At 39.1% G+C, this 72,089-nt stretch overlaps 1 long non-coding RNA gene across 1 annotated transcript; it reads right to left on the bottom strand.

The window, feature by feature from the left end:
- Positions 1–53,045: 53,045 nt before the first annotated feature.
- On the bottom strand, positions 53,046–68,904 carry LOC122044441. The gene is made up of 3 exons (XR_006129556.1): positions 68,876–68,904; positions 68,444–68,499; positions 53,046–53,332 (listed from the first exon to the last, which is right to left on the bottom strand). It is a non-coding gene; the product is annotated as an uncharacterized LOC122044441 (long non-coding RNA).
- Positions 68,905–72,089: the final 3,185 nt, after the last annotated feature.

Here is a 72,089-nt window from a genome sequence, read left to right as displayed (position 1 = left end):
TAAGTTATGTCCTGTTTGATTTAACCCCTGTGTCTAAGTGTGCAGGAGCTTAGAAGCACAGGAAGTCGAGCGGAAGACGTGGCTAGCAAGAAGGATGTCACGGAAGAGAGCCGATGGGCTTGGTGTGTCCGAGGGATGAGGTGTCGCAGAAGAGTACACCGGTGGATAAGAAGAATGTATGCGACATTCGAGGGACGAGAAGTCAGGGGGGGAAGGTTACTCGAGAAGAAGGTCGGAAATTGGGTTCGGGGTGAGCCCTATTCCGGATGGCCGAGATCAACCAAGCGAGCAGAACCAGAGTGGCAGACCCGGACCGAGGCGAGCAGAACTGGAGCAGAGGGCTCGGACCGAAAAAGTCAACTATGTTGACTTTTATGGGTCCGGGGATCTAGAATGTAACGACCCAATTTTCCCTATTTCGAGTTCTAAAAGTCCTTATAAAAATCTGGAAATGCTTTTAAAATATTCTAGAGATTTTTAGGAATTTTTAGAGTATTTTTATGCAATTTTTGGAGTTCGTTTGGTATTTTTACCCAGAGGAAGAAGTTTTAAAAATAAAATAAAAAGAAAAGAAAAAAAAAAAGTTTGTAGAAGCTGGGGTTCGAACCCAGCTCCTCGGCCCAAGCAGAAATCGGCCCAACCAGCTGAGCTACACGGTTTTGTTAATCATATATGGAGCGATATATATTTAACTAGTAGTTAGGAACAGTAAAATAAATTGGAATTAAAAGTGCGCGGCTGAGGAATCGAAGCCGCGACCTGGGATTTGGTTAAAGCCGGGCTGACCAAGTGTGCTAGCGATCGTTTCTTATTTAAAAAGGAGAAATATTCTATTTAAGAAGTAGTTAATGAATAGGAAATAAATAGGAAGGAAAAATGGTTGCAGCCAAGTTTCGAACCCATGCGCTAAGCGTTAAGCAGAACGCAGCCCACCAACAGACCAGCTGAACTTTTCTTAATAAAACCCGAATCAAGTTGTATTTAAGCAATAGTTAGTTAACAGAATATTAAAGTTATAAGAAGAGAACTTAGGTTTTCCCCGTGACAAAATCTTCTCCTCTCCTCCTCTCGTGACGGCGTTTTTTTCCTCTCGGGCGAAAACAGAGACGAAGCTAGGGCTTCGTCTCCAGCGGCCGGCGAGCACCCTTCTCCGCGAGTTCTTCATACCTTTGTGATCCTCTCATCGAGGAGAGCAAGAAGATTCCGAGAGATCGTCGAGGAAGCATATATCCGAAGCCCTAGAAGCCTCCTTCTTCTCGGTTGTAAGTCCAAGAACAGCGAGGTGAGTTGCTTCTCACCTGCAGTAGGAGTTGTTTCGAGCTTTGATTCGTTTCCATGGCTTTCGGATTCTTGTTTTCCTTTGAATTTCGAAGCATGTTGTAAGGTTTTTGGTTTTGATGTTCCACCGTGAACCCTAAAGAAAGAAGAGAAGGTTTAGTGCAGTTTAAGCCTGAAGAACAGTTACAAATATGGTCCTAGATTTCCCGTAGTAGTGTTCTCTTATTAGTTGCATCTTGGTTTTTTCCTTGCTGTGCTACAAGGCATGTAGAATAGTTGCAATTTAAGTTCCTTTTGTTTAGTTGCCGTGTGCCTCAAAGAGGGGAAGTAGGCCAATGTTCCTTTTGTTTTGAATTCAAGTAGATTGCAGAATAGTATACCTTGTTAACAGAACGTGACAAACAGCTATGTTCATAAGTTCTTAGTAGCAAATCGTTGTAGTATCGAACATGAAAAAGGATTATCGATTTTGGTTCTTTTTAGTATAAGAAAATTCCATGTTGTTAGGTCAATGAAACAATGATTTTGATGAACTGATTTAATTCGGAAAGTTTCAGTTGGATTCTTAGTAGTTAATCCATGCATGAAGTTTTGATTTCTAGTAGCAATTTTCTTGATCCATCTTTTACTTCCCTATGCATGAGTTAGATTTTTATTTGTTAGTTCCTTTGAAGCTAGTTTAAGTTCCGTGAAGCATGATATTCTGTTAATTCCATGCAGCAACGATTCCTTTATTTTCTAGATTCTATTGCATGCCTAGTAGTTGAATTTGTTTTACTATCACAGCATGCTTAAGTTGTTCTAGTTTCCTAATTGCTATTGGAATAACATGAGCAGTTCTATTTTTATAGCATGCAGATTTTTATAAGTAAAGTATGCAAATTTTGATAGGCTTAATATGCAGATTTTTGTTAAGCTTTGCATGCAGATTTATGTTGAGCTTTGTATACAGATTTTCAGTACGTAGGGTGTGTTCTAGTGCACACCAAGTGCTTGATAAAATGCTTAGCTCAATATAATGCTACAGTAGGCAGTTTAATAGCTCAGTTAATGCAGTAGAAGCATTTAAAATAACTTATTTAGTCTTGCTTCAGCTTATATGGGACTACGGTCCAATGGGTGGGCTCCCATAGTCGCCTCTAGGTTCAGATAACCTAGTTCTAGGTTCAGATAACCTAGTTAAAGCAAGGTAAGAAAATTAGCTATGAAATCAGTATTTTATTTTCAGCAGTGGCACTGTACTGGATTAGATATCCATTGGGTTGGGCTCCCACAGTCGTCCCTAGGTTTAGATAACCTAGTAAACCCTACTAGACTCGGAACTTGCAATCCCGGGTTTAGTTAGGGATGCGCGCACAGCAAGTACAGTTGCCGGGCCCATCAGCAGCATGATTATTATTTTAATCTATTATGTAAATAGTTTTCAAAACTTCACAAATTAGTTATGTGAATAAAAGTTAGACTCAGTTTAGCATTAATTAGTTTAGCTTAGGTATCAATTCAGTTTCTTATTGATACACATGATAGTTCTACGATTGGCTTTACATGTTCGTTTTTCAGTTAGTTTCTCCGCTATATATGAGCATGATTAGCTATATATGTTTAGTATTTCAGTTAGTATGATTCCCTTATTGCTATTATGAGCATGATTAGCTATACATGTTTAGTATTTCAGTTAGCATGATTCCTTTGCTATTTATGAGCATGAGTAGCTATACATGTTTAGTTTTTCAGTTAGTTGATTTCTTTGCTATTTATGAGCATGAGTAGCTATACATGTTAGTTTTCCAGTTAGTTGATTTCTTTGCTATTTATGAGCATGAATAGCTTTACATGTTAGCATTCAGTTTTAGCATGTTTTTATTTATATACATGCATATCGAGTTTTTGTGAGTAGGATAGCGCTCACTAAGCTTTTAGCTTATAGATACTATTTTCCTCCTACTGCAGATAAAGGAAAAGCTAAAGTATAAGGAAGAAGGCGACAAGGAGATGCTGTGACGGTGTGTGATGTGTGGACTATGGAGATCCTTGAGACTTAGCTAAAGAACTCACTTAGTTTAAGAATTTGTTTAGTTTAATTTCTTATTAAGTTGATAAGAAAATTTTGTAGTAAGAAGTTATGTTTCCGCTTTTCATCACTTACATGATTTGATTTATTAAACTACGTGGTTGTGAAAATATATGTTCCAGCCGCCTGTGGCTGAGTATACTTTGTATGTATTTACGGATATGGTCACCGGTACAGGGGAGACTCTGTCGAAATTTTTCGGTAGGGTTTCCATGTGATTTTTTTTATCATACCGGTTAAGTAGAGTTAGTAGTCAAGTAACGGTCATCCTTAGAGTGTAGTAGTAGTAAGAAGGGTGGTCGTTACATAGAACCTCAATCTTATCAGATTCGATGTGTCCGTTGATCGTCGCGTTGGGGATATAATTCTATCCCACTCTAGGCACCCGAAACCCTTCCAGGCGCCCGAAACAATGGTATAAATATAGCTTTGATTTCAGTAGTTCAGACAAGAACTTGTAATTCTTTTCTTTCTATTCTACTATTGTGTACGAGCTATTAAAGTTGTAAGAGGCTACTCCCTTCGAAGGATATTTTCAGGAAAGTGCGCTTCATTTTCCTTGGATTAGCATTTCCTAATTACAAATCAAGTAATTCTCCTTGTGTTTGTGTCCTTTTAATTAGTCTCTTTTTTTTATTATTACAAGTGTTCTTAATTAAGCTATAATGTCGAGAAAGGGTTGATTTTGTTTTTGTAGGGCAGTTCACCCCTCCCCTCTTGTCGGCCACCAAGGGACCAACAAGTGGTATCAGAGCTAAGACGCTTCAGAAGGACTAACCGCTGATCGAAGAAAAGGAACCAATGGTCGGACCAAGCATCGTTCCACCAAAATTCGAGGGAGACTTTGTACACTGAAAATGTCGAATGGAGGTATTTCTAAAACTGGCTTTGAGATTCGTTTAATAATCAAATATGGATTTGTAGTTCCTACGAATCAAAATGAAGAGGAGAAGGAAGAGAGTCTTTAGATGAAGAAAAAACAAAATGATTCTATAGCAAATAACCGAGCGGAATATCACTTGCTAAGCGTGCTGCCACCTCAAGAAGTCAATCGCATCGGGAGCTACTCGTCGGCCAAAGAACTTTGGGAATAATTCCTGGAACTCCACGAAGGCACATCCGAAGCCAAGGTCACAAGATGAGACATACTTCAGAACAAGCTAATGAATATCCGTCTGGAAAAAGGTGAGAAGGTAGTTGATCTACACGTGAAGGTCAAAGAACTAATCACCGGACTCGAAAACCTCGGTGAAATGGTAACCAACTGGGACTCGATACGCTACGCACTCAATGCCTTTCCTAGGACTCCAAAATGGTCCTCGATAATCGATGCCTACTACGTCTCAAAGGACCTGGAGGTAAGTACCCTAGAGGAACTTTTTTCTACTCTAGAATTACATGAAACCAGATGTGCAGGTACAACAAAAGAAACAGGCCAGATTATGACACTAGAAGCAACCAAGAAGGATGAACCCGAGTCAGACTCAGAAGAAGATCAAGAAGCTTACATGGTAACGAATTTTAGAAAGTTCTTTAGATCTAACAAATTTAAAGAAATGCAGAATAGGAAAAATCAAAGAAATAGAAGAAGGGTTTGATACTACCAGTGTCAAAAGGAAGGACACTTAAAAGAGGACTGCCCAGAACTCAAAAAGGAAAAAAGGCAAGATGCCCAAGCAGAACAAGCACAAGACTCTAACTGCCACTTGGGACGACACCTCATCATCAGAATCAGAAATAAAAGAATATGCCGAACTAGCACTGATGGCAAGCCATGAAGAGCAAAGCATCTCAGAAGACAACATCGATGAAGGGGGAGCGACTTCAGATGAATGCAACGAAGTAGGGGGAGAGTCAGACTTCAAGTCTGATATGGTAAGTGAGGTATGCCTCTTACCTCCTGATCAACTCTATTTTGGTATTAAGTCTATGGCAAAATCTATGTACAAATTAAAAAATAAAATTGATAAATTAAAAATTAAAAACTTAGAAATAAAAAGAATTGTAGCAAAATCATGCCTGATAGAAGATTTTGAAAAAGTAAAACTTGAAAATATTAAATTAAAAGAAGAAATAGAAAACTTGAAAAATGCTGCATGTTCAAATATTTCTATTTTTAGAAACCATAGAGTATTAAACTGCTACTATAAATTACAGAAAGGTCAGATCAGAAAAGTAACAAAATCTTATATCCCTAGAAAATACCTGATTAACCCTGTAGGAAGGAACCTATATTGGGTTCCAAAAACTTGTTTAAATTAAATAGAGAAATTAGACTTAGGGCTTTCAGGTAGAAAATTAAATATTTGAATTCATTAAAAGGCTTTGTCTAGAAGTGGTTGATGATCCAATAACCAAGAAGGCCTAGTGCCTCGCCACAGTCTGGAAGCCAATTTCTGAATTGAATATTTAATTGACAAACTGATAAGCATGAAATAGTTAATTAAATTAAATACTTTCAATATTTGTCAAAAGTTTAACATTCGTTAAAATTTTTTAAAAATTGCAAACTTCACTTAAAAACTTTTTCAAATTTCACTCAGAAATTTATCTTTGCAAAATTCATTTAAATTGTTTTTGTTAATTTTTTTTATGTGTTTAACTTAAATTTTTGTAAGTTATTAAACCTAATTTTTTCTAATTAGAATAATTTTTTTAAAATTTTTACAAAAAATTAATTCTTGAATTTTTTTTGGAAAATTTTTTACTTAGAAAATGTTTTTGAAATTATTACATTGTTAGACTTAGAAATTTTTTCTTACTTGAAAAAAAAATCTTTTTGGAAATTCAAGGTTTTTTAAAAGTTACTATTAGATTTTTATTCTACCCCATTTTTTATGTGATCAAAGGGGGGGAAGAAAAAAAATTAAATTTAGGGGAAGGTAGCTTAAAATTAAATTTTCCTACTTTTTGTGCTTTATTGCAAAATTTATTTTTGCTTTAACTTTATTTGTTTATCCTAACTTAACTTGGGTTACTCACATCAAAAAGGGAAAGATTGTTGTAACCCCAAGGTTGTTTTGATGTGATCAAACAAGTTAAGTTAGGTCCTATTTGGTTTAACCCCTGTGTTTAAGTGTGCAGGAGCTTAGGAGCACAAGAAGTCGAGCGGAAGACGCGACTAGCGAGAAGGACGGCACGGAAGAAAGCCGACGGGCTCGGTGCATTCGAGGGATGAGGTGCTGCAGAAGAGTACACCGATGGACGAGAAGAACGTACGCGATGTTCAAGGGACGAGAAGCCAGGAAGGAAGGCTACTCAAGGAGAAGGCCGGAAATTGGGTTCGGGTGAGCCCTATTCCTGATGGTCGAGATCACCCAAGCGAGCGGAACCGGAGTGGAAGACCTAGACCGAGGCGAGCAGAACTGGAACAGAGGGCCCGGACCGAAAAAGTCAACTGTGTTAACATTTATGGGGCTGAGCACCCGAAACCTCAATCTTATCAGATTCGATGTGTCTGTTGATTGACGCATCGTGTATAGAATTATATCCCACTCTAGGCACCCGGAACCCTTCCAAGCGCCCGAAATAGTGCTATAAATATAGCTCTGATTTCAGTAGTTCAGATAAGAACTTGTAATTCTTTTCTTTCTTTTCTACTATTGTGTGCGAGCTGTTAATGTTGTAAAAGGCTACTCTGCCCGAAGGAGATCTTCAAAAAAGTGTGCTTCATTTTCCTTGGATTAGCAATCTCCTGATTGCAAACCAAGTAATTCTCTTTGTGTTTCTGTCCTTTTAATTAGTCTCTTTTTTTTATTATTACAAGTGTTCTTAATTAAGCTATAAAGTCGAGAAAGGGTTGAGTTTGTTTTTGTAGGTCAATTCACCCCTCCCCTCTTGCCGGCCACCAAGGGACCAACAACGTCCACACACGAGAAACAACCCCCAATTGATTGCCCGATCGATTGGTGGTGCTCAATCGATTGGTTGATCAATTTGGAAGTATTCTATTTGCGCGATATAAGATCCCAATCGATTGGCTAATCGATTGGGCCAGCCTTCATTCGCGCACACAACCAATCAATCGATTGATCAATTGGACTACGACACAATCGATTGGTTGATCGATTGGCCTCCCTTTGACTTGCTTAAATCAGTCTAGGATCCCCAATTCCAACATCCGATTAACTATGACCTGTTGGAACTCCTCATACCTAGCATCTGGTCAACCTTGACCTGGTGGGACTTTTTAATCAAGTGTCTGGTCAATTTTTGACCCACTTGGATTTTTCTCCTCGTGTTAAGTGTCCAGTCAACCTTGACCCACTTGGACTTATCGTCTCGTGCCATGTGTCTGATTCTCTATGACCCACTTGGACTTCCACTAGATGTCCAGTCAACCTTAACCCATCTGGATTTCCTTGTGCCAAGTATCCAGTTAATCCTTTGACCTACTTGGGCTTCCCAATACTAGGTGTTCGGTCAACCTTGGCCCACTTGGATTTCCACATGCCTGGTTTCACTCACCAGGTCTTTCCTTCTGCCTAGCTTCACTCACTAGGGCTTTCCATCTACCTAACTTTTGCTCACCAGGACTTTTATCTAGCTTCACTCACTAGGATTTTCCCACTGCCCGATTTCACTCACCGAGACTTTCACTTGCCTAGCTTCACTCACTAGGTCTTTCACCTGATTTCACTCAACAGGATTTCCAACTGCCTGGCTTCACTCACCAGGACTTCCAACTGACTGGCTTTACTCACTAGGACTTCCCCTTCCCTAACCTCCAGTTAGGACTTTCCCGGTCAAGTATCCGGTCAACCCTTTGACCTACTTGACTTTTCTTCACATCTAACTGGTCTGTCCTTGATCAGAGGGGAATTGTATTAATAATCTCTCCAATTGGATGATTACATCCGTAATCTCCATGTATTGTCAAACATCGAAACCTAAATATCAAAACTCAAGCTTGAGCCAACTCAAGCTTAGTCAACCAGGTCAACCTTAACCTAGGGATATTGCACCAACAATCTCCCCCTTTTTGATGTTTGACAATACCTTTAAGTTAGACTAATCTCATAGCCTCAACTTTTCTTTCATGTCAATGCATGAATGAGGGTTTCCTTCATTCTCTCCCTTTCCAAGAGAACATTCTCCCCCAAACTTTCCTAGAGGGGCAATAAAGGCCTAACTTAAACCCTACATTCTGTTGGACCGGGTAGGTCGGCTGGAGAGGGTTGAGTTTGTAACACCCCAAATTTCCTCAATTAGAGTCCTAAAAGTAATTTAAAAATATTTAAAAATGCTATAGAAATATTCTAGGGATTTTTAGAAATTTTTAGAGTATTTTTATGTAATTTTTGGAGGTCGTTTGGTATTTTTACTAAACGAAAGAAGTTTCGACAAAAAAATGTCCAAGCCGAGGCTCGAACCAGCAACCTTTGACCCGGTCAAAACACAGCTAACCAACTGTTTTGCAAGCGTTTTGTGAATGAATACGGAGCGAGATATATATAAGTTATAATTGAAACCCTAGTTATAAGAAAAGAGAACTTAGGTATTTGCCAAACCCAAATCTTTCTCTCCTCACCTCTCTCGTGCGACGACGGCGACTCGGGCGGAGATGCAGAGAAGCTAGGGTTTTACTTTTTGGCGGCCGGCCAACGTCCAATCCGAGAAGTTTCTTCCGTCTTCACGGTTCCCTTGTCGAGGAGAGCATAGAGACGCAAGGAGTCGCCGGAGATTTCAAGTTATCCGAACCCTAGAAGCCTTTCTCCTTCGGCTGTGAGTCCAAGGAACTGTGGTAAGCACTCTCACCTGCAATAAGAATAGTTTTCGGATCTAGTTCTTTTTGAATTCGAAGAATAATGTGAGTTGGTTGATGGCAAGGGTCACGATTCGTTTCCTTCCGTGTTGTCGATGCTTCAAATCTCTGTATGACATCTGTTTGTTAAAATGCTTGACTGAGATGCATTCTAATTCGGTACCATTGTGTAAGTTGTGCGGTTTCTTCTTGTTGAACTGAGTTTCAGAACGGGTTTTGGTGATGATGTTGTTGTTTCCTCTGTTTTCCCCTCGGACGAAGGCTTTGGTTCGATTTCTTCATTAGATAGTTAGGTTTGATTGGTACTGCTCTTGTTCTCTTTAGTATTTCCTAAATTTTGAACAGATAGGTGGGGGTTTGATTTGTTCCGGTTCTTTTCTGGCACATGAAGATTTCGGTCAGATTATGGTAGATGTTTCAAGTCTTGATCGAATTCTGCTTTTGGTTACTAGCGCAGCTGGTTGTGAATTTTATTTGTTGACAATGGAATTCATTGAGTCTATTGTGACTTGTGGATTGGATTTGATTTTCGGTAATGCTAGGTCAATGGAAGTTTTAGTTCCTTGAGTTTGCTGTGGATTTTCTGGATCGATTGGAAGATGCTGAATTGGTTATTGTTGCATTCTGGATTCCTAGACACGCAGTTTTTGATCTCTTCGTCGTGTAGTTTAGAAAATCAGTGTAGATTTTCTTAAGTGTCTAGTTTCCTTAGAAGTGCAGAATTTTAGACTCCTTAAAGCATACCATCACCCTCACGTATCAGTTTCTTTTATAGTAGTAGCATCCTTTCCTTATACATTGCTGTGCTGGAAACAATTCAGGATGTATAGATTTATTAAGTGCATGTTTAAGTATGCCATCATTTTCATGTATCAACCCTTTGATAGCGGTGTCACCCTTTTCTTTGATACCATTCATTCTAGGATACAGATTTGAGTTTCTTTATTCTAGCATGAGATTAGATATGTTTCCTTGCTACCATTTAAATAAGCGTACATATTTAATTTCCTTGTTATCCCAATATGCATGAACGGTTTTATTTATAAGCATGCAATTCTATTTAGCATCTCAGCGCAGTTTTATTAAGCATTTAAGTTCCAGATTTTTGAGCTCCCTATCAGTATTTTGAGCTTAAGAAAGGTATAAGAAAGATAAAGAAAAGAAAGAAAAAGACCAAGGTCTTAAGTAGATCCCAAAGTCAAGACTTTAGGGATTTTTGGCACACATGGTGCTTGTTAAAATGCCGAGGCATTATATATTAGAAGTATTAAAAGATAACAAGTATTTTACTTTTATCAGTGGCACTGTGCTGGACTCTCAGTTGTCCTTGGGTTGGGCTCCCATAGTCGTCCCTAGGTTTAGATAACCTAGTAGTAATGACACGGCCGACGGTCGACGGTCAACGACAAATGGGCCGCCAATTGGGTCGGGTCGTTAGAATAGTAAACCCTACTAGATTCGGGACTAGCTACATTGGGTCTAGTTAGGGATGCGCGCATAGCAAGTACAGTTGCCGAACCCAAGAAGAAAGTTGATTATTATTTTGAAGTATTATAAGTATAAGATTTTGAACAAGTAAAGTAAGTTTTACATAAGTATAAAAGTATTAAAGAAGAAGTTTTTAAACAAGTGAAATAAAAGAATAAGTTTAGAACAAATGAAATAAGTTTTATTTTATTTTAAAAGTAGCAAGTTGAGTTTTCTTTTATGCTAGCATGTTATTTAGATTAGCTTACTGTTCTTTGCTATTAGAAGAATATGAGTAGCTTTACATGTTTAGCATTTCAGTATGTTTGCTTCTTTTACTAGTAGATGAGCATGAGTAGTTTTCCTTTTGAGCATTCAGTTTTAGTTTCAGTATATTCACATGCATATCGAGATTTTGTGAGTTAGATAACACTTACTAAGCATTCCCTTATAATTTGCATTTCCTCTTACTGCAGATAAAGGAAAGGAAAAGATTTAGCAAAGGAAGGCGACAAGATGGCGCGGATGGTGTGTGATGCCAGGACTATGGAAGAGACTTGGGACGTTATTAAGTTTTCCGCATTTTAGTAATTAATAAACATTTGGAGTTGTATTTTAAGTTCATGTCATTTGAGATTATTTTTGTTTAGATTGCATAGAGATGAGTTCTGTTTAATAAGTAGATATTTTGATGTTTATCACTTATTTAACTGCATGAGTGTATATATATATATATATATATATATATATATATATATATATATATATATATATATATATTCCAGTCGCCTGTGGCTGATGTATATTATGTTTGTATCTCAGTTTAAGGTCACCGGTACAGGGGAGACTCTGTCGAAATTTTTCGGTAGAGACTCCTCGTGATTTCGATCATACCGGTTAAGTAGAGTTAGTAGTTAAGTAACGGTCACCCTTAGAGTATAGTAGTAGTAAGAAGGGTGGTTGTTACAGAGTTGCCTGAAATAGAAAACCTAAACACCTTCTCGATCTTTCAACTCAGGTTAGCAGCAATAGCAAATAAAATAAAATAATAAGAAACTAAAGAAAGAGGTACCAGAATTTACTTGGTTACAACTTATGTGGTTGTTAATCCAAGCCAAATGAAAGCTCTTAAAAAGTATCCTTCACTGATGGTGGAGAAGTCTTTTATACTCGTTAATAGCTCAGACTATTGTTAGGAAATCAATATAGAAGTTGTTATATTTTTCTTAAGTCCAGGGGTTTTTTATAGCCCCTAGAAAAGCTTATTCTCAGGCTGAAGGCGTCTTCCATAGGGCTGGAAGGCGTCTCCAGCGAGGCGAAGGATAAAACTTTATCCTTTTCCGCAATGGACAGATTGCCTGGTTGAAGGCACCATCTATAGCCATGGGAGGTGCCTTCTATGATGAGTTGAAGGCGCCTTCCATGCGTAAAGAAGGCGCCTTCTATGAAGGCTTGAAGGCGCCTTCCATGCATAGTGAAGGCGCCTTCCAGCAGAAGGCTTCAGCTTCTTTTTCTCTTCCTCTCACTCTTACGCTTGGGTGATTTCGGCCAACTGAAATAAGGCTCACCTGAATCCAATTTCGTCCTTCTCCTTGAGCAGCCTTCATTCCCGACTTCTCTTCCCTTGGATCACCGCATGCGTCCTTCTTGTTCGCCAGTGTACTCTTTTGCAGCACCTCGTCCCTCAGACGCACCGAGCCCATTGGCTCTCTCCCGTGTCGTCTTCGCTAGCCACGTCTTCTGCTCGACTTCCTATACTCCTAAGCTCCTGTACACTTAGACACAGGGATCAGAACATAACAGGACATAACTTAACTTGTTTGATCACATCAAAATAGCCTTGGGGTACTAACAATCTTCTCCTTTTTGATGTGAGCAACCCTAATTAAGTTAGGATAAACAAATATAAGGTTAAAGCAATAAAATTACAAGTATGCAATAAAGTGCAAAAAGATTTTCAAATTTAAGAATACTACCTCCCCCTAGACTTAATCTTCCCTTCTCCCACTTTGATCACATAAAAAATGGGGTAAAAAAAAAATATAAGGGTAATTTAAATAAGAGAGTTTAAAAAAAACATTGTTTTTCAATAATTTTAAAAAACTTATCAAGTGTTTTGAAAATTGTAAAAAAACGTTTTTAAAAAATAAGTTTGATATCACTTAGAAAAATTTACAACGTGAATAATTTAGAAACTTTAAGTTTTGCAAAAGAATTTCTAGAAAAAAAAATCTAAGGAAAAAATTTGAGAAATGCTGACAACTATATAAAGCATTATCTAATCATTATTCAATGTTTTATCAGTTAGTCAATTAAACATTTTATTTTGTTAATTGACTTCTAGGCTGTGGTGAGGCACTATGCCTTCTTGGTTATTAGATCATCAACCACTTCTAGACAAAGTCTCATAATGAAATCAAATATTTAATGTACTCTTTGAAAGCCCTAAGTCTAATTAAACTTTTAATTTAGACAAGTCTTTGGAACCCAATATAGGTTCCTTCCAACTGGGTTAATTAGAAATTTCTTTGGTATATATTTCTGAGAAATTTTTTTTAACTTATCCTTTGTGGTAATAAAAATACCAATTTAGACCATTGAATTTTCTACTATTTGTATTATATGAGCATGCATGATATTTCAAGTTCTTTATTTCTTTTTTGCAAAATATCATTTTCTAATTTTATTTTATCAAATTCTTCTAAAGGACAAGATGTGATTAAAATTATTTTTAATTCTTTATTTTCCTTTTCAAGTTTGCAACAGTCTTTAGTTAATACTTTAACATATTTAAATAACTTATCAGGTGGAAGAGATCGTACCTGACTTACCTTGTCGACTTCATTGTCTGTAGCTCCCCTTGAATTGCTGCTTTCTTCTGATGTACCTCCCCCTTCATCGATGCTCTCGATGCTCATTTTGGATGAGCTTACTTCGTCTTCTGGTAGGTACTCAGCTATTAGAGTTATTCCGGTGATTTCCTAGGTTTCAGATTCTTTTGATGATGACTTAGTGTCCATCGAGGAGTTGGATTTGGCTTTTTTTAGTTCTTTATGGAGCTTCAAGAACTTTTCCCAAATCTCTTTTGCACTTTGGTACTCACCATTTTTGTCGAGATCTTCAACCGATAGTACGCTTAAAAGATGAAATTCATCCTTACCATTTGACGTAAAATCGCCACGCTGCTTTTTGGTTCAGAGGCGTTTTTCGATTTCTTCTCCGTTTGTGTTCTTTGGTGCTTCATAACCATATTTTATTATTAATAAAATATTAAAGTCTACTTTAAAAAATACCTCCATTCGTTGCTTCCAAAACGCGAACTCCCCCTCGAATATTGGTGGATAGATACTAGCTCCGACCATTTCTTATTTGCCTCAGTCGGCGGTTAGTCCTTCTGAGGCGGTTAGGCTCTGATACCACTTTTTGGAACGGGTAGGCCGGCTGGAGAGGGTTGAGTTGCCTGAAACAGAAAAACTAAACACCTTCTCGATCTTTCAACTCAAGTTAGCAGCAATAGCAAAAAAAAATAAAACAATATGAAACTAAAGAAAGAGACACCAGAATTTACTTGGTTACAACCTAGATGGTTGTTAATCCAAGCCAAATGAAAGCTCTTAAAAAGTCTCCTTCACTGAAGGTGGAGAATCTTCTTACACTCATTAATAGCTCAGACTATTGATAGGAAATCAATACAAAAGTTGTTATATTTTTCCTAGGTCTAGGAGTCTTTTTATAGCCCCTGGAAAAATTTATCCTCAGGTTGAAGGCGCCTTCCATAGTGCTAGAAGGTGCCTCCAGCGAGGCAAAGGATAAAACTTTCTCCTTTTCCGCAATAGGTAGATTGCCTGGTCGAAGACGCCTTCCATAGCCATGGGAGGCGCCTTCCATGATGAGTTGAAGGCGCCTTCCATGCGTAAGGAAGGTGCCTTCCATGAAGGCTTGAAGGCGCCTTCCATGCATAGTGAAGGCGCCTTCCAGCAGAAGGCTTCAACTTCTTTTTCTCTTCCGCTTGGGTGATTTCAGCCAACCGAAATAAGGTTCACCCGAACCCAATTTCGGCGTTCTCCTCAAGCATCCTTCTTCCCTGGCTTCTCGTCACTCGGATCGTCACTTGCGTTCTTCTCATTCACCGATGTACTCTTCCGTAGCACCTCACCCCTCAGATATACCGAGCCCGTCAGCTCTCTCCCATGCCGTCCTTCTCGCTAGCCGCATCTTCCGCTTGACTTCCTGTATTCCTAAGCTCCTACACACTTAGACATAGGGATCAGAACATAACAAGACCTAACTTAACTTATTTGATTATATCAAAACAACCTTTGGGTACCAACACATTCTCCCCCTATTGGCACACATAAAAAATTCTCCCCCTGAAGAGTTACCCAATGTTGTTCACAAACTCACATGTTGTTCACAACACCACAATGAAGGTCCCATACCCTTCATTGTCTTCAATGCGCACCCTTGAGCATTAACCACTTCACACTCACAATGAAGGTCTCATAGCCTTCATTGTATCTAATACTTATCTTGAGCACACTCCTTTCTACAATGAAGATATCTAATCTTCCATTGTTCCCCAATGCTAAACCTTGAGCATTTTTCCAAACGAAGGATTTACCACCTTCAATGGTTTCGAAAAAATATGTCCATATTTTTAAAGAGTAGCTCCCTTTTATTGCACCAACAATGACTTGGAATCCCTAAACCTTTAGAAAATCCAAAATTAGAAGTTTTGAGGTTCAAAAATTTCAATATTGAAACTAAACCTAAACCTAAACTTCAACTTAGTCATGCTTAACCAATCCATCTTTGTTTTTATCATGAAAACTCCCCCTAAATGTATACAAATATGTTTCAAGGGGTTAGGAATGGTTACCTAGACTAAAAATAATTTAAAGTGCTGAAATCAGACATTTACAGTCGAAAACAGTCTTCTCAATCGATTGAAGTTGGGACTAAATTGATTGAACCATTCAATCGATCCATTGATCGATTTCGTGAGCTTCTGCTCATGAAAAAAACCATTGAATCGATCCAGGTCTGGGTGAATCGATCGAATGATCAATTCAGCAAGCTTCTGCTCGCGACAATACCCATCTCAATCGATCGCCCGATCTATTGGATGTCTGATTATTTCTTAAAATCTAATTTCAGCAAAATTTAGAAATACCCCAAAAATTTTACAAAATTCTAAAAATCATGAAAACTCTTGTAGACATTATTTAGGGTATATACTATCATGGAAAAATAGTTTTCTAAGAAAATATACCTTATTTTCAAAGATAGATACAAAATTGGAAACTTGCAAAAACTTCAATATTTTTTCCAAGTTCGTGTCTAACTTTTCAATGATGATTACTATCAAAAGATAACCTTCACCAAGGTTTTCGAAAGTATATTTAAAATGATTTTCAAAACCAATTTCAAACCATGTTCTTTGGGCTCAATGCACATGACTTGTACATTAATTTTCCCAATGATTGGAGTACACATAACTATGTGTTTTGATGAAATCAAAACTCAAATAGCTGCACTAAATCAACATCTTGAGTCTTGTTCATCATCCTAACATCTCACTTGTATTTAATGTGCACTAAAATACATACAAGTCACCTTATAGTCTTTGTGAGATGTAGATTTTGGTTTTTACCCTAAACTAGGGATCATGTATATCTATCTAGGCATTTTTGTAAATTATGAGCATCCACCTAGGATGTCACTTGTTACTAAATGTCATTGTCCTTAATCATAAGGAAATTAAAATAATGCATGATGATTTTATGACATACATCAAAAGAATAATTTTTAAAAGAAAATATACTATTGCTACATGATGTATGTATGACATGACATGGTATTTTTATTTTTTTCTTCATAATAAATATGAATGCAAAATATGATGTTATGACATATGATGGGAAAACAAAGTATGGCAATTTAGCATAAAATAAAATATACCTAGATAAACTATCTAAGTATCCTTAATCCTTATCTAAACCTAAAATTGATCCTATATTGCCCATATTTTCTCAAGAAAATGCCAAACCCCAACTTGACATTTCTTTTACTCTTGATTTGTTGTGCCCATTAAAATTACATCCATTTCCTCAAATTATGACACATTTTACTCTTTTAAAGAGTAAACATATGATTCATTTCATTTTCAAAGGTTTACAAAAATCTTGAAAATGCTCTCCAAGTGTCAACTACATCAAGATTGAGTTAACCATCCTTCCAATTTTAGTTGACATGCTCTAATCCTCTAGGGTGTAGAGAATATGCTCCTAGGAACCCAACACCTATTGGTGCTCCTTTGATATTCAAGGTATTCACTAGGGATAACTTCCCTAGATACCTTCCTAATGACTTTTCTAGGCTTCTTAGAAGCCTTGGTCACTTCCTCTAGGTCAACTCAAGGGATAGCTTCCCTTGCGACCTTTTTAGTGACTTGTTAGACTTTTAGAAGTTTTAGTCACTTTACTCTTTGCAAAAACACTTTTAGGGATAACTTCCCTTGTGTTTTTGACTTGACTATTCGACCTAGGATTTTTTCCATAACTATATGGAACTCTATGATAAGAAGGAATATCCTTCTTGGCTTGAGGTTTGTATCCCAAACCCCTATAACCATTAGATGGCCTTTGTGTTCCTAGTCCTAGGTTTTGCTCATTTTGCCCCTTAAGGATATTTTCCATCCTTTTTAGGGTCTTTTCTATTTTATCAAGTCTTGACCTCAACACTTGATTTTCTTTCATTAAATCTATAGTTTTGCATTTTTCTTTAAATCCTTGAGCATTTCTATTTTTGGGCTTGTATCTATGGTCCTTAGTGTTTTTCTCAGATGATTATCTGCCTTCCTAATCCTAGGTGAGGTAGTCTTAACATGATAGGTCACATGATTTTCCTTAATTCTATCATGCTTTCTATTTTCATGATAAATAGCATTGAAATGATATAAGTTAGAACTATCATACTTTTTACCATGATTTAAAGGGATAGACTCAATACATGATACCTTGGGTTTTACCTTGGAAGGACCCCCTTGACTTGTGCTTACTCCTTTAGGCTTAACAGATTTCTTCCCCTTTGGACATTGGCTTCGACAATGTCCTTTTTGGTTGCACAAGAAACACACAATGTGTTCCTTGCTCTTCTTTGTCATAGGGCTAGTCTCCTTGAGCTTCTCCTTGCCTTTCGGTGCCACTTGGCCCTTCTACTTGGTCAATTTAGGGCACTTACTCTTGTAGTGCCCATGCTCCCTACACTCAAAGCATATAATATGATTTTTATTTTTAATTGAACTAATTGTACCTTCACATGTAGGGATGACACTCGATCCTTCAATTGATTTCGCTTGACTTGTGAAGGTTGCCTCATCCTCTTCTTCTTCACTTGACCCGGAAGTAGAGGCTTATTCTCGCTTTGGAGTCAATGATCTACACTCCCCCTCAATCCTAGAGGTGGAGGCTTCATCATCTTTATCCTCTTGCACACGAAACAAAGAGTATGCTCCCTCTTTGCTCTTTTGGTTGCACTCCTTTGAGGATGAAACTTCTTGTACTTCTTCTTTGGAAGTTGAGCATCTCTCAACTTCGGAGTCCTCTTTCTCTTGGTCTTGCTCCAATGAGTCGCCCTTTTTGGATTTCTCTTAGTTTGGTGTAGTGGAGGGGATCTCATGAATTTTAGCCAATTTTCTCCATAGCGCCTTGGCATCTTCAAATTCTCCAACTTGCTCCTAGATGTTGCTTGGCAATAGATTGACCAATAGCTTGGTCACTTTATCGTTGGCCTCATATTTTTGGATTTTCTCTTGACTCCACTTGCTCTTCTTGAGAATTTTGCCTTTGTTATTTGTTGGAGTTTAGAAACCTTCCATTAGAGAAAACCATTGCTCTATGTCCATCATAAGAAAATTTTCGATCCTTGATTTCCAAGAATCGAAGCTCATGGATATGAATGGTGGAGGCACCCTTGTGTCGAATCCGAATCCATTTTGGAATTCCATCTTGAAGTTGAGCCTTTTGAAGTCTTTGACTTTGATGAACTTGCTTCAACTTCTTCTCCCTCTAGCTTGTTGCCCTTTTCAGTGAAGATCGGCCACACTTTGATACCACTTGTTAGGGTCGATTGGTGCTAGAGGGGGTGAATAACTCGTCACGGTTCATTTTCTTGCTTTGTTATGATGATATGCAGTGGAAATACACACAAAGCACACTTACAACGCTAACGCTAGGATTTACTTGGTATCCACCTCAAGAAGAAGTGACTAATCTAAGGATCCGACCCTCACACACACATCCACCAAGAAAACTCTCCTTTTCGATAACTACCAGAGGTGGAGAAACCTTATACAATCTCCTCACAACAAGCTACACTCAAACAAGAAGAAAATACACGAGTGTATAAATAAAACCCTTTTCTTGCTTTCTCTTGTAGATGTAAATCACCTCTTGACTCTTGGAATTGCACCAACACCTATCCCCAAGAAGTTTCAAGAATTGGCAGAACGATCGTCGAAGAGAATCGTGTGTGTCGAGAAAAAGCACTGTAGAGAAGAAGCTCGCAAAAGGCTATATACTTCGTGCTTCTAGGGCTCCCAATCGATTGCCACATCAGATCGACACCATCCCAGCCGTCCATCGCTCGCTACCTGTGCAAAGATCACATCCCAATCGATCGGCTGATCGATTAGGGAGGCTTGAATTGATCAGCCGATCGATTCAGCCTCCCTCACATCCATGTACAAGAAATAGTCCCCAATCTATCGGTCGATTGATTGGAGCTTCCCAATCGATCAGCTGATCAATTGGGAAGCATTATGTTTGTGCGATATAAGCTCCCAATCGATCGGTTGATCGATTGGTCCAACCTTCATTCGCGCACACAACTAATCGATTGACTGATCAATTGGACTATGATCCAATCGATTGATTGATCGATTGGCCTCCCTTTGACTTACTTAAATCAAGTATAGGATCCCCAATTCCAACATTCAGTCAACCATGACCTGTTGAAACTCCTCATGCATAGCATCCGGTCAACTATGACCTACTGGGACTTCTTCACAAAGTGTCTGATCAATCCTTGCCCCACTTGGACTTTTCTTCTCGTGCCAAGTGTCTGGTCAACCTTGACCCACTTGGACTTACCGTCTCGTGCCAAGTGTTTAATCCTCCATAACCCACTTAGAGTTCCACCAGATGTCCGATCAACCTTGACCCATCTGGATTTTCTTGTGCCAAGCATCCGATCAATCCTTTGACTTACTTGATCTTCCCAACACCAGGTGTCCGGTCAACCTTGACCCACCTGGATTTCCACGTGCCTGGCTTCACTCACCAGGTCTTTCCTTCTACCTAGCTTTACTCACTAGGACTTTCTATTTGCCCGGCTTCACTCACCAGGACTTTCACCTAGCTTCACTCACTAGGATTTTCCCACTACCCGGCTTCACTCACCGGGACTTTAACCTGCCTAGCTTCACTCACTAGGTCTTTCACCTGACTTCACTCATCAGGATTTCCAACTGCCTGATTTCACTCACCAGGACTTTCAACTACCTGACTTCACTCACCAGGACTTCCCCTTTCCTAACCTCCATTTAGGACTTTCTCAATCAAGTATCCGATCAACTCTTTGACCTACTTGACTCTTCTTCACATCTAACTCATTAGTCCTTAACTAGAGGAGAATTGTATCAACAATCTCCCCAATCAGACTTTCACAGTCAAGTATCCGATCAACCCTTTGACCTACTTGACTCTTCTTCACATCCAACTGGTCAGTCCTTGACCAGAGGAGAATTGTATCAACAATCTCCCCAATCAGACGATTGCATATGCAATCTCCATGTATTGTCAAACATTGAAACCCAAACATCAAAACTCAAGCTTGAGCTAACTCAAGCTTAGTCAACTAGGTCAACCTTGACCTAGGGATATTGCGCTAACACCTAAGGCTAAGAAGGATGTGATATCTTATCATAGGGTTCCATATAGCTATGGAACCAACCCTAGGTCTAGGGGTCAAATCAAAGATATAAGGGAAATTATTCCTAGAAGTATTTTTGCAAAGATCAATGTGACTAAGACTTCTAATAAGTCTAAGCAAGTCACCAAGAAGGTCACAAGTGAAGCTATCCCTAGAGTTGACCTAGAGGAAGTGACCAAGGCTTCTAAGAAGCCTAGAAAGGTCATTAAGAAGGTATCTAGGGAAGTAATTCCTAGTGAATACCTAGAATATCCAAGGAGCACCAATAGGTGTTGGGTTTCTAAGAGTATATTCTCTACACCCTACATGGGTTAGAGAGTGTCAATTCTATTTGAAAGGGTAGTTAACCCAACCTTGATATAGTTGACACTTGGAGGTGTTTTCAAGATTTTTGCTAACCTTTGAAAATGTAAAGGATTAATTGGTTACTCTTTGGAAGAGTAAAATATGCCAAAATTTGAGGATTTGGACTTAATTTTAATTGGCACAAATAAAAAAGAGCAAAAGAAATGTCAAGTTGGGTTTTGACATTTTATTGAAGAAGATGGGGGCAATCTAGATTTAATTTTAAGCTTAGCTAAGAATTAAGGATACTTAGATAGATTATCTAGGTATATTTTATTTATACTAAGTTGTCATGTGATGCGGTGATGAGGGGCCCACCCCGCGGAGGGTCACGACCATGGTGTAGGTCAAAGCCAAGGTGGACCAACACCCTATATCCTCGACCGTTCGGGCATCCCACTCACCTGACCGGGATAAAGAAGACTCGATCCAACATCAGTATAGCTCGGTAACACCCCGAGCATCCGACGCTCCGAAAGGCAAGTATCAAGTATCAGCAAAGGCGTGTTGAGTGACAACCCCGCTCAGCCTTTCATCGATCCTCGAAATCAGTAGAGCGGAGTGGTGACCGAGCATACTACATTCAGACACATCAATATTATGGCCCAGCGCCTATCCCGCTTGACCCAGGGGTAGACAATGTTCGGATAAGATGAAGGTCGACCGAGCGGCTCTTCCGCTCGGCCCAATAACAGACAAAAGGAGTATCTGTCAGTATCCTTTTGGGAGTTAGTGCTGCTGACAGACTGCATGGTTGACGGCATGGTCAGGCAGAGGATCGTACGGTGGAAGCTTCTGTTGTCACGTCAGAGATATGCTCGACTCGTTAAGGTATTGTGTTAGAGACACTTTCTTGACACGTCTTTTCATAAAAATCATGGAGAAGCGTGCATGTTTTGGGAAGCGTGTGTTGGATTGAAAAGCGCTAGAGGGGGAGGGGGTGAATAGCGCTCGTGGCTTTCACTTTTCGTTTCAGAAAATCAATGAGTAAATGCAGCAGAAATATAAAACACACATAGAAAGACACCAAGTGTTTTTACTTGGCTCAGAGCCTTGGGTGACTCCTACTCCAAGGCCCACGCTCGTTGAGCGTTTACTTTGACCAACAACTATAATCTCGCAAAGGTTACAAATGAATATTATAATTAATCTGTACTAAAAATTATACCGACAAAAGTGAATCGTAAAACTGAAGCTTCTGGTCGTCGGTGTCTCATTGTAGCTCAGCTAGATCGCCTTGTTAACAGTGTGCTGCAGAAAGAATGCTTCAAAGGTGTTGTCCTCAGTTGCTGGTCGAGACTGGTTGATATAAGGTTTTGAGGGCACCTTCAAGGCCCTTGAGGGTGCCTCCATCACCGGCAGATTCACAGCGTGGATAAGATGCGCAACTCCCGCAGCTTATCCTCTTGAGGATGCCTCCAATGCCTTTGAGGGTGCCTCCAAGGTCGTTCGAGGCACCTTCATCTCCTTTGGAGGGCGCCTCCAGCTCCGCTGCGTAGACTCCTCAGCCCTTGCACCCGAGGCGCCTCCAAGCTCCATGGAGGGTGCCTCGGGTACTGTTCATCCGAGGCAAAACTTGCTCTTTTGTCCCTACAAGTTATGTTAGTCCAAAAATACCAAGCATACCATGCAACACAAAGTTAGCACATAATAATAACATAAACATAAATGCCTGACAATCATCGGATTGTCCGGTTCTGACTTCGAATTCCTGTCCGGAAACCCTAGGTCGAACCGATGCCTATTGTTCCCTCAGCGGGGAACGCATCCTCACCTACTCCACTCAGGAGGGTATACCTGTTTCCAGTTCGATCCTCCAGATCGACTGGGCTTTTGCTCAATGCCCGAGTCTTCAGGTCTTTCTATTGGACCCCGTGGTAGTTTTGATGTGATCAACCAAGTTGGTTAGGTCCTGTGTTATGTTTGAACACTGTGTCTGAGTGTGCAGGAACTTAGGAGCGCAAGAAGTCGAGTGGAAGACGCAGCTAGCGAGAAGGACGACACGGGAAGGTAGCCGACGGGCTCGGTGCGTCCGAAGGACGAAAGAGTTGCGAAAGAGTACTCCGGTGGAGCGAGAAGAACGTGCACGGCGTTCGAGGGACGAGAAGTCAGATGGAAGCCTGCTCGAGGAGAAGGTCGGGAATTGGGTTAGGGTGAGCCCTATTCCGGTAGGCCGCAATCACCCATGAAGCCGAACCGAAGCAAGTCAACAGGAAGTTGACTTGTCAACGGTTCGGTCGACCGAACCCCTTAATCGGTCGACCGAACCCCTCTTTCTCAGAAACCAACCTCAGCAGACACGTCAGAGGCTGAACGTTGGTAGAGCTTATCGGTCGACCGAACATGCTGATCGGTCGACCGAATCCAAGTATATCCAGAGACCAAGTCGAGCAGTTTGATCGGGCTAACTCAGCTGGAGACCGTTGGCCGATCGATCGACCGAACAAAAGGATCGGTCGACCGAACCTAAGCTCGATCCTCAAAGGCTGTACCTGGACGGAAGAATGGGCAGATACAGCAGGTTCGGTTGACCGAACCTGGGGATCGGTCGACCGATCCCTCTCGAGTCAAACCTGATCCAGAAGGATCAGGTGATCTGATAAGCTCGAGAACCCCTATATAAAGAGGGTCTCGGGCAGCTTTAGAGAGAACGAAAAAGTGAACGAAATTCAACTCTTGTACTCTCTAGTTAAGCAATAGTTCTATGCTCTTCAAAGTGTAAAAGGCTTCTCCGCCTTCAGAGAAGGAGTTTCTTACTGCGCCTTTCATCGCCCTGGATTAACAACCCTCTTGGTTGTAACCAGGTTAAAATAGTTGTGTCTTCCTTTTCTGTTTATACTTTAGTTCTGTTTAATCTTGTAGCTATGGCATCTATTTGAGTTTAAATTGGTTGAGGAGGGTTTGGTTTTTACTTGTAGGTAATTCACCCCCCTCTTGCCGGTCCCCGCTGCACCAGCAAGTGGTATCAGAGCCTGACAGCCTCAAAAGGACTAACCGTCATCTCAAGCACTAAGATCAAGACAATGGCCGGCGCAAACATTCATCCCCCAAAGTTCGACGGAGATTTCTCTACATGGAAGCGAAAAATGGAGGTATTCTTTAAAACAGACTTTGATATTTTAATTACTATGAAATATGGTTTTGCAGCTCCTAAAGACAAAGAAGAAAACACGTGGAGCAAGAAGGAGCAAGCCGATTTCGTCGCCAACGAAAAAGCTAAATTCCACCTCCTCAGTGTTCTGCCACCTCAGGAGGTAAGTCGGATCGGAAGCTACGACTCAGCGAAAGATCTCTGGGAGAAATTCCTGGAGCTTCACGAAGGTACCTCTGAAGCGAAGCTGGGGCGACGCGACATTCTCCAGACACAACTAACAAACCTCCGGATGAACAACGACGAGAAGATAGCGCAACTCCAAGCGAGAATCAAGGAGCTGATAACGCAACTAACGAACCTTGGAGAAGAAGTAACCAACTGGGATTCCATCCGATACGCGCTCAATGCCTTCCCGAGGACTTCAGAATGGGCATCCTTAGTAGATGCTTACTACATCTCTAAGGACTTTGAGGTAAGTAGTTTAGAAAACTTGTTTTCAACTTTCGAACTTCACGAGTCTCGACTTGTAGAAAAACCAGTAGAGAAGTCGAACCTCAACGTTGCCCTACGAGCTGAAAAGGACGATCCTGACTCCGAAGCGTCAATCGACAAAAACGAAGCTGCGTTAATGGTAAGACGTTTTAATAAGTTTTTTAAATCTAACAAGTTTAGATCGCAGTCAAGTAAATGTCATCAAAAAGGAAGGACAGTCTGGTGCTACAATTGCAACGAAGAAGGGCACATCAAGGATGATTGCCCAAAATTGAAGAGCAAATAGAAAGATAAGGAAAGAAGCAAGAAGCCAGCTCGACCCAAGCACAAAAACCTGAAGGCGACATGGGATGACTCTTCATCCTCCGAGTCAGAAGTCGAAGAATTCTTAGGATTAGCTCTACTAGCTAACCATCAGCCAGAAGAAGAGTCAAGCTTAGAGATGAGCATCGATGAAGGGGGAGGAACATCAGAAGAGGAAAGTTGTAGTGAAGGGGGAGCCTCACCAAATCAGGTAAGTCAGGTACGCAATCTTACCCCTACTCAGTCCTTTCACTTAATTAAAGCACTTTCTAAAGAGTTAGATAAATTTGAAAAGGAAAATGAAAATTTGAAATTAGAAAATGCAAAGTTAAAAAATGAAATTCAAGAACTGAAATCTGATGCATGTTTAAAAGTAAATATTTTTCCAAAATAAAAAATAAAGTTATATGGAAAATTAAACTGGTATGTTAAACATCATCAGGGTCAAATTAGGAAAATACCAAGAAACTATATACCACCTAAATTCTTGATTAATTTAGTAGGAAGGAACCTCTATTGGGTTCCAAAATCTGTGCTAAACTAATCTCTTAAAATTAAAAGCTTTATAGAGAGAAAAATAAATATTTTCTTTATGAAGGCTTTGTCTAAGGAAGTGGTTGTTGCTCCAATAACTAAGAAAGCCTAGTGTCTCGTCACGACCTAGAAGCTGAAATATTGAAACAAAAATGTTTAATTAACTTTCTGAAAAAGCATTAAAAGTAGAATTAAAATGCTTTGAAAGTGTACAAATATTTTTTTTTGATTGGCTTTACTAAATTTTGGATTTTTGGAAAATTTTAACTTAGAAAATATATTTTAACTTAAAAAAAATTCTCATAACACTTGAATAATGCTTTGAAAAATTATTCAAATACTGTTTCTTTATTTTTACTTAGAAATTCCTTTTTAAAAATTCTAAGAAATTATTTTGCTTAGAAATTTTTTCTATCTTAAGAACTTGCTTCCCCATTTTTGCTGTGATCAAAGGGAGAGAGAAAAGTACAAGTTTAGGGGGAGTTAGAAAAATTAAAATATATCTGTTGTCTCTCTAAACTATGTTGCAATTTTATGTATTGCAAATTTATGCTATACTTGTTAGTTTAGTAATTTTCTTAAAATTACGTTTGTCTATTTTTAACCCTAACTTGAACTTGGGTTGATGCACATCAAAAAGGAGAGATTGTTGGACCCCGTGGCAGTTTTGATGTGATCAACCAAGTTGGTTAGGTCCTGCGTTTTGTCTGAACCCTATGTCTGAGTGTGCAGGAACTTAGGAGCGCAGGAAGTCGAGCGGAAGACGCAGCTAGCGAGAAGGATGGCACGGGAAGGGAGCCGACGGGCTCGGTGCGTCCGAAGGACGAAAGAGCTGCGGAAGAGTACTCCGGTGGAGCGAGAAGAACATGTGCGGCGTTCGAGGGACGAGAAGCCGGACGGAAGCCTGCTCGAGGAGAAGGTCGGAAATTGGGTTAGGGTGAGCCCTATTCCGGTAGGCCGCAATCACACATGAAGGTGAACCGAAGCAAGTCAACAGGAAGTTGACTTGTCAACGGTTCGTTCAACCGAACCTCTTAATCGGTCAACCAAACCCCTCTTTCTCAGAAACCAACCTCAGCAGACACGTCATATGCCACGTCAGAGGCTGAACGTTGGTAGAGCTTATCGGTCGGCCGAACATGCTGATCGGTCGACCGAATCCAAGTATATCCACAGACCAAGTCAAACAGTTTGATCGGGCCAACTCAGCTGGAGACCGTTGGCCGATCAGTCGATCGAACAAAAGGATCGGTTGACCGAACCTAAGCTCGATCCACAGAGGCTGTACTTGGATGGAAGAATGGGCAGATACAGCAGGTTCGGTTGACCGAACTTGGGGATCGGTCGACCAATCCCTCTCGAGTCAAACCTGATCCCGAAGGATCAGGTGTTCTGATAAGCTCGAGAACCTCTATATAAAGAGGGTCTCGGGCAGCTTTAGAGAGAACGAAAAAGTGAACGAAATTCAACTCTTGTACTCTCTAGTTAAGCAATAGTTCTGTGCTCTTCAAAGTGTAAAAGACTTCTCCGCCTTCAGAGAAGGAGTTTCTTATTGTGCCTTTCATCGCCTTGGATTAACAACCCTCTTGGTTGTAACCAGGTTAAAATAGCTGAGTCTTCCTTTTCTGTTCATACTTTAGTTCTGTTTAATCTTGTAGCTATTGCATCTATTTGAGTTTAAATTGGTTAAGGAGGGTTTGGTTTTTATTTGCAGGCAATTCACCCCCCTCTTGCTGGTCCCCACTGCACCACCAAGACTTTCCACTAGACGTCCGCTCCATGACCTCCCCAGACTTTCCACCCGATCTGCGACATCGGGATTTTCACCTAGAGTTTTCGACTCTAGGACTTTTGCCCGAAGACCTCGACTCGCCAAGGCTTTCCGCCTAGGGTTACCACCCCCTAGGACCTAGGGTTACCACCCCCTAGGATTTTCTGCATGTCTAACCGCAACTAGGACTTTTGCCTAAGATACCTTAGGACTTTTCCTGCAAACTCATTCAAACACATTAGATCACAAATAACCTTAACTTTGAATCCTTTGCCGTTATCAAAACTTAAGTTCGATCATCGGATGCTTCTCGCACCAACAATCTCCCCCTTTTTGATTATGGCAATAAAAATTCAAAGTTAAGTAAAAAAACATAAAGAATAAAGAATAATGCTATAAAGAATTTAAGAATGGCGCAAGAATAACTGAATTTAAATAATAGCGCAAGCATAAATAAATTTAAGTGAAAATCTCCCCCTTAATAAAACTCCCTCTTAAAAAAAAACTCCCCTATTTTAGAATTTTCTTTATACTTGACTTTTAGATTTGAATTTTCTTATACTCTCCCCTTTGCCATATATCAAAAAAACTTTGTGAGGGAAGGAGTAAGGAAATGTTGTTTGACAACACTTTGCTAAAAAAAAATTTTGATTTGTCAACAAATTCATAAAGATTAAGTTTTAAGAGTGATAAAAGTTTTAGCTTATAAGAACTTTAGCTTTTAAAAATATGAGAAAAAGAAACTTTAGCTAAAACTAACTTAGTTTAATAGGAGGTTAAATAAATACTTAAAACATTTTGATAAACACTTTACCTTTTAAAATAAATTTTCTTGTAAGAATTTTTAGCTAAGTGAATGAATAGATTAAAGAAAACTTTTATCAAAAGTTAAGGAAACAAATCACAAAGTTTAATAGGAAGCATAGTTTAAAAAGTCACCAGAAGAAAAACCCTCATAGACATCGGTTTTCCACCGTTGTCTATTACAAAATCGACCGATGTCTATGAAGGCGATGTAAAAGGTATGTCATTTTAGACATCGGGTTATAACCGATGTAGTATCACTTAACGACACCGGTTTTCGAATCGATTATGAACTGGTGTAGTATCAATTAACAACACCATTTCAGCAACAATGTAAAACCGATATAATATATGTTAATAACACCAATTTTGACAGTGGTTTACGACCGATGTAATATTAACAACACCAATTCCATCAACGATGTAAAACTGATGTAATATCGGTTAATGACACCAGTTTTGGAAGCGGTGGAAAACCGATGTAATATCAGTATTGTTTAACGACACCGATTCGATTTCCGAAACAGTGAAAAATCGATATTATACAACATTTTAATAGTACAAAATTTAGTTAATATGATTATACATCAGTGTATCTAAACACACCAAGTCAATATCCATGTAACCAACACATGGATAATAGATACATATTATTCTTACAACATAAAAAGATAATAGATATTGTACACATCAAGTCTGTATCCACAAATTACACAAATATTCTTCTTACAATATCAAAAGGTAATAGATATTATACACATTAAGTCAGTATCCATAAAATACATAAATATTCTTTTTACAACATCAAAAGGTAATAGATATTGTACACATCAAGGTAGTATCCGCAATTTACATTCCATGTAAATGCATGCATCATCCAAAGTTTTCAAAAATCAAATACCTTTCCTACTCAAATGTAATCTAGCATGCATTCAGCCCACTCGAAACGCACTTCATCAATTTAAACTCTGGAGTACTTGAGATTTGTAAACTGTAAAAACACATAAATAATATATTAGTAAACCAAGACCAAAAATCATAGTTGAAAAAATAATAAGAGCACCAGGTAACAAGATGACTAATTGGAATGCTTAAAAAGAAAAACGTTCATCAATTATCTCAACCACATCATATAGTGATAGATCTATCATTCATGGGAACTTAATATAATCCAAACAAAAAATTATTGCAATGAAGTTTTTTCATAGTTGCAGTTTAATTAATCAGTACTTATCTACGACTTACAGTATGTACAAGCAGAAAGATACAAACAAAAACAAATTTCACCGAGTCTGAATATCTAAAACACTATAAAAAAAAGGTTATTTGTTGAAATATATGCAATTTATAACCTTAGTATTAAACACTAGTTCTTCACAAGTTGAATACTGAACTGTAAGCCTTTTTTCACTAGAATTATTGCTGATATGGATATTCTTACAAGATTTATAGTTTTGGTCATCAGCTAGAGGGGCTATATGTATTTTGTTCGAGTATAAACTTAGTTGTATTCCAAGATAATTAACTATCATGCCTAAATCACATTGGCTGATGACAAATCATCGATAGGGGCTAAATCACCTTGATTAAAAATTTAAAAGAATCTAACTACATAAACAACAATTTTAATCTTTCAAATTCAATTTATTAGTAGTCGACCCAAATGACATAACTGTTTATCACTAAGAGTACATGGAAAGTAAATAAATTCACTTTTAGTTTGCAAATATTAAATTCACTTTTATCACTAAGAGTGTATGGAAAGTAAATAAATTCCTCAGCAGTAATAAAGATGAGTAACATCAATTCATTTATATGATTTTCAATGATACAATAACATCAAAACAAGTTTTTATTTCAAGGGGAAAATAGCTAAAATGCAAATTAGTCAACACGAATTTCAAACTTTATCCTCTTCGAGCTAGGCTTATGAAATCATTTCTAAGAACAAACTCGACAAATTCAAGACTGTTCTTTCAACCAGACAAAAACTTTGTAGATCTAGAGGGAATCAAATGAAAGATCAAATCATAAACCCCAAGCGCAACAACTGGAGCAACGAATATCTAAAAGAGATCTGTCTACTTGTTCATCTCACATAAGAGAAGTTCAAAGAATACATAGAAACACATCAAGCACCAGGGGAAAAGCATAGCAGCAGCAAGATCTGATATAATGAGGGAAAAGCTAAGAGAAGTTCATAATCAATCAAATCAAATATGAGTTTGTTTTATATCAAATCAATTATGATACTGAAGCAGTGTTGGAAAATGCAACAAATTTTCTTTAGGGATTTATATGCAAAATGGAAGATATTGTATTATTACCATTGCTGGAAGTGAATCCTTATGGTCAACTCCAAAATTTTCAATTATATCTTTCATATATCGCATGATATAAAAACCACATTACTCTGCATCCGGTTGTTGAGGAGCCTATGTTAGAAAAGAAATATTGAAATAACTCCGAATTTGAAATGGAATATAACTAATTTCATTTGCCATTATGCAAGAAACCAACCCTGAATGAAATAAAGCTTATAAGAAATCCAGCAAAGAAAGAAAAGTGGTCTCAGGATCTTGTTCAAAGTACTTAATGGTGATGGTTAATTGAATCAACATAATTGAAGATGAAGTTCATTGAATCCCATAAGAAAGATATTTTGCATAACTACAAATCATAAATTGCAAAAGAATCCATAGGATAACATGAAGTAAGTAGTACTTGCCAAGAAGTGATTGGCTTAGTATAAAAGAAACCTGATGGAGAAATATGCAGTTGCTTTGCCCGATCATTACAGCATCCTAGTAATGCAGGGGAGGATTGCTACTGTTTTCAGCCACTCTATCTTCTTCTTCTATTGCCTCAAATACACTTGCTCTGAGCTCAGCCTATCCAAAAGAGAAGATATACTAAGAAAATGGATATCCAGATTCCAGTGTAGTCCTAGCAACAAAGGCCATCATGACAGTTGCCAATCCAAAACACAGAACACTTATTTAGTAATATCAAAAAGTTGATAAAGGAAAAACAAATAATAGTCTTCCTTCATATAAATCATTGCTCTAAAAAGTAGCCTAAGTACTACTTTGGCATTTTAGACAAGGGACTGCCTCACTTATGCAATATCCAGTCCCTTCAGGAAATTCAAGTACCTTGATGAGCTAGGCGGGTGCCTATATTGGGTAGATGGACCATCTATGTGGTAAAAAGAAGAAAACAAAAATCCTAGTTTGGTTATTTGATATTCAGAAGCTTAAGGACTTGTATGATAATTTTTCTACACTAAAGAAGACAAATCTTGTCATTATGATGCACTAACTATGTTTTTATCACTTAACTACACTAAAGAAGACAAATCTTGTCATTATGATGCACTATGTTTTTATCACTTAACTGGTAAGTATTAACTTAAACATTTATTTTGCAAATGCTAACCACTTCCAATTTTTATGTAAATGTTTTTATCACTATGTTTTTATCAGTATGTTTCTTATGTAAATGTTTGAAATATTCCTAATGACCACACAAATGCTGCCGCATGCAACATATGTACTGTGCAGTGGTCATAGAAACAACTTTTAAACCCTAATATAAACTTACAGAAAGTGTATGGTGCGGTGCATTCTGTGCGGTTCTGTGCAGCACAAACTATTCGCTTCATCCGAGCTAGTGCAAAAACGTGCTGCACTTACACATCAACAGTGAGGGGAAACAAAACGCGCTGCAACCCTAGCCGCCGCGACTCCGCGAGTCTCCTCCTACCGCCGCAGCGTTCACCAAACTACTGACTCCTCTCCTCTCCTCGTCGCGTCCCTCTCCTCCCTCTACGAATACCTAACTGAAGTAGCGCCGACTCCTCGTCGCCTCCCTTTCTCTCACAAAACCCTAGACGAAGTAGAGCCCTCGGGCGTGCACTTTCTCTTGCAGCGAGACCGCTCTCTCGCCGAAGCTCGGGCGCGAGGGATTCTCTTGCATCTGATCTCCCTCGACACTAGGGCATTTCTCTCCGGCGACATTCAACCTTCCTTCTCGTTAGTCTCCCACTCATCAGCAGTATTCCAGGTGATGGATCAATTTTCGCTTGACTACCGTACTTGATTTGTTCCTATGTTCCATCCGTGTTTCCTTGATTTGAGGTGGCTTCTGATTTAGGCGTGTTTCAATGTCTTTTCTGTGTGATTATTTGCTCATTTTGATTGAGGGTATGGTGCGAGCTACCTTAAAGTCGTTTCATCAACTGTAACCACACAAGTTTAGAATTTGAAATCAGATATGTGTTTGTCTTGAATCATTGATACACATTAACAAATTAATGGTTGGGAAAGTGAATGATTTTTTTTTTTTTTTTTTTTTGCATGTTATGAAGATGGCCACTAATTTGGATGGGAGTTTAGTCACATGGATATGATGCCAGATTCATGGCCGTGCACCATGTTCTTCTGATATCCATCATTTGATTGTAGAAAGGGGGAATAAAAGATGAATCCTCTAGTGCTGGTCTGAGATTAAAATTTTTTTGGCGAAGTTACCACCTTCCTAGCTAGCTATAAAGTTAATATATAGTTGAAATACCGTGGAGCTTTTCTCAAAGTAATATTTAGAGATTGAGCTGCTATAATTATAGTAGTGTCAATTAGTTAGTTTCAATTATAGTTGTGTACCATAATAGTGGAGCAAATTTACTGATAATCGAGATATGCAGTGATAGCCCAACAAATTTATAGTTTTGTACCATGATAACTGAGATTGAGCTGAGGGATTCACCCTTGCTATTGAGATATAATAGATCTTCGTGAAAGTTAGCTTCTTCTGATCAACTAGTTGTTTAATGCATATTATTTATTCTCCCTTGCAAATTTAATAGACGTGTCGTCATGTGTATAGCAACCTGGATCATTGAATTTGAATGGTTGTAATATATGATTTCAAAGTTTTGTGGCTTCTTTGCTCCTCTTTCATTTCAAAATGTTAGCTATTGAGATATTATATAATTAATGAAAATTTGATTATTAGGTTGTTATTTCATGGTATCATCAAGTTATAGCAACATCGACAATACCAGATTTCAACCTGTAACATGTAGGGACTGCGGACAAAGAACATTTGTATGTGTGTAACGACCACCCTTCTTATAACTCTACTGCTGTCTAAGGATGACCGTAACTTAACTACTAACTTTACTTAACCGGTGTGATCGAAACCACGAGGAGTCCTTATCGAAAAATTTCGACAGAATCTCCCTTGTACAGGTGACCTTAAATTGAGATACAAACACTATATACATCAGCCACAGGCGGCTGGAACATATATCAACCAACTCACGCAATAATCTTAAAACAACTAGTGTAGTAAGTTGTACTAAATGTTTCTAGAAAACTTAAAATCCCGACAGAGTATCTGTTGTTCGGCGGACTAAAATCCAATACATACATCACATGCATTTATAACATAACTATACTAACAGAAACATATGAAAACTATAACTCAAGAAAGCATCAAAAATACTAACTTACTAACAATTACATCATAACATGCAATCTAAAACCCAAATATAATCTCAAGGACCTAGAATAAATGATACAGTCTCAAATGTTTTCACCAAAACTCAAAATAACTTAATAATGTTCCCAAATCTCTCCCATAGTCCAGACATCACACGCCCCTCATGCATCTCCTTGTCACCTTCCTTCGTATACTTTAGCTTTTCCTTTATCTGCAATAGGAGGAAAATAAATCTATAAGCGAAACGCTTAGTAAGTACTAATCTATTTCACAAAAAACTCGAAAGTGCATAAGATGCAAAGGCTGCTAAAACTGAAATGCTAAAAAAAGAAAAGCTACACATGCTCATCTATAGCAAAACACTAAAATAAAATGCATACTCATGATATACAAGAATAAATCTGCATGCTGGAAATAAAGCTAATCATGCTCAATAAACTCATAAAGAAAACAAATGAAAACTGATACTGTGTGTTTAGAATTATAAGAGCTACACTTGCTAATCCTAAACATATATAAAGCTTGTTTCATTTGTCCCAAATACTTATGGTCTTATACTTATAGTCTTACACTTAGAAATTATTATTTAATTTAATTTCTCTTGCTCTTGTCTTTTCTTGGGCCCAGGCTTAGTACCATCATATGCGCGCTCTCTAGTAGAGACTGAGGTAGCGAGCCTCCAGTCCTATGAGGGTAAAGACCTCGGTCTTACCAGGGCCAAGACCTCGGAATTAGTTACTTGGATTTATTCAACGACAACCTCGAAAGTCGAGTACTAGTCTCTTACTTTAAATTACTTGTTATCTTTAAATAATTCTAATAAAAAATGCCTTGGCATCTCTTTGAGAACTTAGTGTGCTGTTAATCCTAAACTTCTGATATTTAGGATCAATTTAAAACCTTGGTCTTTTCTTACTTATAATCCAAAAGGATTTAATGGAACACGTAATCATTTCACTAACATACATGGCTGTTCATACTTGTTAAAATAGCTAAGAAACTAAACTGTAAGCTTTACATTAGAGAGCTGTTCATTATCAAGAAATCCTGAATTTAAATGCTGAACTTAAGGGCTGTAAGAAATCGAAAATGGTATACTTAGACCAAGCTCAAAGAAATCCGAAACTAAACCACACTCTTAAACACACTGTAACAGCAGAACAAATCCAAGCACTTAACGTTCTTAACATATACAAGTGTAGTCTTAGACATGCAATGATACTGCTCCATGGAAATAAGAGAATAAAGCTACTGCATTAGGCTATGGAAGGGACACCGAATGAATAATAACATTTGTCATCTCACCACTTGCTCAAAATAATAACATGGCATGGAACTGGAAGATGAATAATAACATTTAAGATGTTAGAATTATCAGGCAGTTTATTCACACTAAATGCTCAATCAAATTTGATATAGCATGCTTAATACAAACTGTTCGTGCCATGTTGAATTATTTCCAATTAAGCAAAGTATAACAAAAGGTTGCTTCTACTGACAGTAAAGGTGAATTCTGCACATGCTCACATAGCAACAAATCACAAACTGCTCATGTTTATAAAATAACCAAGCAGACTAAATTTGCAATGCTATTAGAAACAAAACTAAATCATAAACAAATCTGCACTTGCTTAAAGAAGCTAGACTAAGTTTGCACTTGCTAATAGGAAAAGGCATAATCCGGTTCTGCACTTGCTAATAGGAAAGGCAACTAAATTAAATCCAGCAATACAAATAGCATGAGCAACCTCTAATTTCTCTAGAAATTAAAAGAAAGACTCCTATTAAACTCTTAACAAATTCTTAGCAAGAACCCAAATAAATCCTCTAGCAAGGTCCCAACCTTCACAATTCGGCTAGATAAACAGGGCATGGAAAGAAAAGCCCTAGCATATGATTCCACTCGGCACAGCAAAATCCGAAAGCAAGGAAACGAAATCCAAAGATTCGAAGCAACTCCTACCACAGGTGAGTAGTACTTACAATGCTTCCTTGGACTTACAACCGAAGGAGGAAGATCTAGGGTTTCGGGTGGAGCTTGAAACCTCGACGATTTCTTTGAGCCCGCGTCTCTTCTTGACGAGAGGAGCTCGATGGTGTGAGGACCTCTCGGAAAAGCCCCTCGCCGACCACTGGAGACGCCTAGACGATCGCAGCATTTTCGCCCGTGAAGAACTGCGTCGTCGGTAGAGAAGGGGAAGGAAGAATCAGGTTTTTGGCGAGAGAGAAAACCTAATCCCTTAATAACTAGGTTTTCTATTACTAACTATACCTTAAATATAATCCGTTCTTTCCTTAATTAACAACAGCCGCTGGCACCGTTGGTTGGCTGCGTTCTGCTTAAGGCGCGACTCGCGGGTTCGAGTCTCGGCTGCAACCATTTTTCTTCCTATTTATTCTCTATTCATTAAATACTGCTTAAATAGAATATTTCTCCTTCTTTAATAAGAAACGCCCGCTAGTACACTTGGTCAACCACGTTTTGGCCAAGTCAAAGGTCGTGGTTTCGAATCCTCAGTCGAGCGTTTTATTCCCATTTTATTTAAAATGTTCCTAACTACCGCATATATATATATATATATATATATATATATATATTCCATTCCATATATGTTCACAAAAAAAGGCATGGACCTGTTGGCTGGCCGGATTCGGTTAAGGTTCGGTTCAGGTCCGAGGTCCATGGGTCGAATCTCGGCTTGAACGTTTTTTTGTCGAAAATTCTTTCGTTTAGTAAAAATACCAAACGACCTCCAAAAATTTCATAAAAATACTCTAAAAATTTCTAAAAATCTCTAGAATTTTTCTAATATATTTTTAAATATTTTGAAATTACTTTTGGGACTCGAAATGGAGAAATTTGGTTTGTTACAATTCCCCATACCTTATAAAAAGTTCGTCCTCGAACTTAGAATAGTTCTGGATATTTCTGTCTCATACTGTCCTCACGTTCCCAAGTGACTTCCTCGTACTTCTGGTTCTGCCAGATGACCTTCACTAGTGGTACTTCTTTATTTCTTAGTCTCTTAACTTCTCTGTCCACTATTTGTGTAGGTCTGCTCTCATAGCTAAGATTCTCCTGGATTTGCACTGACTGAGGGTCAAACACTTGGCTAGGGTCATGGAGACACTTCTTTAGCATGGAGACATGAAACACATCATGTATTGTTGACATGTCTTGTGGTAAGTCCAGCTTGTAAGCTACTTTCCCAATCCTTTATGTGATCAGCTAGGGTCCTACATAGCGAGGACTTAATTTGCCTTTCTTGCCAAATCTCATCACTCCCTTCATAGGAGCGACTTTAAGAAAAACTGAATCCCCTACTTGGAATTCAAGTGGCCTACGGCGCGTGTCAGCATAACTCTTCTGTCTACTCTGGGCAGTCTCAATCCTTTGTCTGATCTTCTGGATAGCCTGAGTAGTTTCATCTATTAGCTCTGTTTGAATGCCCAGTTCCACTTCCATTTGTTTTCTTTCACCTGCTTCTTGCCAGCAAATGGGTGATCTGCACTTCCTGCCATACAACGCCTCATAAGGTGCCATCTTGATGGTGACTTGATAGCTATTGTTGTAGGCAACCTCAGCTAAGCATAGGTACTTGCACCAACTTCCCTTGAAATCTAGCGCACAAGCTCTGAGCATATCTTCTAAGATCTGATTTACTCGCTCTGTCTGTCCATCAGTCTGAGGATAGAAGGCTGTGCTGAACTTGAGTTTGGTGCCTAGTGCATTATGAATACACTCCCAAAAGTGTGAGGTGAAGCATCCATCTCTATCAGAAACAATAGATTTAGGAACTCCGTGAAGTCTGATCATCTCCTTAACGTACAGTTGTGCCAACTGCTCTATAGAATAGGACACCTTGATGGCTAGGAAATGGGCAGACTTGGTCAATCTGTCCACTACTACCCATATTGCATCATATCCATTTGTGGTTCTTGGGAGACCTATTTTGAAGTCCATGGATATGTCTTCCCACTTCCACTCTGATATTGGGAGAGGCTGTAGGACTCCTCCTGGTCTTTGGTGCTCTACTTTGACCCTCTGACATGTCAGGCAGGTACTGACATATTTAGCTACATCTCTTTTGAGTCCAGACCACCAGAACCTCTGTTTCACGGCTTGGTACATCTTGTTAGAACCAAGATGCATGGAGTAGGGTGTACTATGAGCTTCCTCTAAAATCTTCCTTCTTAATTCCTCATTATTGGGGAAATAAAGGCGGTTTCCCTGATAAAGAACTCCACTGTTTGATCCTCAAAACTCTGTATCTTCTTCTTGTATCCCCTGCTTGATCTTCTGGATATCTGGATTTTCACTTTGCTTTCTCTGTATATCCTCAAGCAGGGTTGACTTTAAGGTCAATGTAGAGAGTTGCCCATAAATAACTTCAAGTCCAAAGTTTGACAACTCCTTCTGCAGTGGCAGGGCTAATGATGACAAAGACATCAGGGATGCACTGGATTTTCTGCTTAGTGCATCCGCCACTTTGTTAACTTTGCTTGGGTGGTAGAGGATTTCCCAGTCATAGTCTTTGACCAACTCTAGCCACCTACGTTGTCTCATGTTTAAGTACTTCTGAGTGAAGAAGTACTTAAGACTCTGATGGTCTGTAAAGATTCTGCACTGGACTCCATACAAGTAATGTCGCCAGAGTTTCAGTGCAAAGATCACAGTTGTCAGCTCAAGATCGTGAGTGGGATAGTTCTTTTCATAATCTTTGAGTTGCCTGGAAGCATAAGCTATCACTTTTCCTTCCTGCATGAGTACAACTCCTAAGCCCATCGTGGAAGCATCACTGTAGATGTCAAAACTCCTGTCACTTTCTGGAACAGTCAGAATAAGAGCACCGGTCAGTCTCTTCTTGAGCTCTTGGAAACTCTGCTCACATTTATCTGACCATTCAAACTTCTTGTTCTTTCTGGTGAGGGCTGTTAGTGGAGAGGCTATCCTGGAAAAGTCCTCCACGAATTTCCTGTAGTACCCAGCTAAACCAAGGAAGCTTCTGATCTCCCTGGCTTCCTTGGGTCTCTTCCAGTTGTTGACCACTTCTATTTTGGCTGGATCTACTTGAATATCTCTTTTAGAAATTATGTGACCCAGAAACGCGACCTGATCTAACCAGAACTTGCACTTTGAGAATTTAGCATAAAGTTGTTTCTGCTGAAGGGTCTGCAGTACTATTCTCAAGTGCGTGTCATGCTCCTCTGGGGTCCTTGAATAGACTAGAATGTTGTCGATGATTACGATGACAAATTTATCAAGGTATTCTCTGAACACTCTGTTCATTAAGTCCATGAAGACTGCAGGTGCATTAGTCACTCCAAAAGGCATGACTACAAATTTGTAGTGTCCAGATCTGGTCCTGGAAATTATTCTCGATGTATCACTTTGTTTCACATCCAATTGATGATACCCAGAGCACAGGTCTATTTTAGAGAACATTATTGTCCTTTTTAGCTGATCATATAGATCATCTATTCTGGAATGAGGGTACTTGTCCTTAACTGCTACTTTGCTCAGCGCTCTAAAATCTATGCACATTAGCATGGATCCGTCTTTCTTCTTAACGAACAACTCTGGAGCTCCCCACGGTGAATGACTAGAGCGGATGAAACCCTTGTCAAGTAGCTCCTGAAATTGTTCTTGTAACTCTTTTAGCTCTGCTAGAGAAATTTGGTACAGAGCTTTTGAAATTGGACCGGTACCAGAAACTAATTCAATCTCAAACTCCACTTCTCTGTTGGGAGGTAGTCCAGGTAGCTCTTCTAGAAATACCTCTGGATATTCACAGACTACCCGAACGTCTTCCTGCTTGGGTCTTTCTTGTTATCTCTGTCCTTCTAGTTCTGATTACTTGACTGGGGTCCTTGTTTCCCCACTGTCTTGTATTCGATCTTGACTGACTTGTGTTGCGTTTGTTGTGCCTTGATGCTGTTCAGATAGTGCTCACTAATACCCTGCTGACCAGCTCTTCATCAATCTATGGTCGGTGAGTTTCATCACTCACATTAAGTGTTATTTCTGGTCTCAACCTTCTGAGCATTAGTCTAACTCGTTCTTTCTCTGTATATACTAATTCTAAGCAAAGACGAGCTAGTCTGTTGAATCTTTTGACCGCTTCTTCTATTGGTAGGTCACCTGGTTTAAATTCCATAAACCCCTTATAATGTTTATTGGTGATCCGTTGATGGAAGGACTCTTCACAAAACTCTGACTGGAGATCAGCCCAGCTCATCTGGTTGCTCTCTTACTTTTAACTCTCTCCCACTACTTACGAGCATCTCAAGATCGGCGGAAAGAGGCACATTTAACCTTCTCGACTTCTAGCCAGTCAAGAAGCTCCATTGTGCTCTCAAGTGTCTTGAACCAAGCCTGGGCATCCCAGGGCTCAGTCGTGCCTTAGAAGCTTTCTGGTTTCAGCTTCAGCCACTGGATGAGGTATACTTCTTGTCTTCTAGGTGTTGTGGCGACTTCCAGAGCAACTAATGGGACTTCAGTCACCACTAGGGTCTCCACATTGATGGTTGGGGGAGTGGGAGGAGCTGGCTTCTGATTGGCAATCACTTATTGCAGCTCTACTACTTGTCTCTGGAGTTGGGCAACAACTTCAGAGAGATTAGGCTCAGTTGATCTAAGCTCTTCGTTCTCCTGATCTTGGTTCTCAGTACGAATGGTACGGGGATGTCCTCTTCTTGACCTCTAATTATGCAAGGAAAAGGGCTTGATATCTTCTCTATCCTTTCTAAACAAACATATGTATGAATAAAGAAAAACAAACTTCTATCTTACTAAAGCACTCATAAGCAAATACTCTGTACTGCAGTTAATAATAAGGAAAGCAATAAAAAAAGAACTTAAATACTTTCTTACTTGAAGATGGCAAGGATGATGCTGATGTGTGTGATGCTAGAGAATGGGAACTGCTCTGATACCAACTGTAACGACCACCCTTCTTACAACTCTACTACTCTCTAAGGATGACCGTTACTTAACTACTAACTTTACTTAACCGGTGTGATCGAAACCACGAGGAGTCCTTACCGAAAAATTTCGACAGAGTCTCCCCTGTATCGGTGACCATAAACTGAGATACAAACACTATAGGTGGTGGAACATATATCAACCAACTCACGCAATAATCTTAAAACAACTAGTGTAGTAAGCTGTATTAAATGTTTCAAGAAAACTTAAAATCCCGGCAGAGTATCTGCTGTTCGGCGGACTAAAATCCAATACATTCATCACATGCATTTATAACATAACTATACTAACAGAAACATATCAAAACTATAACTCAAGAAAGCATAAAAAATACTAACTTACTAACAATTACATCATAACATGCAATCTAAAACCCAAAGATAATCTCAAGGACCTAGAATAAATGATACAGTCTCAAATGTTTTCAGCAAAACTCAAAATAACTTAATAATGCTCCCAAATCTCTCCCATAGTCCAGACATCACACGCCCCTCATGCATCTCCTTGTCTCCTTCCTTCGTATACTTTAGCTTTTCCTTTATCTGCAGTAGGAGAAAAATAAATCTATAAGCGAAACGCTTAGTACGTACTAATCTATCTCACAAAAAACTCGAAAGTGCATAAGATGCAAAGGCTGCTAAAACTGAAGTGCTAAAAAAAGAAAAGTTACACATGCTCATCTATAGAAAAACACTAAAATAAACTACATACTCATGATATACAAGAATAAATCTGCATGCTGGAAATAAAGCTAATCATGCTCAATAAACTCATAAAGAAAATAAATGAAAACTGATACTGTGTGTTTAGAATTATAAGAGCTACACTTGCTAATCCTAAACATATATGAAGCTTGTTTCATTTGTCCCAAATACTTATGGTCTTATACTTATAGTCTTACACTTAGAAATTATTATTTAATTTAATTTCTCTTGCTCTTGTCTTTTCTTAGGCCCAGGCTTAGTACCATCTTATGCGCGCTCTCTAATTGAGACTGAGGTAGCGAGCCTCCAGTCCTATGAGGGTAAAGACCTCGATCTTACCAGGGCCAAGACCTCGGAATTAGTTACCTGAATTTATTTAACGACAACCTCGGAAGTCGGGTACTAGCCTCTTACTTTAAATTACTTGTTATCTTTAAATAATTCTAATATAAAATGCCTTGGCATCTCTTTGAGCACTTAGTGTGCTGTTGATCCTAAACTTCTGATATTTAGGATCAATTTAAAACCTTGGTCTTTTCTTACTTATAATCCAAAAGGATTTAATGGAACACATAATCGTTTCACTAAAATACATGGTTGTTCATGCTTGTTAAAATAGCTAAGAAACTAAACTGTAAGCTTTACATTAGAGAGCTGTTCATTATCAAGAATTCCTGAATTTAAATGCTGAACTTAAGGGCTGTAAGAAATCCAAAATGGTATACTTAGACCAAGCTCAAAGAAACCCGAAACTAAACCACACTCTTAAACACACTGTGACAACAAAACAAATCCAAGCACTTAACTTTCTTAACATATACAAGTGTAGTCTTAGACATGCAATGATGCTGCTCCATGGAAATCAGAGAATAAAGCTATTGCATTAGGCCATGGCAGGGACACCGAATGAATAATAACATTTGTCATCTCACCACTTGTTCAAAATAATAACATGGCATGGAATTGGAAGATGAATAATAACATTTAAGATGTTAGAATTATCAGGTTGTTTATAGACATTAAATGCTCAATCAAATTTGATATAGCATGCTTAATACAAACTGTTCGTACCATGTTGAATTATTTCCAATTAAGCAAAGTATAACAAAAGGTTGCTTCTACTGACAGTAAAGGTGAATTCTGCACATGCTCACATAGCAACAAATCACAAACTGCTCATGTTTATAAAATAACCAAGCAGACTAAATTTGCAATGCTATTAGAAACAAAACTAAATCATAAACAAATCTGCACTTGCTTAAAGAAGCTAGACTAAGTTTGCACTTGCTAATATGAAAAGGCATAATCCGGTTCTGCACTTGCTAATAGGAAAGGCAACTAAATTAAATCGAGCAATACAAATAGCATGAGCAACCTCTAATTTCTCTAGCAATTAAAAGAAAGACTCCTATTAAACTCTTAACAAATTCTTAGCAAGAACCCAAATAAATCTTGTAGCAAGGTCCCAACCTTCACAATTTGGCTAGATAAATAGGGCATGGAAAGAAAAGCCCTAGCATATGATTCCACTCGGCACAACAAAATCTGAAAGCAAGGAAACGAAATCCAAAGATTCGGAGCAACTCCTACCACAGGTGAGTAGTACTTACAATGCTTCCTTGGACTTACAACCGAAGGAGGAAGATCTAGGGTTTCGGGTGGAGCTTGAAACCTCGGTGATTCCTTTGTGCTCGCGTCTCTTCTTGATGAGAGGAGCTCGATGGTGTGAGGACCTCTCAGAAATGCCCCTCGTCGGCCACCGGAGACGCCTAGACGCTCGCAGCGTTTTCGCCCGTGAAGAACTGCGCTGTCGGGAGAGAAGGGGAAGGAAGAATTGGGTTTTCGGCGAGAGAGAAAACCTAATCCCTTAATAACTAGGTTTTCTATTACTAACTATACCTTAAATATAATCCGTTCTTTCCTTAATTAACAACAGCCGCTGGCACCGTTGGTTGGCTGCGTTCTGCTTAAGGCATGGCTCGCGGGTTCGAGTCTCGGCTGCAACCATTTTTCTTCTATTTATTCTCTATTCATTAACTACTGCTTAAATAGAATATTTCTCCTTCTTTAATAAGAAACGCCCGCTAGTACACTTGGTCAACCACGATTTGGCCAAGTCAAAGGTCGTGGTTTCGAATCCTCAGCCGAGCGTTTTATTCCTATTTTATTTAAAATGTTCCTAACTACCGCATATATATATATATTCCGTTCCATATATGTTCACAAAAAAAGGCGTGGACCTGTTGGCTGGCCGGATTCGGTTAAGATTCGGTTCAGGTTCGAGGTCCACGATTCGAATCTTGGCTTGAACGTTTTTTTGTCGAAAATTCTTTGGTTTAGTAAAAATACCAAACGACCTCCAAAAATTACATAAAAATACTCTAAAAATTTCTAAAAACCTCAAGAATTTTTCTATAACATTTTAAAATATTTTTAAATTACTTTTGGGAGTCGAAATGGATAAATTTGGGTTGTTACAATTCTCCATACCTTATAAAAAGTTAATTCTCGTACTTAGAATAGTTCTGGATATTTTGTCTCATACTGTCCTCACGTTCCCAAGTGACTTCCTCGTGCTTCTGGTTCTTCCAGATGACCTTCACTAGTGGTACTTCTTTATTCCTTAGTCTCTTAACTTCTCTATCCACTATTTGTGTAGGTCTGCTCTCATAGCTAAGATCCTCCTGGATCTGCACTGACTGAGGCTCAAACACTTGGCTAAGGTCGTGGAGACACTTCTTTAGCATGGAGACATGAAACACATCATGTATTGCTGACATGTCTTGTGGTAAGTCCATCTTGTAAGCTACTTTCCAAATCCTTTCTGTGATCAGCTAGGGTCCTACATAGCGAGGACTTAATTTGCCTTTCTTGCCAAATCTCATCACTCCCTTCATAGGAGCGACTTTAAGAAAAACTGAATCCCCTACTTGGAATTCAAGTGGCCTACGGCGCGTGTCAGCATAACTCTTCTGTCTACTCTGGGCAGTCTCAATCCTCTGTCTGATCTTCTGGATAGCCGGAGTAGTCTCATCTATTAGCTCTGTCTGAATGCCCAGTTCCACTTCCATTTCTTTTCTTTCACCTGCTTCTTGCCAGCAAATGGGTGATCTACACTTCCTGCCATACAACGCCTCATAAGGTGTCATCTTGATGGTGGCCTGATAGTTATTGTTGTAGGCAACCTCAGCTAAGCATAGGTACTTGCACCAACTTCCCTTGAAATCTAGCGCACAAGCTCTGAGCATATCTTCTAAGATTTGATTTACTCGCTCTGTTTGTCCATCAGTCTGAGGATAGAAAGCTGTGCTGAACTTGAGTTTGGTGCCTAGTGCATTCTGAATACACTCCCAAAAGTGTGAGGTGAAGCATCCATCTCTTTCAGAAATAATAGATTTAGGAACTCTATGAAGTCTGATCACCTCCTTAACGTACAGTTGTGCCAACTGCTCTATAGAATAGGACACCTTGATGGCTAGGAAATGGGCAGACTTGGTCAATCTATCCACTATTACCCATATTGCATCATATCCATTTGTGGTTCTTGGGAGACCTGTTATGAAGTCCATAGATATGTCTTCCCACTTCCACTCTGATATTGGGAGAGGTTGTAGAACTCCTCCTGGTCTCTGGTGCTCTACTTTGACCCTCTGACATGTCAGGCAGGTACTGACATATTTAGCTACATCTCTTTTGAGTCCAGACCACCAGAACCTCTGTTTCACAGCTTGGTACATCTTGGTAGAACCAAGATGCATGGAGTAGGGTGTACTATGAGCTTCCTCTAAAATCTTCCTTCTTAATTCCTCATTATTGGGGACACAAAAGCGGTTTCCCTGATAAAGAACTCCACTGTCTGATACTCGAAACTCTGTATCTTCTTCTTGTATCCCCTACTTGATCTTCTGGATATCTGGTTTTTCACTTTGCTTTCTTTGTATATCCTCAAGCAGGGTTGACTCTAAGGTCAATGCAGAGAGTTGCCCATAAATAACTTCAAGTCCAAAGTCTGACAACTTCTTCTGCAGTGGCAGGGCTAATGATGACAAAGACATCAGGGATGCACTGGATTTTCTGCTTAGTGCATCCGCCACTTTGTTAGCTTTGCTTGGGTGGTAGAGGATTTCCCAGTCATAGTCTTTGACCAACTCTAGCCACCTACGTTGTCTCATGTTTAAGTCCTTCTGAGTGAAGAAGTGTTGGTGCAGTAAGCATCCGACGATCGAACCTCAGTTTTGATAATGGCAAAGGGATTCAAAGTTAAGATCCCTTGTTATCTAACGTGGTTAAATAAGGTTTCAGGAAAGTCCTAACTGCTGTTAGGCAGGGGAAAATCCTAAGGGGGGTAACCTTAGGTCCTAGGGGGTGGTAACCCTAGGTGAAGGAAAATCCTAAGGGGAGGCAACCTTAGGTCCTAGGGGGCGGTAACCCTAGGTGGAGGAAAAACCTAAGGGGCGGCAACCTTAGGTCCTAGGGGGCGGTAACCCTAGGTGGAGGAAAACCCTAAGGGGCGGCAACCTTAGGTCCTAGGGGGTGGGAACCCTAGGTGGAGAAAAACCCTAGGGGGCGGTAACCCTAGGTCCTAGGGGGTGGTAACCCTAGGCGGAAAGTCCAGTCGGTCTGGAGGATTGGACTGGCATCAGGTAAATCTCTTGAGTGGAGTAGGTGAGGACGCGTTCCCCGTAGAGGGAATACTAGGCGTTGGGTCGACCTAGGGTTTCCGGTCGGAAATCCGAAGTCAGATCCGGACAGTCCGGAGACTGTCATAAACATTCTTTATTATTCATACTGTTATTTTGTGCTAACTTGGTGTTGCAAGATGTTGTTTGGGACTAACATGTCTTGCAGGTACAAAATAACGAAGATTTGCCTCGGATGAACAGTGTCCGAGGCGCCTCCATGGGGCTTGGAAGCGCCTCGGGTGCAAAAGCTGATCTAGCTGCGAAGCTTCAATGGAGGCGCCTTCATGAGGGTATAAGGCACCTTGGAAAGGCGCCTTGAACAGGGGATAAGGCGCCTTAAAGGGATGAAGTTCGACGAAATCAAGTTTGATCCATGCGGAAGACTCGGAAGCATGGAGGCGCCTTGAACACCCTTTATAAGGGGGGATCGACCAGCACTTCTATTAATCAAGTTCCAGGCTTTCTGTCTTCAACGTGCTGCTAACAAAGTCATTCCGAAGTGCTGCTGCAACATTCCGACGACCCGGAGCTCCATTTTCTTCTTTCTTAAGTTGTCGGTACAAAGTTATTTTAATACTTTCGTTGTAATTTGTAATTCTTATCGAGCTTATAGTTGTTGCCCACCGGAAGCGATCAAGGATCACGGGCCATCGAGTAGAAGTCGTCTTAGGCTCCGAACAAAGTAAATAGCTTGTCTTTCTGTGTGTTTGTTTACTTTCCGCTGTGTGTTTTAACTCCGATAGTTTCACGATTCCGATAAACGTATAATTTAGCCGCGAGCGCTATTCACCCCCCCCTCTAGTGCGGTCTCGATCCAACAAGAAGTACTTAAGACTCTGATGGTCTGTGAAGATTCTGCACTGGACTCTATACAAGTAATGTCGCCAGAGTTTCAGTGCAAAGATCACAGTTGTGAGCTCAAGATCGTGAGTGGGATAGTTCTTTTCATAATCTTTGAGTTTCCTGGAAGCATAAGCTATCACTTTTCCTTCCTGCATGAGTACAGCTCCTAAGCCCATCTTGGAAGCATCACTGTAGATGTCAAAACTCCTGTCACTTTCTGGAACAGTCAGAATAGGAGCACTGGTCAGTCCCTTCTTGAGCTCTTGGAAACTCTGCTCACATTTATCTGACCATTTAAACTTCTTATTCTTTCTGGTGAGGGCTGTTAGTGGAGAGGCTATCCTGGAAAAGTCCTCCACGAATTTCCTGTAGTACCCAGCTATACCAAGGAAGTTTCTGATCTCCCTGGCGTCCTTGGGTCTCTTCCAGTTGTTGACCGCTTCTATTTTGGCTGGATCTACTTGAATACCTCTTTTAGAAATTATGTGACCCAGAAACGCCACCTGATCTAACCAAAACTCGCACTTTGAGAATTTAGCATAAAGTTGTTTCTGCTGAAGGGTCTGCAGTACTATTCTCAAATGCGTGTCATGCTCCTCTAGGGTCCTTGAATAGACTAGAATGTCGTCGATGATTACGATGACAAATTTGTCAAGGTATTCTCTGAACACTCTGTTCATTAAGTCCATCAAGACTGCAAGTGCATTAGTCACTCCAAAAGGCATGACTACAAATTTGTAGTGTCCAGATCTGGTCCTGGAAACTGTTCTGGGTGTATCACTTTCTTTCACTTCCAATTGATGATACCCAGAGCACAGGTCTATTTTAGAGAACATTATTGCCCTTTTTAGCTGATCATATAGATCATCTATTCTGGAATGAGGGTACTTGTCCTTAACTGCTACTTTGCTCAGCGCTCTAAAATCTATGCACATTAGCATGGATCCGTCTTTCTTCTTAACAAACAACTCTGGAGCTCCCCGGGGTGAATGACTAGAGCGGATGAAACCCTTGTCAAGTAGCTCTTAAAATTGTTCTTGTAACTCTTTTAGCTCTACTAGAGAAATTTGGTACAGAGCTTTTGAAATTGGACCGATACCAGAAACCAATTCAATCTCAAACTCCACTTCTCTGTTGGGAGGTAGTCCAGGTAGCTCTTCTAGAAATACCTCTGGATATTCATAGACTACCCGAACGTCTTCCTGCTTGGGTCTTTCTTGCTATCTTTGTCCTTCTAGTTCCGATTACTTGACTGGGGTCCCTGTTTCCCCACTGTCATGTAATCGATCTTGACTGACTTGTGTTGCGTTTGTTGTGCCTTGATGCTGTTCAGATAGTGCTCACTAATACCCTGCTGACCAGCTCTTCATCAATCTGTGGTCGGTGAGTTTCATCACTCACATTAAGTGTTATTTCTGGTTTCAGCCTTCGGAGCATTAGTCTAACTCATTCTTTCTCTGTACTTACTAATTCTAGGCAAAGACGAGCTAGTCTGTTGAATCTTTTGACCGCTTCTTCTACTGGTAGGTCACCTGGTCTAAATTCCATAAACCCCTTATAATGTTTATTGGTGATCCGTTGGCGGAAGAACTCTTCGCAAAACTCTGACTGGAGATCAGCCCAGCTCATCTGGTTGACTGCTCTCTTACTTTTAACTCTCTCCCACTATATACGAGCATCTCCAGATATGCAGAAAGAGGCACACTTAACCTTCTCGACTTCTGGCCAGTTAAGAAGCTCCATTGTGCTCTCAAGTGTCTTGAACCAAGCCTGGGCATCCCAAGGCTCAGTCGTGCCTGAGAAGCTTTCTAGTTTCAGCTTCAGCCACTGGGTGAGGTATGCTTCTTGTCTTCTAGGTGTTGTGGCGACTTCCAGAGCAACTAATGGGACTTCAGTCACCTTTGGGGTCTCCACATTGATGGTTGGGGGAGTGGGAGGAGCTGACTTCTGATTGGCTATCAAATTGGCAATCACTTATTGCTGCTCTACTACTTGTCTCTGGAGTTGGGCAACAACTTCAGAGAGATTAGACTCAGTTGATCTAAGCTCTTCGTTCTCCTGATCTTGGTTCTCAGTATGAACGATACGGGGATGTCCTCTTCTTGACCTCTAATTATGCAAGGAAAAGGCTTGATATGTTCTCTATCCTTTCTAAACAAACATATGTATGAATAAAGAAAGATAAACTTCTATCTTACTAAAGCACTCATAAGCAAATACTCTGTATTGCAGTTAATAATAAGGAAAGCAATAAAAAAAGAACTTAAATACTTTCTTACTTGAAGACGGCAAGGATGATGCTGATGTGTGTGATGCTGGAGAATGGGAACTGCTTGATACCAACTATAACGACCACCCTTCTTACAACTCTACTACTCACTAAGGATGACTTTTAATTAACTACTAACTTTACTTAACCGGTGTGATCGAAACCACGAGGAGTCCTTACCGAAAAATTTCGACAGAGTCTCCCCTGTACCGGTGACCTTAAACTGAGATACAAGCACTATATACATCTGCCACAGGCGGCTGGAACATATATCAACCAACTCACGCAATAATCTTAAAATAACTAGTGTAGTAAGCTGTACTAAATGTTTCTAGAAAACTTAAAATATCGACAGAGTATCTGCTGTTCGGCGGACTAAAATCCAATACATACATCACATGCATTTATAACATAACTATACTAACAGAAACATATCAAAACTATAACTCATGAAAGCATCAAAAATACTAACTTACTAACAATTACATCATAACATGCAATCTAAAACCCAAATATAATCTCAAGGACCTAGAATAAAAATACAGTCTCAAATGTTTTCACCAAAACTCAAAATAACTTAATAATGCTCCCAAATCTCTCCCTTAGTCCAGACATCACACTCCCCTCATGCATCTCCTTGTCGCCTTCCTTCGTATACTTTAGCTTTTCCTTTATCTGCAGTAGGAGAAAAATAAATCTATAAGCGAAACGCTTAGTAAGTACTAATCTATCTCACAAAAAACTCGAAAGTGCATAAGATGCAAAGGCTGCCAAAACTGAAGTGCTAAAAAAAGAAAAGCTACACATGCTCATCTATAGCAAAACACAAAAATAAACTGCATACTCATGATATACAAGAATAAATCTGCATGTTGGAAATAAAGCTAATCATGCTCATTAAACTCATAAAGAAAACAAATGAAAACTGATACTGTGTGTTTAGAATTATAAGAGCTACACTTGCTAATCCTAAACATATATGAAGCTTGTTTCATTTGTCCCAAATACTTATGGTCTTATACTTATAGTCTTACACTTAGAAATTATTATTTAATTTAATTTCTCTTGCTCTTGTCTTTTCTTGGGCCCAGGCTTAGTACCATCTTATGCGCGCTCTCTAATAGAGACTGAGGTAGCGAGCCTCCAGTCCTATGAGGGTAAAGACCTCGGTCTTACTAGGGCCAAGACCTCGGAATTGGTCACCTGGATTTATTTAACGACAATCTCGGAAGTCGGGTACTAGCCTCTTACTTTAAATTACTTGTTATCTTTAAATAATTCTAATATAAAATGCCTTGGCATCTCTTTGAGCACTTAGTGTGCTGTTAATCCTAAACTTCTGATATTTAGGATCAATTTGAAACCTTGGTCTTTTATTACTTATAATCCAAAAGGATTTAATGGAACACATAATCATTTCACTAAAATACATGGTTGTTCATGCTTGTTAAAATAGCTGAGAAACTAAACTGTAAGCTTTAAATTAGAGAGTTGTTCATTATCAAGAAATCCTGAATTTAAATGCTGAACTTAAGGGCTGTAAGAAATCCAAAATGGTATACTTAGACCAAGCTCAAAGAAACCCGAAACTAAACCACACTCTTAAACACACTGTGACAGCAGAACAAATCCAAGCACTTAACGTTCTTAACATATACAAGTGTAGTCTTAGACATGCAATGATACTGCTCCATGGAAATCAGAGAATAAAGCTGCTGCATTAGGCCATGGCAGGGACACCGAATGAATAATAACATTTGTCATGTCACCACTTGCTCAAAATAATAACATGGCATGGAACTGGAAGATGAATAATAACATTTAAGATGTTAGAATTATCAGGTTGTTTATACACATTAAATGCTCAATCAAATCTGATATAGCATGCTTAATACAAACTGTTCGTGCCATGTTGAATTATTTCCAATTAAGCAAAGTATAACAAAAGGTTGCTTCTACTGATAGTAAAGGTGAATTCTGCACATGCTCACATAGCAACAAATCACAAACTGCTCATGTTTATAAAATAACCAAGCAGGCTAAATTTGCATTGCTATTAAAAACAAAACTAAATCATAGACAAATCTGCACTTGCTTAAAGAAGCTAGACTAAGTTTGCACTTGCTAATAGGAAAAGGCATAATTCGGTTCTACACTTGCTAATAGGAAAGGCAACTAAATTAAATCGAGCAATACAAATAGCATGAGCAACCTCTAATTTCTCTAGCAATTAAAAGAAAGACTCCTATTAAACTCTTAACAAATTCTTAGCAAGAACCCAAATAAATCCTCTAGCAAGGTCCCAACCTTAACAATTCGACTAGATAAACAGGGCATGGAAAGAAAAGCCCTAGCATATGATTCCACTCGGCACAGCAAAATCTGAAAGCAAGGAAACGAAATCCAAATATTCGGAGCAACTCCTACCACAGGTGAGTAGTACTTACAATGCTTCCTTGGACTTACAACCGAAGGAGGAAGATCTAGGGTTTCGGGTGGAGCTTGAAACTTCGGCGATTCCTTTGTGCCCGCGTCTCTTCTTGACGAGAGGAGCTCGATGGTGTGAGGACCTCTCGGAAAAGCCCCTCGCCGGCCACCGGAGACGCCTAGACGCTCGCAGCGTTTTTGCCTGTGAAGAACTGCGCCATCGGGAGAGAAGGGGAAGGAAGAATCGGGTTTTCAGCGAGAGAGAAAACCTAATCCCTTAATAACTAGGTTTTCTATTACTAACTATACCTTAAATATAATCCGTTCTTTCCTTAATTAACAACAGCCACTGACACCATTGGTTGGCTGCGTTCTGCTTAAGGCGCGACTCGCGGGTTCGAGTCTCGGCTGCAACCATTTTTCTTTCTATTTATTCTCTATTCATTAACTACTGCTTAAATAGAATATTTCTCCTTTTTTATTAAGAAACGCCCGCTAGCACACTTGGTCAACCGCGATTTGGCCAAGTCAAAGGTCGTGGTTTCGAATCCTTAGCCAAGCGTTTTATTCTCATTTTATTTAAAATGTTCCTAACTACCGTATATATATATATTCCGTTCCATATTTGTTCACAAAAAAAGGTGTGGACCAGTTGGCTGGCTTGACTCTGTTAAGGTTCAGTTCAGGTCCGAGGTCCATGGTTCGAATCTCGACTTGAACGTTTTTTTGTTGAAACTTCTTTCGTTTAGTAAAAATACCAAACGACCTCCAAAAATTACATAAAAATACTCTAAAAATCTCTAGAATTTTTCTATAACATTTTTAAATATTTTTAAATTACTTTTGGGACTCGAAATGGAGAAATTTGAGTTGTTACAATGTATTTCTAGATCAATCAAGAATCCTGGAAGACAGTATTATAGATGCGGACAACACGGATGACAAAAGTGGGTAACTACTGATACTAGTTCATCGTTCACAATTGAAATTGAACACAATGCATCTCATGGACATAATCCAGGAATAATTAAAGTGCCAAAATTCATTTGGATATTAGTGATGGTGGACTTGATTCTCTTAGTGATAATCCTGATTTGGTTGTTAGTTCATTTGGTTAGTTAGTGTTAAGTAATATTGGTGTTGTAATGTAACGGGCTAAATGCTTGTAATTCTCAATGCAAATTTGGTTTGTTAGTTTATATTGTTAAACATTGTTGAATAATATTGGTGTTGTAATTTCAACGTGTATATTATTATCATTCCTTGCTCTTGGTGTTATAATTTCAATTTGAATCACATGATACAGTACAATGATAGTTGTATTTCAGGATAAGAATTGAAATACTCATGAAAAAAAAATTCGAAACTATAGTTTTATGATGAGCAAAATTATTTTAAAAATCAACTTGCAATCAACTATATTTAACTACCTCCTCCTACAACCTAATGATGCCAACACATCTTAAAAGTTAAAAGCACGATTTTAAAATAAAAAGTGGATTTTCAACTTTTTTTTCCACTTTTTGTTCGATATTTTGGAGGTAACGTGCGCTCGTGTAACAAATTAAAGAGGATTAGGATAAACAGCAGTAGAGTGGATATCTTGAACCAAAAATGAAAAAAAAACAAAAAACAAAATCTGTACAAGGGGTATAATAAAAAATTCTCATAAAAGTATTACAGCAATCAGTTATATTAAAAAAGAGAAGCTTTTAATTACACAATTTCGTTACATATAGAATCTAATCTTCTCATTTAGCTAATTAATCGTATTCAGAGTCATAATTTTGTGTCCCTCAATATAGCTTCCAGGATTTACCACATCCTGCACTGAATTTCTTCAACCTTCCATAGAGCATGACAAGGATCAAGATAAGCTTGCCCTCATCACTGAACCATCCTGACAGTGAATAGGGTTTGTCCTCGCAACTTGCTCCTGGATTGAGATTTTGCAACCTTGAGCAACTGTAGCCAGTTGACAACCCTACATTTCCATAGCCACTACAACCAAAAAGATACAATAAACTCATCAAAATTCAGAGCTCTATGTTTGATGTGCAATTGAAAAACACAAAACTATGGACTATCGTTATGCATTCATCTACGGTCCTATCACTCACATCACTAGTTGACTCTCTTAATTACTCTCTTGATTTAGGAATGAAACAAGCATGCAGTGAGGAAGAATACCACAATAATGTCTGTACATAAAATAATTACAAAAAGAAAATGTATAGTAACAACAGCACACAACAATTACTCTAGGTTTTTATGTTCCTAGATATTACTGGTCATTAACTGGTTTGTCTGATAACCCTACTACAGCCAGACAATGAAGTCTGGCCATTGAAATGGATGATTAAAAGTTCTATAAACTTGATAACCAAATAAGCACAGTTGAACAAAATAGAATTATGCCTTAAATATGAACAAAATTAGCATCCCATTACAACACAGTTAAAAACCAAATAAGCAATATGCATTACAACAAAATCAGCTGTCCATTTCCCATTACAACAAAATCAAGTGTCACATGCCAGCATTACAACAAAATCAGCTTTCCCATGCCAACATTACAACAAAATCAAGTGTCCAATGCCAGCATTACAACAAAATCAGCTTTCCCATGCCAACATTACAACAAAATCAGGTGTCCAATGCTAGCATTACAACAAAATCAGCTTTCCCATGCTAACATTACAACAAAATAAACTGTCTGTTTCCCATTATAGCAAAATCAGTTGTCCGTTTCCCATGCCTGTAAAAACCAAATAAGACTAAGCAATTACTAGATATGAATATAGCAATATGCATATGCCGTTAGATAAAACTATGCCACAATAAACTCAATGAAAAAGTTCAAAATAATCAATACAAAACAGGATAATAGAATATCCTGAAGACGATGTATCTTTCTATAAAAATTGATCTATTTATGCAGAGGCAACAAAAAATAATGTGATCGAGTTGGCAGACACTTTACACTTTGAATAAAATATTCTTTTTTCTTAAATAAAAGTCTTTTTTTATTTTTGCTTATTCCTGATTGCACAAAGATGCTTGAAATGTGAAGAACATCTAATTTCTTTAGGGAGATTCCTATTATCATGACAAAACCATGCCACCAATCAATCTGCAACGAATCAATCATTGTTTAAGGACTAAACTATTGGTGTCAGTGGATGCTTTAGGCTATCAGTTGATAATGAAAATCATAAAGGAACATGAGTTTTCAGTGGTGCCAGTGGATGTTTTTTTGCCCATCAATTCAAGAGATTGTTCTTCTATTGGACCATGTTGCATCAAATGTTCGAATGAAGGTCATGAAGGTAGAATCAAAAGAAGAGTAAATAGTACATGAGCAGAAATTGGCAGCAGTATGTAAAAATATGTACATCAAGAAACAACGTAAAAAAAAGATAGTATGTAAACCAAGTGGACCATTAGTGTACTAAGCATGGTATGATAATATGCATAGATAATTTGTTAGAAAGACAATTAGTTAAAGACTAGGAATTCAGTGAACAAGACTATTTATTAGAAAGGAAATAGATGAATACCAACCATAGATAATTACAACATCCTATCTCATGTTGTTTGAGCCCGCAAAATAAAGAAAATTTGTCACGCCCCGGAGGAGTCCTTGTCCGAAGAAATTTCGGCAGCATCTCCCCTGTACGACGGACAATCTAAAACTTTCTACATATCCATATACCTCAGCCACATGCGGTTGGAATAATAACAGTAATAAAACACATCAAACAGGCATTCCACGCAGTTTAATAAGAAATAAACAAATCAGTATACCATCACTCGAAAGCAACCCTACTCAACTACACTCGTAAAGCTCAAATCCGAAAAACTCACCTCTTCTGCCATCCAGGCAGGCATGTAGTAAAACACATCGAATAAAAAATTCATCGACAAGTACAATCCATACGATATCCAGGTATCAAATAAAACCAAGTGTAACCATGGTCAAATAAGAAGCAAAACAAAACCAAAAGATCCATAAGTCTTCGGGGTCTTCAGGGGACCAGCATCATCCTGAAATATAACAACAATGGAGGCGGGATGAGTCCAACACTCAGCAGGTACAACTGATATGCAAAGTAAGGAAATAACACCTAGCACTAATTATGCGTATAGTCTCCTGATGTAATAAAGGTAAATGCAAACTGAAGTAAACAGGAGAATACTGTACTAACCAGGACCTGGGTATAAAGATAAGCAGTCCGAGAGGTATAGAAATCCTGTATGCATGTCAAACATAGCTATCCATACAATGTGCAGCATATAAATGCAACAAATACAAACACAAGCAATAAATGCATCATGCATATGATGCCAATGTCATGGTCACCCCTGACGCTAGTCAGCCAACTCACAACAAAAGTGGGACCAAGTGGGTAGGAATGTGACAACCGTGCACTCTGTATCACTACTCCCGATGAGTGACCGAGAGGACGGGATGCTGTCGGAGTACATACATACTCCTACCCCAAATCATAAATGGGGGAGCGCAATGCTCTCATCTCCCGGTACACTATGACGGGGAGGGATCTCTAACGTGCTACACGCTGCGTCACACTACCCATGAGCGGATCAACGGAGCATCGGAAGAGCAAATTGACGTGCTACCACGCTGCATCACGCTACCCATGAGCGTCACAACGGAGCACCGAACAGTGATGAAACTGGCGATGTGCTCGACAATAATGGAGCAGTCTATCACACAGCATGCAATCATGCGAATGGTGCATGACACTAAGCATGGTAATATACTAAACCAATCTATGGACATATAATGATGTGCACCATAATAAATAAATCATATCAAAGTACCCTGATCAAATAAGGTATCAAACCTAGGTCCTGAACATGGTGAAACATGGTTATATCACTACCCCTATGAGCATGTGTAATCAAGTACATAACAACACGAAATGCAAAACAAACAATCAATCAAGCAGGTAACAGGTAATCGAGTAGTGATTAACCGAAACAAATGAGGAACATAATTAATGCAACTTGTTAATTTCATTACTATGCATATCAAAAGACAATAAGTCAAAAGTACCCGCCTCCGACAAATTAAAGGTCCAATTCCGACTCCGAGATACTCGTCTCGCGTCAAAGTCCTGTATCAACACGACATACAGGTTTAGCTAATTATATAAAAATTAATTAGCTAAATCGAATCCCTGAAATCTAAGTTAAATACAAACCCACTTTATAAACCTCAATTGGATCATCAATTAACTTATCCAAATGGAATACAACAAATACATTTATCAATCTAATATCAACTAATCAACTAGTACTATCCATTACTATTAATGAAACTCAATGTAGAATGGAATCACCTCTAAACTCACCTAAATCTGGATGTATCACTTTTAAATCCAAGGTCGAAGAATTTCCAATTGACACAGCTGAAAACGTTGCTGCCGGAATAAAAAAAAAACAATTAGCACATGACCCAACTACAAGAGATGGTTGCTACTGGAATTAGAACAAGTGACTTCACTGCTAGGGCACGGGTTAGAGGCTTCAGCAGTAGGGAACTAGGGCCCAGGTGAGCAAGCAACGATCTAGGGTTCGGCTGGCCGGCAATAGGGCGAACGACGGCGGCACTGTGCAGAGGAGCAGCGGCGACAGTACACCCAACTAGGGCACGAAAGTAGGCTGTGAGAGTCGGCTCGGCAGCACAGAGGGAAGGAGGATGGCGCTATAGAAATGTGAAGGCTTTGCTCGGTTGTGCTCGCACGTCACCGGCGCTTGGACAGGAAGAAGAGGAAAGGCGGCGTCACTGCTCCCTGTGGCGGCTGCGGCAGAAGGAAGGCTAGGGCACTGTGGTCAGCTGTCGGCGCTAGGGCATAGCAAGGACAACAACAAAATGGCCGTCGGAGAGAGATGGAACCGTGGTCGTCGACTTCCGGCTAGGGCACAGTGGCGGCGGGTAGAGGAGAGGTCGGCTCGCGGTGTGCAACGGGGAGGAGCGGCGGTGGTGGCTCACTGCTCTCTAGGGCACAAAAGAAGAAGAAGAAAGGCGCGGTGAGGACACGGGGGAAGAAACCGCCAGCGCCGGCGGTTAGGGCTTTTTCGGCGTCGGGTTCGAGAGTGAGGGAGAAGAGAGGCACGGGTGAGGGGCTCGGGCATGCAGGGCTTTCGGCGAGGTAATAAAAAGAAACAAATAAGGAAAATAAAGAAAAAGGAAATGTAACTATAAACATTTCCTCGCTTAAATGGGATAGCCAAAACAGGCTTTTCCGAGCCCCGTTTTTATCCCCGTAAACTCATCCATACGAGCTCCGAAAAATTCTCGAAAAATTTCCAAAAATTTCGGAAAATTCCCTTATTAATATTCGCCTATTTCCGGTATTTTACATTCTCCCCCACTAATAAAAATTTGATCCCCAAATTTCGTTATCTACCATCAGCAAATACAAACAACAGATATAAAGTATAAATGTTGAACGGTAAATTAAATCACATACCTCAAGTGAAAAGATGGGGGTATCAAGCTTGGATCGTATCCTCGAGCTCCCAAGTAGCCTCCTCATCCGAATGTTGCTGCCTCCTCGAGTGATACCAGATAGTCTTGTTCCGCAACTGACGCTCCTTCCGGTCGAGAATCCGTACCGGAACCTCCTCATAAGTAGCATCAGGCTGAAGGGAAACTGGGATATCTGTCAGCACATGCGTCGGATCAGGTACATATCTCCGCAGCATAGATACGTGGAATACATCGTGGACGCCTGTTAGGGACGGTGGTAGCGCCAGCCGGTAAGCTACCGCTCCGATCCTCTCCAAGATCTCGAAAGGGCCAATGTATCGCGGAGCTAACTTACCTCTGAGGCCAAATCTCTTCACCCCTTTCGTGGGTGAAACTCGTAGAAATACATGGTCGCAAATGGAGAACGCTAGGAGTCTGCGTCTCCGACCAACATAACACTTCTGGCGATCCTGCGCCTCTAACATCCTCCGTCTAATAATACGGATCAACTCTGCCTCATGCTGAGCTCTATGAGGTCCCAACAACTGGGCCTCACGGATTCTCGTCCTGATCGACGACTGAGCAACTATGGTAACAAGAATACCCTGCTCGGTCTGTCGCTGCTCCTCAAGGTCTAACTCAGAGAAACCCTAAATCAAGTCTGTGACCACAACTCGATGGCAGACTAAAAGTCCCTCTGGACTTCTGGCTAAGTGCATCGGCAACCACATTAGCTTTTCCCGGGTGATAGCTAATGGTACAATCATAATTCTTCAGGAACTCCATCCATCTCCTCTGTCGAAGATTAAGTTCCTTCTGAATGAACGGATATTTGAGACTCTGATGGTCAGTGCGAATCTCAATGTAATATTATACAAGTATTACCGCCAAATCTTCAGGGCAAAAATAATAGCGGCCAACTCCAGATCATGAGCTGGGTATTTCTTCTCATGCTCCTTCCACTATCGAGAAGCATATGAGAACACTCTACCGTGCTGCATCAGAACAACACCCATACCCTGTAGAAACGCGTCAGTGTAGAGGACAAATCCGTCCTCTCCAGAAGGTAAAAACTAAAAATCGAAGCCGACACTAGTCTCCACTTCAGCTCCTAGAAGCTGATCTCATAATCCTCAGTCCAAGTGAACTTCATGCCTTTCCTGGTCAAGCGTGTAAGTGGCATAGCAATCCGAGAGAAACCCTCAACGTATCTCCGGAAATATCGAGCCAAACAAAGGAAGTTGCGAGCCTCTTCTATAGACTCCGTCTACTCCCAATGGTAACAACCTCGATCTCCTGTGGAACCACGGTATACTCCTACTGGTTACCGTGTGTCTCAAACATCTCACAGAAGACAACCAAAATACGCACTACTGATCTTCACATCTAGACGTTTCCATCGAAACATCTCTAGAACTATACAAAGATGATGTGCGTGACTCACCGTGGATCCGAAATAGATCACAACATCGTCAACAAAGACAATGGAAACCGATCCAAACATCCTGGGAATACCAAAATCATCAAGTCTCTGAAAACATCTAAGGCTTCCCAAACCCTAATGGTAACATCATGACACATAGTGTCCGTATCATAGACATTTCTAACCATAAGATCCCTGACATTAAGTCTGAAATATGATCACCAACGATATAAATCATCTAAGCATAGATCCTCCAGTGTGAGAGCAACGCTCCATCACAGAAAATACCATATATGTGGGAGCAACGCTCTACCACAAGAAATCCTCAATATGTAGGAGTAACACTCCACTACAAATAATCCATAACATGTATCTGCAATAGATATGGAAGCAATGCTCCGCTACAAGCAATCCGAAATATGTATATGTGGGAGCTCCGCTCCACCACAAACGATCCATAAGTGTCCAAGGCACCTAACTATCCAACTAGAGGCTGCACGAGATCACTCAACCACATATCACTGTGGGCAGCCAAAGGTATAAACAACCTAGTAAACAAATCAAATCCATAGTCAACTCTATCAGCATCCCAGTGGGTCATCCACTGATAGGAGAATTAGTTGACGGGTTAATCCAACAAATGACATAATGCAGACACTCCACATCTTGCATTCAACATAAGTAGAATCATCATGCTACTACCAACAATACACCTGACACACTTGCTCATACAACATATGTAATGATCGACATAATCCCCAATTTGTACACACCACACATACTCACAACATAGGTATAATTCATCGTGATACCTCCAACAATGCATACCGAACCCGGGTGCATATATCACAAATCAAACATAATCAAAAAGATACCTCAGATACCACACCAAACACACATGTACATATCACGACTCAGATTAAATCGACAAGATACCTCCATCAAAACACCACAGATGTACTTATACCACAACTCGAATTTAATCGACAAGATATCTTCAATAATACATTCAGATACATACATCGAACTACATAACCATGATCTACAAGGAACCTACAAACCATATCAGAACATGGATACATATACTACTCGCAAATGGGCAGTCTACCATAGGACTCCTACAACACATAACAATCATAATATACATGCAACATAGACATGCAAAATCAGCATACCAGCTCAATCAAAGAGACCAACCTTATGCTACCAACACTCATGGTTTACAGGTATATCTAAACAAAATTCATGCATATGTATCAAGCATGAATACATCAATCAAAAGCAACCCAAAATAAAGCAACCTAATCATCCAGTAACAACCCTGCTCTAGGTTCAAAGGAACTAATATCGGACAAGAAAGATATACACACCATGATATAACATTGCAAGCCAATGTCATACACTACCAAGACTATATCTAATGGGAAAAATTTTATCATCTTAAATCCAAATGTACTCTTCCAATATACACTAGTAACGATTGTATCCCATAAGTGTTAAGCAATTAGCTCTACACTTCCTTACATCAGCGGGGTCACATATCCCAATGCACTTTCTGAGTCATCCAACCGGGTATATACAGTCCATGGTCAAAGTCTTCATGGAATAGGATACATAGATCCTCTATAAACTATCCAAGCCGACAATGATATATGGCTAAATCAGTCCTTACCACGTCAGTACAAAACATGTACTCAAATGTGCTCTAGACACATAACTAAGCACAAATAACCTAAAAGTTCGAACCTCTAAAAATAGAGTATGGAAATCCTCTACTGATCAACCAACAAAACTAAATCATTCATCTACTAACTAATCAAGAATACCTTAATCATCCACAAGCAACTAAGGTATATCAAACCACGACTACCGAACTCGACAAACGTAAATCAGTCTTCTACTGACCGATCTAATAAGAGTAAATCAATATTTACTGATAAAAATTAACTAAGATAAAATGGTATACTACATTGTTAAATAACTAAATCAGTTCATGGGTCAATTCAACATTAATTACATCAACTCAAACTAGAGAATGTCAACCCACATAATACCATATGTATAAATGTGTACGACCCAAAATAAAAAGTCAGAATTCAAGATCATCAAGACACCCTCATTTTTTTTTCCAAAAATATCAGCCCACATAATATCAAATGAATAAGTCTCTACTCCCCATGAGGGCAAATTAGCATTCAAAACATCAAATCATTATTTATCCACATAGTCCAATATCAGAGGAAGCAAATATCAACCAATTTTTTTTTTCATCCTGTTAACTAATCACAACTAACCAGATTTATTAAAATCTTATAAGCACACTCAACCGTAAACTCTCTAGCACCCAATTTATAATCTGATCACCAACTATAATCAGCAAACCTATGAACATCATACATGACACTCACTATGTCACCATCAACGACAACCCAAATACTAGATCATCAAAATAGTTATCCACTAATAGATCATCAAAACAAATATCTAGTAATAGATCATCAGACAACCACATAACATTTACTCTCATAAATCATTAGAAATCAACATATCACAATATCTGATCTCATAATATCCCTCAACCTCAAACCATTCTCAACAATGATCAAACATGGTAACTCCCAAATGAATAATTTTCATCGTATCGGATACCCTAATATCCAAAAGATATGAGTATAAAAACTCTACTGACTAAATCAACAGGAATTATGTAAGTATCATCCACTACCCAGTTAACAATAGTAGAGGTTGGTATGTGCCTCCATCTCCTACTAGTAGTAACAGAAGCTAAAACTACTGATGGTATGATAAGAAAAATCACCAGAGACTATAATCCTTGATCTCTATTAAGGTCAACCATGCTCAATGGCTAACCCATCACATGTAATATGTGCTACAACAACCAAACAGGTACTACATAAAGAATGCTAATACCTATCATAAACTATAAAATTAGACATCATACCTATATGCCGTCTGGAGATGTTCCATCCCTGTCCAGTCCCCAACATTTTGACCTCAAAATTCCGAATGAGAAACATCGCCGGAAATCCACATAAATCCTAAACGGGAATCCGAAACATAACCATAACGAAAATCCGAAAATGCCCAGTTTGACTCGCAAACTTGGGCTAGCACAATATATCCAGAATACTAAAAGCAGGTATCACACCCTGCTCTGATACCAATAAATTGGTATCAGATAAATCTCAAAAATCTAACACACGAAAATCAAACAAGTATCGCCAAACTTTGGCGCTCTAATACCATATAAATTGGTATCAGGTTATCCCAAATATCCAAAATATGAAAACAACGATCGTAAAACTTGGCTCTGATACCAAATAAATTATCACGCCCCGGAGGAGTCCTTGTCCGAAGAAATTTCGGCAGCATCTCCCCTGTACGACGGACAATCTGAAACTTTCTACATATCCATATACCTCAGCCACATGCGGCTATAATAATAACAATAATAAAACACATCAAACAGGCATTCCACGCAGTTTAATAAGAAATAAACAAATCAGTATACCATGACTCGAAAGCAACCATACTCAACTACACTCGTAAAGCTCAAATCTGACAAACTCACCTCTTCTGCCGTCCAGGCAGGCATGTAGTAAAACACATCGAATAAAAAATTCATCGACAAGTACAATCCATACGATATCCAGGTATCAAATAAAACCAAGTGTAACCATGGTCAAATAAGAAGCAAAACAAAACCAAAAGATCCATAAGTCTTCGGGGTCTTCAGGGGACCAGCAACTAGAACTCTCTCCTGACAGGATCATCCTGAAATATAACAACAATGAAGGCGGGGTGAGTCCAACACTCAGCAGGTACAACTGATATGCAAAGTAAGGAAATAACACCTAGCACTAATTATGCGTACATTCTCCTGATGTAATAAAAGTAAATGCAAACTGAAGTAAACAGGAGAATACTGTACTAACCAGGATCTGGGTATAAAGACAAGCAGTCCGAGAGGTATAGAAATCCTGTATGCATGTCAAACATAGGTATCCATACAATGTGCATCATATAAATGCAACAAACACAAACACAAGCAATAAATGCATCATGCATATGATGCCAATGTCATGGTCACCCCTGACGCCAGTCAGCCAACTCACAACAAAAGTGGGACCAAGTGGGTAGGGCTGTGACAACCGTGCACTCTGTATCACTACTCCTGATGAGTGACCGAGAGGACGGGATGTTGTCGGAGTACATACATACTCCTACCCCAAATCATAAATGGGGGAGCGCAATGCTCTCATCTCCCGGTACACTATGACGAGGAGGGATCTCTAACGTGCTACACGCTGCGTCACACTACCCATGAGCGGATCAACGGAGCACCGAAAGAGCAAACTGACGTGCTACCACGCTGTGTCACGCTACCCATGAGCGTCACAACGGAGCACCGAACAGTGATGAAACTGGCGATGTGCTCGACAATAATGGAGTAGTCTATCACACAGCATGCAATCATGCGAATGGTGCATGACACTAAGCATGGTAATATACTAAACCAATCTATGGACATATAATGATGTGCACCATAATAAATAAATCATATCAAAGTACCCTGATCAAATAAGGTATCAAACCTAGGTCCTGAATATGGTGAAACATGGTTATATCACTACCCCTATGAGCATGTGTAATCAAGTACATAACAACACGAAATGCAAAACAAACAATCAGTCAAGCAGGTAACAGGTAATCGAGTAGTGATTAACCGAAACAAATGAGGAACATAATTAATGCAACTTGTTAATTTCATTACTATGCATATCAAAGACAATAAGTCAAAAGTACTCGCCTCCGAGAAAAGAAATGTCCAATTCCGACTCCGAGATACTCGTCTCGCGTCAAAGTCCTGTATCAACATGACATACAGGTTTAGCTAATTATATACAAATTAATTAGCTAAATCGAATCCCTGAAATCTAACTTAAATACAAACCCACTTTATAAACCTCAATTGGATCATCAATTAACTTATCCAAATGGAATACAACAAATACATTTATCAATCTAATATCAACTAATCAACTAGTACTATCCATTACTATTAATGAAACTCAATGTAGAATGGAATCACCTCAAAACTCACCTAAATCTGGATGTATCACTTTTAAATCCAAGGTCGAAGAATTTCCAATTGACACAGCTGAAAACCTTGCTGGCGGAATCCAAAAAAAACAATTAGCACATGACCCAACTACAAGAGATGGTTGCTACTGGAATTAGAACAAGTGACTTCACTACTAGGGCACGGGTTAGAGGCTTCAGCAGTAGGGAACTAGGGCCCAGGTGAGCAAGCAACGATCTAGGGTTCGGCTGGCCGGCAATAGGGCGAACGACGGCGGCACTGTGCAAAGGAGCAACGGCGACAGTACACCCAACTAGGGCACGAAAGTAGGCTGTGAGAGTCGGCTCGGCAGCACAGAGGGAAGGAGGATGGCGCTAGAGAAATGTGAAGGCTTTGCTCGGCTGTGCTCGCACGTCACCAGCGCTTGGACAGGAAGAAGAGGAAAGGCGGCATCACTGCTCCCTGTGGCGGCTGCAGCAGAAGGAAGGCTAGGGCACTGTGGTCGGCTGCCGGCGCTAGGGCATAGCAAGGACAACAACAAAATGGCCGTCAGAGAGAGATGGAACCGTGGTCGTCGGCTTCCGGCTAGGGCACAGCGGCGACGGGTAGAGGAGAGGTCGGCTCGCGGTGTGCAACGGGGAGGAGCGGCGGTGGTGGCTCACTGCTCTCTAGGGCACAAGAGAAGAAGAAGAAAGGCGTGGTGAGGACACGGGGGAAGAAACCGCCAGCGCCGGCGGTTAGGGCTTTTTCGGCGTCGGGTTCGGGAGTGAGGGAGAAGAGAGGCACGGGTGAGGGGCTCGGGCACGTAGGGCTTTCGGCGATGTAATAAAAAGAAACAAATAAGGAAAATAAAGAAAAAGGAAATGTAACTATAAACATTTCCTCGCTTAAATGGGATAGCCAAAACAGGCTTTTCCGGGCCCCGTTTTATCCCCGTAAACTCGTCCATACGAGCTCCAAAAAATTCCCGAAAAATTTCCAAAAATTTCAGAAAATTCCCTTATTAATATTCGCCTATTTATGGTATTTTACACAATTTATTAATTTCATTATCTCAATAAAAAATAAACCACTATAATTTAACAAATAAAAAGTTTGATAGTACCGGCTATAGATCCCAAATCCGGTTCATATCTGTTGTCAAGACTGATAAGATTATTATCTTCAATTAATCTGATAATTGGTATATTGTCATATACAAAAGATAATAAAATAAGTTTATTTGTAATAAAAAATATAATAAAAATGAAAAATTGAATCGACACATACCCTCGTTGCAAATTGGGGCAGTTACGCTTGTCATGTGACACTCCTCGATGTCCGCATCTACGACAATGCTTAGAATTTGATGTTGATTTCTCCTTTGATGATTTTAATCTCTTCCCACATCCCTTAGTTCTTACTACAGAAGGATCAATAATATCATGTGTCTCATCCATGGATTTTTTTTCTTTGACTTCTATCACTGCATGTTGTATTAATGGACATCTCTTGAATTTTATTGTAGATATAATCAAATTGTTCTTCCAAGAAGGTTGTCCTCTCATTACTCAAAGATGCATCATCAACTAACACTGAAGCTTTATAGGATAACCTCGAGTGCCTCGACATCAAATATCTTTTTGAATCTGTATCATCAATGACATTTTGCTCTCCGAAAGCATATATTGCTCCAACTTTTGCATATCGCGTCCATCGTTTGAGTATATACATATCAGGTAAATGAAACACTTAGTTGATACGAAAAAAAGCTAACATATGTCTACATGGAATGCCCTCAATCCCTTTGTTTGTCATGCGTGAGCACTCTTGATTTTGAGGAAGAGGAACTTTGAAATTTCATCACATGGTAAACTGCTGAGGCAACTCCTGTACATGTCTGTTGCACATAATAACTATGACTCTCGATCATTTCACTTTGAAACTCCAGTCGTTTCTTTTTTGTGTACAGCTTAACCATTTGACTTTCCATTAGCCAGGTTGTATTAACTTTGGGATTTTCATTCATATCAATATGGTCTACAACTAACTCATTGTATCTTTGGTGTCTCAGTACTCTATTAAAACGTGTGATAAAATCCATTAATGAGTTCTTATTTGAGACATATTTCTTGAAAAATTCATGTGACCCTTCAGATCTTTGGCTACTTGACATTCCTATAGAAAATACATGACTAAAATATGCTGGCACCCATCTGTGTCATAATTGATACATCAAGGACAACCAATCATTTTTCTCTAAGTTAGCTTCTTTGATAGTCTCTTCCCATGACTTCTTAAAATCATCAGGTGTTGTAGAATTTGCAATGACGTTCTTTATGCTGTGATAATGGTTTCGAAAAGTCAAAGGGTCTAATTTTTCTGGGAATTTGTTCAATATGTGCCACAAACAATATCGATGCACTGTTTGAGGCAAAACCTGTGCAATAGCTTTTGTCATTGCAGGATCCTTATCAGTGATGACAATGTTTGGTGCACTTTTAGGCATGACTTCTAAGAACTTTGTAAGCAACCAAGCAAAAGACTCAGTTTTCTCATCACTAAGAAACCTGCAACCAAAAAGAATTGTCTGATGATGATGATTAACTCCTACAAATGGTGCCAAAATCAAATCATATTTGTTGGTGTTATAAGTTGTATCAAATACAATAGCATCACCAAATATACTATATGCCCTTCTTGATACATGATCAGCCCAAAAGCACCTACTAAATTTGTTATCTGAATCAGTCTCGTAGGCAAAGAAAAAAGTTGAATTCTTCTCTTGCTCAGATGTAAAAAACTCGATAAGTGTCTTAGCATCAATACCCTTTTGTTCATCCCTTAGATTTCTCTCAAAGTTTCTAATATCAGTTTCTGTACAACCTACCCGTTCAGGGCCTCCATACTCTATCTCTAATAAACACATTTGTTGACAAGTTGGTACATTAGCCTCTGAAAATTGTTTTGTCAATGATTTTTTGGCTGCCGAAACACTACGATGTGAGCGTAGCAAATGCACCTTTGATGGAGTCGAGAGCGGATGATTATGAGTTTCTATAAAGTTACAGATAACCCAATCCGGTCCCATCTGTTTCTTGACAAATGTAATATTTGCCTTACAACCCGTTCTAACTGTGCCACGTGCTCTTTCCCTTATTTGTTGATCAGGGTTTGGATGTTTATTGTGTCACATTAGATTTGTATGTCCTTCTTTAAAGCATACAATTTGTTTCCATGTCACTTCATTTGTCATTTTGTTTTTCCTGCTCATGTTATTCCTTGAACTAAATCTGACTTCTCGTGCATATTGGTTATAGAACGAATATGCATCCTCTAGAGATGAGAATTCCATTCCAATTTTTGACTTTCGATCATTTGCAACTTGGGGAATGAATTCTTGATCATCAACTCTATTTTCTTCCATTTCTAGGCACCCTCGCATTTTATTTGATAATAGATAAATAAATAAAAACTATTTCAATTAACAGAATAAAAAAGAAAGTGATTCTGATATAGATACAACATCAAATCATAGGCATGATATAAATAAAAACTGTTCCAATTAACAGAATAAAACAAAAGTGATTCTGATATAGATGCATCATATCCTAACAGAACATCATCTAAGTTAAACATGAAATTGACACCTTGTATTGTTTCCATAGGACTTTCAACTTAGAATTTTCTTATTATTTCAATTTCCATAGCACATTCTCATATAAACAAGGAGATATATATATTGGAGCAGAAAAAAGATTATAATGGAACCACTAGTTGTAACAACTATTATAATCACCATTATTGTAATTGCAATTGACACCAGGTAAATCAACAATAATTGAACCAGTAGTTCCAAAGACTCAACTATTATCTTTGACTATATTGATTGTATCCCACCATTAACCTCTATGGAAGGCAATTGTTGTATATCACATCCTTTTAAATTTAGAGACTCTCCAAGAGTCAAAAATGTAAAGAAATACTACAGGTAATTGGTGTTAGGTATTTATAGCACATACAATCAAAATAAATGATGAAGAAAGTGACAAAAAAATTAAGGCCCTAGTAGTTGAAAATAAATGATGAAGAAACCTAGTAGTTCACCTCTAAGGCCCTCAATGTTGCTATTGTTGATTGAAGAAAGTGACAAATGCAACAACCTACAATTAAGAGAAAAAAAAACTATGTTTTAAGTTAGTACAGAAATTAGAAATACAAAAAATTTTATAGAAGCAAGAACCTATTCAATTTTTTCAAAGCATGCCTGAAATAAAAGGAATCATGAATTGGAATTTGAATTCTACAGTTATAGATGTATTTCTTTTTGGCAGATAACCATTACATGATGGGAATTCCATATTCTAAAAGATCAAAAGGTACTGAACTTCACAATTTTAATCACATTTGCTTCCAAAACCAATGCATTTATCCTCAATTTAAATAACGCGTGCAAGCAACAGAAAAAAAAAATCAGGGATACAAATGGAACATAGGAACAAATCAAGTACGGTAGTCGAGCGAAAATCGATCCATCACCTGGAATACTGCTGATGAGTGGGAGACTAATGAGAAGGAAGATTGAACGCCGCTGAAGAGAAATGCCCTAGTGTCGAGGGAGATCAGATGCGAGAGAATCCCTCGCGCCCGAGCTTCTGTGAGAGCAGTCTCGCTGCAAGAGAAAGTGCGTGTCCGAAGGCTCTGCTTCTTCTAGGGTTTTGCAAGAGAAAGGGAGGCGGCGAGGAGTCGGCGCTGCTTTAGTTAGGGATTCGTAGAGGGAGGAGAGGGACACGACGAGGAGAGGAGAGGAGTCGGTAGTTTAGTGAACGCTGCGGCGGCAGGAGAAGACTCGCGGAGTCGCGACGGCTAGGGTTGCAGCGCATTTTGTTTCCCCTCACTGCTGATGTGTAAGTGCAACACGTTTTTGCGCTAGCTTGGATGAAGTGAATAGTTTGTGCCGCACATAACCGCACAGAATGCACCGCAGCATACACTTTCTGTATAAACTTATTTGATTTTTCATACAACCAATTAGTTTTGCATGACGGGAAATAAACCACTAACTGGGACATGGAATAAGAAGGCAATAACTAAATTCCTTCAATAACACATCTGTTGATGTAAAAGGTTACACAAATTTCAGAAATCCAACTTAAGATGGTCATGATTGGATCGATTGGCTTCCAAGTTCCTTAAAAAACTTCAAAATGGCTCCACACACTTGTTTCAATAATAAATAGAGAAGTAATGATTCTGTAGAAGAGCCTAATCAAGCATAGAGAGCAAAAATCCAGTAAAAATTACATAATATTAGAGATTTCTTACAAAGCTGTAATTTGTAAATATTTTCCACTGAAATATTTTCCTCGGAAGGATTGGAGACCCAATCACCCATTCATTCATTCCAACAGGATAAATCCAGTCATGCATTTGGGGGGAAAACACAAACTTAACAGAGAAAGGGTAAACAAACTTAGTTCTCAAATCAATAAGCACAAGAGAAAGAAATTTTGCATTAGAATTTAGAAGACGAGAAACTGTTAGGGGGACGACAAAAAAGGGCGAGGGGTAGCTATCAAACCCTAATCCTGGCGAGGACACCTTTCTTCTCAAGGGTGCGGGTGACCAGAGTCTTGAGCTCAATCATCTCCCTTGCGTAGTCGTCCATCTCAATCCTCACCCTCGCCCACCTTTTCCATCTCAAAACATGGTATATGAAAAGAATTAGCATAGATATGAAAGAAACTTGATAGTTCAAGGAATACATAAAACCAACTTAGCAACAGAAAATAACAACTCCTCAATCTAGCAAACAAAAATGATAAAATCAAGTCAGGGTAATGTTTGAGGAAATTCATCAAACACATTGCATGCATCAATCAATTAACACTTGCAATCAATAGATCAAGAAGATGAAACTATCGAAGATGAGGAAGGACTTCAGTAGCGACGATGGATAAAGGAAAAATTACCAGAATGCGAAGAAGGACTCTAGCGGTGGCAATGCGAAGAAGGGCTCCTCTTCTCACCCAAAGGGAGGAGTTGGAGGAGATGCAGTGTGGTTGGACGAAGAAGCAAGGGCATCGTGTGTTGATCCTGATCGGGAGAGGAAGGGGCATCGATCTTGGAAGGGGAAGAGGGAGATGAGGCTGAGAGAGATGGCCGGACGGCCAGCGGCGAGGAGGAAAGTGGTGGTAGCATTGCGACGGTATACGGTGGACGACGCGATATAGGTTTAGGTTTAGAGGGAAGAGTGAAGTGTTGCAAATTTTGGCTAAATATTGGTGGGAAAATTAAATTATTTTATTTTGGTTCATTAATACCACTTTTAACAATGGTTTTTTACTATCTGATTTTGTAGATAGAATAAGGAAGCTATCATAGACACCGAGTTTTAAAAACTGCTGTTAAAATCGATGTCTATTAACAAAAAAAAGGTGCTCATAGACATCGGCTAAAAAAATCGATATCTATGAGCGAAAATCTATGCTCATAGACACCGATTTTTGGAAAAACCGGTGTAAAATACTCAAAAACATCGAAATTTACTTAAACCCGCTATTGTTCCGCCGATGTCTATGAGGGTTTTTCTTGTAGTGAGGAATTTTTCAAAAAGAAACACTTTAGGGTTTCAAAAAGCAATTTTACTTAGTTAAAATTTGAAAAGTACTTAGCTTAAATAGTATCAATTTGTATAACTTTAGCTAAGTCCACTTTCACTTAGAATCAAAAAGTGTAAGACAATTTTGTTAAATAAAAACTTAGTTTTCTTTTCCAAAGTCCTAAAATCCAAGCATGAGTATTTAAAAAATTCAAACTAAATACTTAGTTTCCTTATCCAAATGTCTAACCATTAGCTACTGGCTGCTTGCCTAAAAGGTAATAGCTTTCACTTGGTTAATCAAGTTAAGTCAGTGATCCAGTTAGATTTGACTAAGACAGGATAACTTAACTTAATTAATTAATGATAAATTTGGTATTTATTGCCCAGACTTACTATGATACATAGATATAAGCATTCTGAAGTCTAGCCAGTACCCTATACATCTCACTCCATTCTAAGTGTTGTCATACACAAGCAAGATAATCCTAGTGTGCTTGTGAGATGCTCTAGCTGAAGCTAGAGGTGCATGCTTTCTAGGGGGTAAATTCCTAAGCTAAGTCCAAATTTTGAAAACTAATAAAAAATTGGAATTTTGAAAATTATTTTTCCTAGAATTTGAATTCAAAGTATTTTGAAATTGCAAATGAAGAAAAAAAACCCTTATTCTATTAAGCACATCCCTATTTGCCTTCTAAGTGCACTGAATTCGAGTTCAGGTAAGGGTTTAATGAAAATGTCAGCCAAGTTTGACTTGGACTCAACGTAGTTAAGCACAATGTCACCCTTAGCTACATGATCTCTTACAAAGTGGTGTTTAACTTCTATGTGCTTAGTCCTTGAGTGGTGAATTGTATTCTTGGTTAAGTTAATTGAACTTATATTATCAATGGAGATTTTTGTGTTTTTTATATTCTAGTTGATAGTCCTTTAAGGTATGCATCATCCATAATAGTTGAGATGCACATTCTCCTAAGGCTATGTACTCAGCTTCAGTAGTGGATAAAGCAACACAGTATTGCTTTCTACTTAACCAACTTACTAGGCACTGACCTAGGAATTGGCAGCTACCACTTATGCTTTTTCTATCTAATTTGCACCAGACATAGTCTGAGTTAGAGTAGCTGATTAGGTCAAAGGTGTAAGTTCTAG

Source organism: Zingiber officinale, chromosome 2A, assembly GCF_018446385.1.
Source record: "Zingiber officinale cultivar Zhangliang chromosome 2A, Zo_v1.1, whole genome shotgun sequence".
NCBI lineage: Eukaryota > Viridiplantae > Streptophyta > Magnoliopsida > Zingiberales > Zingiberaceae > Zingiber > Zingiber officinale.
The sequence above is the reverse complement of the archived record's forward strand: the minus strand, read 5'-3'. Positions and strand labels throughout refer to the sequence as shown.